Raw genomic sequence first — 61,921 nt, 5'->3', positions numbered from 1 at the left:
TCGGGCTCACTGCAGGGGGCCTGCTGCTCCCTCTGCCTGTGTCTCTGCCTCTCTCTCTGTGTCTCTCATGAATAAATAAATAAAATCTTTAAAAAAAAACAAAACTACATTTAAGTCAGTTAATATAGGCAAAATTCAATTTTATCTAAATTGTCTAGCTACTCTTTTACCTTCCTAATTCTTAGAAGTAGACACCTAGAGACACAGACCATTTATGATGGGAAGGGCCAATGATGCCATTTTTCATTGCTTCTCATTCTTAAGACTTTGTACCAACAACCTTACTCATAAAAAATAAAGTTCAAGGCAGTAATGGATTGAGTGCTTTCACTTTAGTGTTTAGCATTATTCAAGTATCTATTCCTTAAAACTCTACTATGAAGTTAGTATATGTCAGACTCAGGACTAGGGCTGAGAAAGCAAATATAAAAGATATAGTACTGCATTCAAGACACACATGGCCAAATGAAGACTGAAGAATTTAGACCAAAGTTATGCTGCAATGTAATTAATACTATAAGTATAAACAAGCTCATTTGTTAGCCTATTAGTTATGGGGTTTTTTTCCTCCTTTTCATTTTGAATCTTTGTTTTCAGTAAACTGAGTATTTTCTTTTGATATTAATATTTAAGTGTTTCCTATTGAAAATTTATCTTATTTATATAAAAATAGTATGTATAGGGCACCTGGGTGACTCAGCGGTTGAGCGTCTTACTTTGGATCAGGTCATGATCCCTGGATCCTGGGATCAAGTTCTACATCAGGCTCCCCACAGGGAGTCTGCTTCTCCCTCTGCCTATGTCTCTGCCTCTCTCTGTGTGTCTCTCATGAATAAATAAATAACATATTAAAAATAAATAAAAATAATATGTATAAATAAGAAACAAACATTTATTTATCTTAGCATAAAACTTAAATCTGCCTCTTGTTCACTAGATGCATGGTGGGAGTTATTACATCCATCTTCTATTGTGCATCATCAGTGCTACCCCTGAGATAATAGTAGCTCATAGAGTCAGATATCTAGGACATACTAAGAAAGTAGGAGTACTACAGGGAAAGTTAACAGCTTATGTGTATTTAACTCTCACAGTCAACTCAGAAGATCGTTGAGTTCCAAACAACTATACATTTTGCAGAACTGTGCAAACATCTGTCCCAGTTTCAGTCACCCCTGCTGAGTGTGCCCATGCTTGAGCCACTTCATGGATTAATTATTGCAGTATCTTAATGTTTTGTCTCCAAAAACAAGCCTTAAGGATAATGCAAACTTAAACAAATCCAAGCATTATAGTGAGGTAACTAAAATATGTATAGAAATACATTGAAAATCTAAACTTTTATTTAAAATCAAATAAGTCAGAAAGCAGCATCATTAGTTACTACTATCAGTTGGGATTAATTTGATTGCAAGAAGTAGAAACTCACTCTGTCTAAATCGAGCAAAATGGACTCTATTAGAAAGACATTTGAAACACAGAATCCAAGGTATGCTAAAAAATTAGACTTAAAATTATAGACACTACAGTATGTCTTGAGTCCAGAAAATAGAAACAGAATAACATTCCTATAACAAGATGATTATGGTCAATTTTATCCCCTTGGCATGACTAGAAATATATCCATTTTAATTCCCATTTTCCTTCTGCTCACAATCCAATTTTCAGCAAGTAACAATATATTAGTCTAGCCTAGGAAACATGCCATTGGTTAGTGGACATGGAGAAAAAGAAAATTTCTCTAAATGAGAAGTGGAATACAAGTATTGAAAAAAGTTATGTATTTACCACCTACAATGCATGTTTCTATTTCCCTATTACATAAAGATACTAAAGAAAGATTCTATTTGTCTGTAACAGTAAGTGATGCTTAATTATTTATATAATATGTATAAGTTTTAAGATATCCTAACATGACTTCCAGTTTAGAGATGCAATGAACTGAAAAAGTTTCCACCCTTAGAAGAAAAAACTGGACATGCAGAAAATTATGTGTGCAGAAAATTATGTGAAACCATCAAATAATAGATGTCACAAGACAAATGGCTATCCCAAAGGGATACACTTGCAGGGAGAGATAGGAGCCAAGTATTTGTGTATCTGTGGAAGAAACCGCTGGACACCATATAATCTTAAACTAGAAATTTTCAGAATATGAGCTAGTAACAGAGTAAAAATTTCCTGGCGGATGTAGTATTAGGGGAATTCCTATTCTTTTACAGATTTTTTTTGTTCAGGAACTCTAATGAAGATTCCTGAGAAAGCTCATCTATTGAGAATAGAGACCAAGAACCATCTTCCTAAACAAGGAGAAAGAATAGATTCTGAGAACACATGCAAAAATCCATCTCAGTTGGAGAAGGGAACTCCATCCAGTCAATCTCCCTGTTTTGATTTGTTAAGGCTATCAACAAAATACCATAGACTGGGTGGCATAAGCAAAATAAAATAACTTTATTGTCTCACACTTCTGGAGACTAAAATTCCAAGACCAAAGTGTCAGAAAAAAATGATTTCTTCTAAGGTCTCTCTCTTTGTCTTGTAGATGGCTACCTTTGTTGCTGTGTCCTCAGTTGGTTTTTCCTCTGTGCACCTGTATCCCCAGAGTCCCTTTGTGTGTTCAAATTTCCTCTTCATAAAGACGTTCTAGTCAGATTGGATTAAGGCCCACCAGGATAACCTGATTTGTAATCTAACCACTCTTTTAAAGGTCCAAAGTCCAAATACAATGTTCTGAGATACTGGAGTTTAGGGATTCAACATATGAATTTGGGGTGTGGGGAGAGGGAAAGAAACACAGTTCATTCAGCCCATAACTCTATGTCATCTAAGAGAAAAAAATAGTCTTAATCTGCAAAGAAGAGTACCCCAAGGACCAAGACTAAAAACTGGAGGATATCCACCATAGCTCAAAAGGAAATGGGGAGAAAAACTATCAATAGAATTATGGAGGAAGGACAAATACATTTGTGAAGGTCATACGCCCAAGAAATGAGCCTACTGTGTACTCCAAAGACTAAGACTCACTCAGCTCCTTTGCATATGCTTCCCTGTCCTGCATTCTACCACTACACTAACACACTTGCAATAATACTAGTGTAATAATACTATTATTACAATACTATTGTAATAATAATAATTACAGCTGGGATATATTTTTCTTTTCTTTCTTTCTTTTTTTCTTTTTTTCAGCTGGGAGATCTGTAGAAGACAGATTCTCTCTGAGGAACATCTCAGGGGAGACTTGAGCCAAGAGTAGAGAAAAAAACAAGGTCACTAGAGGAATCTGAGCCTTCTACTGCCCCCGCAACAACAACATACTTCAAACAGCACAGCTTCTGACTAGATTAACTTATGTACTGACTTTACATACCTATTACCTCAGTATCTATGGTCCTATATAACCTGCCCAGCTATAAACAAAATTTTGCAAAAGATTATAAAAAGCAAGAAAAGAAAGCAGTATGAAAATACAAGCAGTATGAAAATACAATTATCAGAACCAGGCTCAGATATAACAGTATACCAATATTATCAGACAGATTTTATTATGATTATTATTATTATTAATTTTTATTTTTTTTAAATTGGATATCAGATTTTAAGATAACCATAATTAATATGTTGAAGACTCTAATGGAAAAGATACTCAAATGTGCTAGATCAGGTAGGTTATTTCAGTACAAAGATGGAATATATTAGAAACAATCAAATAGAAATACTAGAAATTAAAAACACATTAACAGAGAAGGACCAATACCATATGATTTCACTTACATAGAATCTAAAAAATAAAACAAATTAACAAACAAAAAGCAGAAACATATCCATAAATACAGAAAACAAACATTATTACCAGAGGGGAGAGGGGGGGAAGAGGGACAAAATGGGTGAAGGGGAGTGGGAAATATAGGCTTCCAATTATAGAATGAATAAATCATGGCATTAAAAGGTACAGCACAGGGAATATAGCCAATAGTATTGTAATAGTGTTGTATTGTGACAGATGGTAACTGCACTTATAGTGAGCATTGCACAAATACAAACTTTCAATCACTATTGTACACCTGAAATTAACATTGTGTGGCAACAACACTTCAACAAAAAATTATATAAAACATACATATATAAAGAGTAACAGAAATGAAAAATACCTTCGATGTGCTTATTAGATTCAAACAGCCAAAGAAAGAATAAGTTATATGCAAGCAATAAATTATTGAACACTACATCTGAAACTAAGTATATACTTACTATATGTTGGCTAATTGAATTTAAATTTAAAAAAGTATAAGTGAACTTGAAAATAGGGCAATAAAAATAGAAATTATACAAATTGATATAAAAAGAGGGAAAAAAAGTAAAAAAAAAAAAAACAAACAACCTAGAAACAAAGCATACATGTTCTGCAATGTATCAAAAAGTGTACCACATGTGTAACTGGAATATCAGAAGGAAATAAAAGTGAAAACAAAGCAAAATAAATATTTGAAAAAATAATGGCTTTAAAATTTCCAAAATCAGTGACAGAAATCAAACCATACACCCAAGTCACTCACGGACACCAAACCACAGAGAACATCAGGAAGAATAATAGTGACACAACAAACAAACTAGGCATGTCATACTCAAATTGAAAAAAAATATATCAGAAAATTTTGAAGGCAAACTGGGTGGGCTAGAAAAGTAAGGTCACCTTACATACAAAGGAAAAAAGACAAGAATGGTTGTGTATGGTTTCTATTAAAAACCATGCAAAAAAAGTAGATGATAGAATGAGATCTTAAAAGTTTTTAAAGTCAAAAATGAACTACTGGGAGTTCATCAAGATAAAAAGTTTCTTCACAGCAAAAGAAACAATCAACAAAACTAAAATGCAAACAACTGAATGGGAGAAGATATTTGCAAATGACTTTAGATAAAGGGCTAGTATCTAAGATCTATAAAGAACTTATCAAACTCAACACCCAAAAAATTAAAAAAAAAAAAAAAAGCCTAGTTAAGAAATGGGCAGAAGACATAAACAGGCATTTCTCCAAAGAAGACATACAGGAAAGATGTTCAACATGACTCATCATCAGGGAAATACAAATCAGAACCACAATGAGATACCATGTCACATCAGCCAGAATGGCTAAAATTAACAACTCAGGAAAAACAGATATTGGTGAGGATGGGGAAAAAGGGGAACCCTTTTACACCATGAGTGGGAATGCAAACTGGTGTAGCCACTCTATAAAACAGTTTTTCAAAAAGTTTAAAATAGAACTAACCCTATGACCCAGCAATTGCACTATTAGGTGTTTACCCAAAGGATATAAAAATAGTGATTCGAAGGGGCAGATGCACACAAATGTTTACCTCAGCACTATCCACAATAGCCAAAATATGGAAAGAGCCCAAATGTCCATTGACTAATGAATAGGTAAAGATGTGGTGTGTGTGTGTGTGAGTATAATGGATTTTATATATAATGGAATATTACTCAATCATCAAAAAGAATGAAATCTTACCATTTGCAATGACATGCATGGAACTAGAGGGTATTAGGCTAAGCGAAATAAGTCAGGCAGAGAAAAACAAATACCATATGATTTCACTCATATGTAGAATTTAAGAAACAAAACAGATGAACATAAAGGAAGGGAAGGAAAAGCAAAATAAGGTAAAAATGTAGAGTGAATAAGCCATAAGACACTCTTAACTATAAGAAACAAATAGGGTTTCTGTGGCAGGTAGAGGGGGAAGGTGGGAAAATGGACTAAATGGGTGACAGGCATTAAGGTGAATACTAGGTGTATTTTGCATATAACAAAAGATGAATCACCAAATTCTACACTTGAAACTAATACTAGACTATATGTGAACTCACTTAAATTTAAATAAAATCTTGTAAGAAAAACAAGTTTTTAAAGAAAAAATAACCTGCCAACTCAGAATTCTATATCCAGAAAAGTTGTCCCTAAAGATGAAGAAGAAACAAAGACTTCTCAGGAAAAACAAAACAACACAGAAACTGGTATAAGTTTATAGCCAGCAGACCTATCTTATAAGATTGTTTATAAGAAGTTATTCAGTCTGATGTGATAAAATAAGGTCAGAAATCTATACACAATATTTAAATAGCATCAAAATTCGATGAATGAATGTAAAACAATTTTTTTCTTTATCTTATTGTAATTGCTGTAAATGGTAGCTGACTAGTGAGGGCGATAACAGCACAATGTGTGTTAGTTTATAGCATATGTTAAAACTTTATTAACAGAGAATTTTTAACTATGACCTAAATTTTGATGCTGTGACTACCTACAGGTATCCCTCAAATGCCAACAATGGAATATATTTCCTTGATTACTTAAAATAAATTTATTATCTGCTTTGGATTGATTTTAAAGCTTTATCCCATTAGTTCCTTCCCATAGCATGTTATCATTCTAACTAGGTCTTTCACAACGTGCATTCACAAGTATGACACTCTAAAAACACCGCATTCCCACTTGGTCACAGCAAACATTTTTGACATGCCATAATTAACAGAGGGTTTCTTAAAAAGCAACTCTTTGAATTTCTATATAACGCTTAGTAAGAGCAGTTTAGCCATCTCTATCAGTCAAATGAATAGAACAACAGAATATTTCTATTATGTAAAAAAAAAAAGCCTTGTGAGATAAAATTACAAAAGGGAACATTATACAATACAGGTTTTAGATTTATTTTTTCTTTTTTTTATGTATTTATGATAGTCACAGAGAGAGAGAGAGAGAGAGGCAAAGACACAGGCAGAGGGAGAAGCAGGCTCCATGCACTGGGAGCCCGATGTGGGATTCGATCCCGGGTCTCCAGAATCGCGCCCTGTGCCAAAGGCAGGCGCCAAACCGCTGCGCCACCCAGGGATCCCACAATACAGGTTTTAAACATAGTTTCATTATTATGTTGATCAATTGGAAATGGTTGAAGTCCTCTATACAATTAGCATACATCTTGATTAATTTGCACTTTATTGAAAACATAATTATAAAGTAATTAGGAAATCTTAAAATGTCATTAACTTTGTCCTCCATGGATTTAGCAGCCCAGAAAGATCCATCTAAAATTTTGGAATTTCCCTTTAAAAATCAGCCAACATATAAATGAAAATAAAATTTGTATATATAATAAGTAGCATTTGTTCTTAAAATCATTTCCCCAAAAGTATCTTGTTTATTGGGTTTCACTTTTTCATGTTTCTCCCATTGCCAGTTTTCTTTTAAATTTTATTAGGTTTCCATTAAGCATCTGATCTGAATTTTTTCTTTATGTTACCATAAGTTTTCTATGTATAGGAATAAATATATAGTATATATAATAGTATGTATAAATATCATATATTAATAGCATATATAATATTTATAACTAATAAATATTAAACATTAATAAAATCAGCATAACAGTACATATAAATATATGGTATACATAAATATATGGTATATATAAATATATGGTATATATGCATATACAGCATTTAGAGTATATATTATATATACCATATATATGGCAAATGTATAATATACATAGGCACAATTTACACACCATAATTTGCTGTGGAATTACTGTCCTGAAGGGAAATATTTGCAACCATTGAGAGAAAAAATAAACCACAGATATAAAAACTTGTAGAATACACTTATTCCTCATAGATAATACTATTGGATCTGATTTCAAGTTTTGGACTCTCTTGCTTTTTTCTCCTCAGGAATTTTAACTTATTCACCCTTTATAGGAAGGAAAGAGAATCAATGCAACTCTAAAGGAAAAAAATAATAGTTTTTCTTTTAATACGGTTTTAATCTGTGGAAATAAATGATGTAGGACTTCAGTTTAATTATAGGTATTAAAGTTCTTTGTTTGCTTCTGGTCTCCAAAAGGAGAAAAAAAGGAGAAAAGATTATCTTTGTGGAAACAAACTGTCATGACATGCAAACCATAATCTGTGATATTACCTTGCAAATAACTTAAATATAGACAAAAGCAAGGGATCTGCTGAGAAAAAGACAAAATGTTGTGCAATTGTAGAAAATGGATGCTTTTAAATCACAGGCATTATACTTTTAAAGAGCCTATAGTATCAAGATCAACATCTGGGAACATTTGAACATACTAGGTGTTTGCATACACTTATTACACAAAACAAAACTACGACATTCACGTATGGTATTTTTATGTCTGTGGCAAATTTTACTGAGGTATGGAAAGAGAAGATCTACTTTTCAAAATGCAAACATCTTTATGATTTTTAAAAATATATCCCAAAATTGAATCCTTTAATTACCTTCCTAGTTTCATGCCCTTTTGCTTTTTCCCAATTTCATTAATTCTGTTTCCTAGAGTTTTTCACTATTCTTTGCCCGAGATTCTCCTTTTAATATGCAAGTAATTCATTGCTTCAAACATGGGCCATTTACATCAGCCTTTTCTACTCATGCTCTCGTGAGGTGTCTCTGTAATAAGTGCAATAACTAATAAGGGCATCAACTGTATATCATTTCATGGCAAAATGATCACTAACATTCTTTAGTACCTACTATATGCTAATACTCTATAAAGATCTTAATATTTTAATCCTCACAATAGTCTTACAGGGTATGTATTTTTATCTCTAATTTTGGAAATAAATGAGAGGTCAGAGAGTAAATTATCCAAAGTCACAGTTTCAGTAACTGGAGGCACCTGATATTAAACCTGTCTAAACATCATGCCTGCGCTTCTATTAATTACATTTATCTGACTGATTCCAGGCCATCAAAGAACAGACTATACTTAATTCCTGTTGTTTAATAAGGCCCAGAAGTATGTACCTAATTTTAAAGTGATATAAACCAAAAATAGTTAAAATAATTGCTGTACTCAATGAGGTAAATGTCAATTATCTATATATTTCTTTTAGGTGGAAAAGCTCTTCTCTAACAATGGCAGATGAAAGAAGTATCTCTACACTTTATTGTCTGTTTACTTCTGCTTTGGTGCATGTTTTTGATCTTCCACCAGCATTCCTTATTTGTTTTATTTTCATTTACTAATGAAGCCTTTAGCTTATGTTAGAACATCAAACATTTAAAAGCTCATGGTAATCTGCTTCACACTGAAATCTGTCCACGTTATCATCTTAAGGTGGTATCATTAACATTGCTACAGCATGGTATCTGCTCAGACTGGTATTAAATCTGCACATGCTCGGAAACGCTTTCGTTTTGGATGGATCTTGAAAGGTATTTTGGTTTTGGCTTTACAAAGTACTTTCTGGCGTACCTTTTGTCTTCCTAGTCACATTCATCTCAGCCAGACTTTCAAGCTACTAAACTCTTCCCTAGGCAGTTTTTGTTTAAATTAACCCACATTTTATTACATTTCATCTCTCAAAACTAAGATTCAAGATTCTTTGCAATATTAGATAAAACGTGTTTTTCCTCATAAGCCATTTTTTTCTGTCAGTATTTGAAATGGTTAATTTTTATCACAGGGTATAGTGACTTTGTTAAGTAGTACATAGTGACTTTGTTTTTTTGCAATTCTGTTATTTTCTTTCTTTCTCATGATTTTCCTTTCTCCATCATCTTTATACTTTAGCATTAGAATCAATGTATGCTGATTTAAACAACCATACCAAAAGTGATGATAATTGAAAAACTAACTGCTAAAGTTAAAGAAAAGATTGGAAAGTGCTATTTTGAAAACAGGCTTTTAAGCTAAATAAATAGGTATTTATATAGTTTCATTTCTAGCACTTTTCTCCAACATTTTCTGAATGCATTTCATTATTACTTGACATTAGCATTTAAAAATATTTTCAGTATAAACAATTATAATTGTACAGAAGACATCAAAAGCAAATTTTATCTACTTAGGACATAACCAAGATGCTAATTGGTAGTGTTTGAGGAATATATTGAATTTAGCATTATAAGCAGATATTATTAATTTCCTGGAGGTTTGCCCACACTTTACAGTTATATCTGATTCTAAATTTCAATTAGTGCCTGTCTATAATTGAGGCTATATGAGGCATCAGAAAAATAGTAATAGTTTCACGAGTTTTGAAGTCATATATGTCTGCCTTCAAATTATAATTAGTCATCCATTTAACTTTGACCTGTTATACAAACTCTAAGATCCTCAATTTCTTCAACTGTAATATAAAATGTTAATTTTTTGAAAAATCTTTTAAAAATTCCATGAGCTTTTAAAAAAGTACTTACCAAAGTAACAAGTTATGTGAATGACAAGTGGATACCATTCCTATAATTTGCTGAGGTAAAAATATTTGCATTTTTATTAAAGGAGAAGAAAGGTGGGCAGCCCGAGTGGCTCAGCGGTTTAGAGCCGCATTCAGCCCGGGGCATGGTCCTGGAGACCTGGGATCGAGTCCCACGTCAGGCTTCCTGCATGGATCCTGCTTCTCCCTCTACCTATGTCTCTGCCTCTCTCTCTCTCTGTCTCTCTCTCTCTCTCTGTCTGTCTCTCATGAATAAATAAATAAAATCTTTAAAAAAAAAAGAAAAGAAAACAAAGAGCAAGGGAAGGAAAGAGAAAGCAAAGGATTTCCAAAATACTGGAATCTTTGAATAAATTTTAAGATGATTCAAGTTTTCTAACAACGTTTTTATGACATTACTTTCAACACAGTAGGTTCCTTATGTTTTCTTGTAAAATAAGTTTAAAAAATGTTTGGCAGACAGAGTATATATCTATATTCAGCAATATTTCTTGAGGACTAACTATGCACTCTGCTATTTGGGGTGATAGGACAGTGCATGAGGCACCCTCGCTCCCTCCTTGTTGTTAAGCAGGAGAAAGCTGTATTGCATTAAGTTGGGTACATGTGCTTCAACAAGTCAGAATCCTAGCTTAACGTCAAGCCGGTGCCAAACAAATTCCTGACATGTTGACATCATTGCTTAAAGAGTATATAAAAGTACATGCTCAAGGCAAAGCAGCGCCGATTATGACCTACTAAATCATAAAAAAATGAATAGGCGTTGGTACAGAATTTGCAAATTAAGGCCGAATTGGGGTTTTGTTTTGAATTTTGAATCCCTTCAAGTGTAGTGCCAAAAAAATATAGCATAGAAACTTACCAACTCACAAACTTAAAGTTAGGAACTTTCATAAATATAAACAGTACTCCAGAGTAAAACCTTTTGACATTTTGCCAACAGGTAAAGGAAGTTCTAACAGAAAAATGTAGCCATGTTCATTTTATTATGTTTGCTCTTTTTTGTACTTTGTGCTGATTGTCATTATGAAACATATCATATTTATGTTACGCACTAAATAATTAAAACATTGAAAGCATCTAGTAAAATGATGCATAGATTATAATGGGAAATGGAGATTCATATCAGTGTTATGCTTATCACTGAGTCCCTTAAGCAGTTTTCAACAGGTTCTGTCTGTCCAACTTATATCTAGAGGCAAATCTTTCACTTTATGCCACCAACACCAAGATGTGGGGGTTCCTTGTTTTCTGTTAGATGGCTTATGCAGGTCTAATCTCTTTTATACAGTAGGTTATCTGCAGGTGATGGGCTTTGAAGGGAAAGGTTTAAGCAAGATGGCTTTAACTTTCCCCATTTCTAAGATGGCCTAAACTTTTGACTGTTTTTCCTAACTATAGACTCCTGAATTTCCTCTTAGAAAACTTGCAACTGTAAATTCTTTCCCCACTCCTTTGAGATATAAATTTTCTTCCAGCCTCTTGCCAATCTTACAACCCAGGAATGTCTGTTTCAAGGACCTGGAAGCCATCTCCTTTAAATGTAATCATCAATGGGCTGCCTGGGAGCCTCAATCAGTTCAGGGTCCACCTCTTGATTTTGGTTTGGAGCATGATCTTGGGGATGTGAGGCTGAGCCCCACATCTGGCTCCATGCCCAGCATGGAGCCTGCTTGAGATTCTCTCTCTCCTTCTGCCCCTCCCCCTACTCTCTCTTTCTGAAAAAAAAAAAAATAGGAAAGGAAAGGAGAAAGGAAAGAAGAAGGAAAAAGCTCCTATCTTCCAGTCTTTGTGAGAGGGTAGGATACTAACTTCAATGGGTGCCGATTAACAATGATGGCCTAATCACATTGACCAAGGTACCATAATGTCCTTCATTACCTTTCTATCAACTCACTTCAGTGCTTAAAATTCTCTGCCTTCTATTTCAGCAGAGTTGAGTTCAGTCTCCCTTATTGTAACAGTCTTTAACCCTATTTCAATAGTTTTGAATAAAATCTCTCTTACCTGTTTAACTTGTCTGGTGCAACTGGACAGGTTATCCAGCCTCTAGGGCAATAATGGTCCATATTTTAAACTCCATGTTTTGTAAATGTAATAGTTGGTAGATGGTGTTTTCTGAAATGTGATCAGAAGCATAGCTTAAAGCTGAGACATTCTTCTCATAGCTACCTGTTATTTTTAATTAAAGGCTCTTCTTTCAGAACTGTATTTCACTCAGCCTTGTCTTTTTTGGTTTCAAATCAAAATCTGTTCTGGCTTCAGGAAATTGACAATAATCTTTCCAGGTATGAGTTCCAATCTTTTCTCTGACCCTTAGTAAGTAACTACCCTCCTCTCCTGCTACTACAGTTTTTGAAGAGATTGAATCATCCCTATCAGAGTCAAATTGGAGATAGGACACTGCTGTGAGAGTACAAGAGAAAAAGCCTTAGGAGCTGCAAATAGACATAATACTTTGAGATATAAAACTCCCCTCAGAGGAAGGGGAAAGTCAATGTGATAAGAAAATGAATAATGTCTAGTACAGTAGGAATGATTTTAAAAGACAAAAGAAAAGTAAGCAATTGTGAAAAGCATAATCTTAGCATTCGGTGATAATTATCAAGAGATGAGAAAAAAAAATCTGATTTACTCCATTGAGCACTCCAGCTCCAACAGTCCCTTAACCCCCAGAGCTGGGAACAGTATCACCTTGATCTTAGTATTTCACTGGTCCTCAAAGGCTTCTTGTCTTCATTTCCTACATTACCAAACCTTAAATGTCTGATTATCATAATCATCACTTTCTTGAAATTACCATAAACTCTTCTGCTTATTTATCATTCTGTCCTCTCCTGACAAAAATCAACTCTAGGTAAAACAATTCTTTGCTGCTCTTACCTGCACCCACATAGGTGAACTCTTTGGATAAAAACTCATAACCATGCTAATTGGTTGTACTTTAAATTCATGATCATTAACCTCAGGTGAACCCTGACTGCTCCACAGCTGTCCTACCATATTTTCTTAGTCCTTTAACTCTCCCACCCTTTTTTTTTTCCCAAATCAGTGCCTCTCAAACTTAAATCTCGTTTTATAAATCATCTCAGGATCTTGTTAAAAACAGATCCTGATTCAGTAGGTCTAAGGTGGAATCTGAAAATCTGCATTTTAAGTGATGAATGTGCTGCTGATCTGGGGCTCCCATGTCAAGAAATCTCTCAGGACAGCTTCTCTTTTTCAAACCATTAACACCTCTTCCTTCTTATCACCTTAACTTGAAAATCTCTTTCATATTTCACTGAGAATCAGACAGAACTTATTTCTGTAGAGTTATCAACCTAGTTGCATCTGTGTTCACATATTCTATTTTCCCCTTCTAGGAATTAGCCTTTGTACTATTTTTGAGGCCAAACCCACCATTCATTCACTAGATCCAATTCCTTTTCATGGACTCGAGTCCACTGTTTCACTAACTCACCTCTTTTATCCTTAAATCATTATTTTTTTCACTATATGTACAGAATCATTCTTAAATACAGAGTAAACATGAGGTATCCTTTTGAAAAGAATCATTCTTAATCCCACAATCTCACCAGTGACTAGACCTATTCCTCTGCTCTCCCCTTTAGAGAAAAACTCCTTAAAAGGTTATCTGTATACCCTTTTTCTAATTCCCTTGCTTCCTTTTACTCTTTTTTTTTATTAAAGTATAATTGACATACAATATCCTATTGGTTTCAGGTGTGCATCATAGTGATTCAATATTTTTATACATTATGAAATAATTCCCATGATATGTCTAGTTACCATCTGTCACCATACAAAGTTATTACAGTATTATTGACTATATTCCCTGTGTTGTACATTACATCCCCATGACTTATTTATTTTGCAGCAGGAAGTTTGTACCTTTTAATCCCCTTCACCTGCCTATTTCACTGCCTCCTCCATCCTTCCCCTCCCTGGTAACCAAGGGCAACACAACTAAAACAAACGGGATTACACAAACTAAAAAGTTGTTGAATAGCGAAGGAAATCTCTGTTTTCTCTTGAACCACTGAAGCATCTTTTATACATTTACAAATGACAGCCAAATTATTAAATTGAATAACCAAGCTTTAGTACTTATTTTACTTGGCCTATAGATAGCACTTGTTACAATTGATAACTCCCTCCTTCTTCAATTTCTTCAATTAACTTCTAGGAAAAACACTCCTTCTATCTCTTTCTCTCTGATTCTCATTCCTTCTCATCTCTACAACCTTCAAATAATTCTCAACATTAGCTACGCACTAAGGTTATTGATAGATTTTTTAAGTAGATATATGAGCCTTTTCTCCAAGGATCTGGTAAAATTAGTTTGGCATGGTATCTGGCATGGTACCGGGGTGATGGCAGTCGTTTCATCTCTCCAGGTGTTTCTGTCATACAGCCAGGATCAAGAACCAGTGCCCAACCTCAGGTTGGACTTCTCCATCTAGATTTGCTCCTAGAGGATGCAATTTTGAAAAAACAAAAAAAGTGTACAAGGGAGTCAGATATCAAGAGAACTGACTACTTACCAAATAAAAAACAGAGAAATATGAAGGTGGAAAAAAGATACAAATTAATCCTGGGGACTCAGTTTACATTAGTCTGCTCTTGGAAGCAGGAAGATAATAACTTTTTCTTTCTTTTTTTTTTTTTTAAGATTTTATTTATTTATTCATGAGAATACACAGAGAGGAGAGAGAGGCGCAGAGACACAGGCAGAGGGAGAAGCAGGCTCCATGCAGGGAGCCTGATGTGGAACTCGATCCTGGGTCTCCAGGATCACGCTCTGAGCTGTAGGCGGCGCTAAACCGCTGAGCTACCCCGGCTGCCCCTAATAACTTTTTCTAATTGTTATATTCACAAAAATCATGCATATCTTCAGATATCAATATATCATAGTTCAGGGATGATTATCTTTGTTATAAAGCCCAGGTTTAAAGCAATATTCAAGATTCTATTATTTTCAGGAATTGGAAACAATTAAAGAAATCTTAGTTTGCTTTAATCTCAGAATATAAAATGTTTATTTTCAACTGCTATATGAAGTACTTAATTAGAATGGAAGCAGGGAAAAGCATCAGTTTTTCATTAAGTCTCATAACTTTAAATATTATCTATACATAAGATGCTCAACCTGTACCTCCAACATACACAACTCTAAACTCTGATTTGCATGCCCAATTGCCTATTCACCATTTACTACTGAATGTCTAATTGTCATTCCAAATTTCACATGTCCAAAACTAATATCTGCCCCCAACCTATTTTTCTGTGGTTGTCCTTAAATCAATAAATGCAACTCGATCTTTCCAAGTGATAGGCTAAAAATTTTTTTGGGAGTCTTTAACATTTCTCTTTTTCTTATATCCCACATGTAATCTATCAGACAAATCTTATTGTTTTAATTTTTCAAATACGAGCAAAATCCCTTCATTTCTCACCACTTTTTTTTAAGATTTTATTTATTTATTCATGAGAGACAGAGAGAGAGAGAGAGAGACATAGGCAGAGGGAGAAGCAGGCTCCATGCAGGGAGCCCGACGTGGACTCACTCCTTGGTCTCCAGGATCATGCCCTGGGCTGAAGGCAGCACTAAACTGCTGAGCTACCCGGGCTGCCCACTTCTCACCACTTTTACTGCCACCACCTTAACATTACATCTCATACCTAAATTAAGAATTTAGTGCCTCCTATGTTTTTACCTACTTCTATCCCTGCTCCCTCAGACTATTTTCAAAGAATAATAGAGCAATAGTTTAAAAATGTAAATCAGACCACATCATTCTTATGTGAATATATCACTTTCTTATCTCAGAGCACTCATGGTGTTTATTTCTGACCTATCTTCTCCACCCTTCCCATTGCTCACTGCAGTGATATTCCTCTTTTATGTTCCTTAATCACCCTGAGCACAACTCCTATTGTACTTTAATGCTCAATGTTCTCTCCAGGTAAATACTCAAGATATGCATATGGTTTTCCCTCTCATCTCCTTATTCCATTGTCCCTTCTGTTCTGAAGAAAAGATTCACAGCAGCTATACTCTCAATTTCCTTGTTCCATTGTTCCATTGTCCCTTCTGTTCTGAAGAAAAGATTCACAGCAGCTATACTCTCAATTTCAAAGGGAAGAAAATACATTATTTATAATATAAAAATCTAATAGAAACAGAAAGAAGGCAGGGGAAATCTACATAGATGAGGGCAATAGTAAGAAGTAAAGGAAAATAAGACAGAGTTACATCGAATTGGGTATTTACAATATCTAACTTCATTAGCTGGGGAAGCCCCATGGAGACAGCCAGACTTGGAGTCCCAGTCATTGAGAGGCCTGAGCAGAGCATCCTCCCCTCAGGTAAGACTTCCAACTGATCATCCCCATAAGGGCCATATTTATAGAGCAATGATGGGATCCAAAGTTAAACATTTGTTTGCCTATGTGCAGTTTGGAGCAAGCTTCATTCCTATATTATCATGTCTTTGTATATTCAAGGAGCCTGGGCAAAGTGTGCTTGTCTCCCTTCCAGATTCCATTCTGGGGGATGAGCCCAGCCTGGAGCTGGAGGAGATATGAGGCAAGATTTACAGCTCTTGGCAGCCAGGCCAGAAGGGCCAATTCTGATGTGGAAGCCGGCTAATGTCAATTAATAAGGCTCCCAAGGTCACTTATGCAGCACAAGTCACACAAACAACATTCTTTAGGCTGCCTGTGTACCTGCAGGTAGGGGTAGTCAGTTATGCAAGATAAATCTCAGAAACCTCCATCCATATAATACACCTTTTCAGCAAGGCCTTTAAGAAATATATTTAAAAATCACAACCCATTTCCCCCATCCCTGCTATCCTCATCTTTCTTCCTCATTTTGCCCCCATAGCATGCATTACCATCATTTTTAGATTTGTTTATTTTTTGTCCAAACAAAATAAATTTGTTTGTTATTTCTGTCCATTGCCCACACTGGAATGGAAGCTCCATTGAGGTCAGGGACTTTGATTTGTTCATGGCAAAATAGTACCTAGATTAGTACCTAGCACATTGTAGGGTCTCAAATAAATATTTATTAAATGAATGATTACAAGGAGAGATTAGTCCCAACCTCAAATACTGTGAATCCATACTAATTCACAGGAAAGAGAATTTCTGTTGGTTTTGATTTTTTTGTTGTTGTTTTATTGAATTGAACTGCTATGTGCAAGATAATATAAAGAATACTTAAATCAGTGATCTTCTCCCCCCAAATATCAATCTCAACTTTTTTACCACAGGCAAATTATTTATCTTTTACAAATCACAAAAATACTCAACCGTCTTCCTCTCTCCCCCTCCCCATCATACTTCTGGAAACAAAGAGCTCTCAATATTTTTGGCAGAGATGTACAATGAATAATCAGATACAGAAGAATAGGGGGATCCCTGGGTGGCTCAGTGGTTTGGCGCCTGCCTTCGGCCCAGGGTGTGATCCTGGGGACCCAGAACCATGTCCTTGGGTTCCCTGCATGGAGCATGCTTCTCCCTCTACTTGTGTCTCTGCCTGTTTCTCTCTCTCTCTCTCTCTCTCTCTGTCTCTCATGAATAAATAAAATCTTTAAAAAAAAAAAGATACAGAAGAATATACTGCAGAGAAGAGCAAACACCAATGTCTGGGAGTTTCTTCCCCTTTAGTGTTCTTTCATTTACTAACCCTCAACACACTAATTCTAAGGCCATCATATTCCATCCCATTTAACATTGTCCTAAAAACTCTTTCTTTAGTTATGTATTGGAAATATTCCTTAAACACAAAAGGACTAGAAATCCTGTGATCCACCCTATCTGGTTCTTCTTAGCATTTTGGGGACTCCTGTATTAGAGGTGTGCTGCTGCTCTGCACTATGCTGGAACTGGCAAAACTTGTCTGTTAAATGGAGCATTTGCCTGGCCAAATAGCTAAGGGGGACATAGTTCTGCTGTTGAAGGAATAAAGGAAATATCATGGAAAACTATCAGGGTTTATGTTCAGGCCAGGAATCCCTATGGTCTGTCTGCCTGATTTAAATTTGTCTCAACAGAACTGGAGCAGCACTGATGCCATTATACATGCTAAAGTTGTGTGGTGACTGAAAGAAAAATTTGTTCTGTTTAACCAAAAATATTCCCCAGCGATTGTGGCAGCAGTTGGCTCTGTTGGTGGTGGAGTTTCCAACTGTGAAGTCAAGGATCTACCAGACAGAGTGAGTCAACTCTTGCCTATCTGGTGCACTGGGGCAAGAGAAAGGGTGCAAAGTGTGCCACTGTCTTCCCTAGAAGGTAATTTATTTTGCTGCCTTAGAGCCTGCTCCACTTCCTGAAGGTTAGGAAAATCAAGCTCATTGATATTCCTGCCCACAGTACTGTCTGTTATGCCCATGTGGTTAGCTGGCATCCAACTGTCTCCTAGAGAAAACAAAAGACTAAAGTGGTTGTTCTGTTAAAACTACCTCTCTTGTCTATTTTATTTAGCTTGTCAGGCTCTTTATTTTATCCTTGTTTCTCATGCATGTGGCTATATTTCCATTTATCTAAGAGAGATTTCAGAGTCATTAAAATTCATCTTTTGAAGGTCACAAACCTGCACTGTCAAATTTGAAGTTATGGAGGAGTCAGCCTTTAACCTTTCTAATAGATATTCCATAAAATCTATAATGGCACATAGTAGAGAGGAAATGCTTTATTCAGCTATATCTTTGAAAAGCAATAATCACTACTTGCACTGTTGCTATTCCATCATAAGAGATATTTTTCTAGGAGTGATTAATTCTATCTAGTAATTTAAATATGGCTCATATTCGGGATAACTGATAAAGATTAAGTGAATGCTATGTAACATTTTGTAAAATATTTATCTTTTGTTCTAATCACATTATCTGAGTATGCATTCATCAAAAATTAAAACAAAACAAAACGAAAGATATTACCATTCTCAGATGTGGATCCATCTATATTTCTACAAGCATTTTATCCAGAAATTTTTTAAAAATTATATACATGAAAAGCAAATGCAACTGAATACCTAGCATCATTCTGGAAGCCAAAAAAGCCATATGTATGTGCTATTGAAATTAGAAAATTATATTTTAACCTCTAATGTATTTTTAAACATAGCTAACACATAAGAAACCAGCTGGGTTTATTATAGGTCCAGAACCTTTGGAATTAAACAGTACGTGCTATAAAAAGGAATCTAATCACACAGAGACAGGTTTTTTTTCCTTTAACCTTATTTAGTAATATTTAATTTCCAACAAATACAGATTGCCAGCTGTTAACATCCTCTTTTGCAAAATGAGGATAAGAAATTTAATGCCGATAGTTTTGTGTTTATGACTGTTGCCCGTAAATTACACACTGGGTACAGTTGAGTATTTGTTTGCATTTTTCTTCCACTTGAAATTTATTTCAAATATGACAAACTGTCTAATTCCTTGTGAAATAGCATTAGTTGTTACTTTGAGAAATTACTCAGTTTCTTCAAATACCCTCTGGAGTTTCCATAACTAAGTAAAACTAGACTTTGGACATTAGGATAGGAAGGACTCTATGACTCTTAAAACATGCTATCTTATTCCATTGTGGTCAAATATAAACTAGAGATAAAAGAATGGGATATTTTTAAGTTAATTATCAGAGTAATAGTGTGTTTTGTTAATTTAGGTAAATAAAAAAGGAATGTTATCATTAATTAATTTGAGACAACAGTGTAAAACAGAAACTGACTTGGGGAAGAAAAAGAATGAATAATCATCTTAGACAAAATCAAAATGTTGTAAACTAGTAGCCTGTAAATTTCTTAAATTGCAAAAATTTGTTATATTTTGCGTGAGATTTCCTAATAAATAATTTTAATTATAATCTCACATAATATAAGACATATCACCCTAATTAAAATAAACAACTGAACCAATAGCAAGAAATGCTTGCCTTTCTGAATGGACTTCAAGAAAAGAAAAACTGTATATGAGATACTTCTGATATCTCTTTTGGTTGAGGGAAAGATGGAACAATGGAAAACAGTTTTGTGTGAAATAGGGAGTAGACAATTATTAGGTAGTGAAGACATTACTGAATTATAAATTATATAAATCATTTTTATTCTTTTTGATAAAGGTTCTAAAAATCTTGAATGATAGTTATGTTTATAAGGAAAGTTGAGCAATATAGTTGTAAAATATAGCATGACAATTTAAGAGAATAGATCCTTATATATCAGAATTAGACATATAGAAAGCATTTAGGGGCAACAGTCCATGTCATCCAGTATTCATTCAGAACCACTAGGAATAATGTAGAATAAAAGATGCATAGAATGATGCAATCTTACAAGACTGTAGGAGTTGGTAAAGTAATCTCAGTTCAGCTATTTCTTTTTAACCTGGTGTTGATTGTGAAGTCACTGGACAGGCAATTGGAAGGAAATGTGTGGGAGAGCAGTGACCTGGAGACCCAAGGAACAAGCTGGAACTGTATACATCTTATTAGAACCCATGATGACCTCCAGTGGTGCTCTTGCCTCATCACACTAGGATTTGGAGAAGCTCAAGGAAGAAATCCCATGGGAACTTGGTTGTTGCCCAGATCAGCAAGTGAACCTGTATATCCACAAAGACATGCATGATCAACTTTAAACTGCCAAGAACAAACATGTCCACCATCTCACTTCTGCCTTTCAAATCTTGCACACTTTTGCCTTGTGGCTGATCTTAACCAGAAACAGTCAAGGAAAGGAATAATATGAAACAGCTCAGTTTAGCCAAATTGATAACAATAGAAAGCCACCACACTGACAAAAGCCTCAACAAGAATTGCAACCTTCTAAGTAAACTTTCACCTAAAAGTCTCTTAGTTTCGTCCTGCGCAATAACAGAATTGGAATCTATTGTGAGGTTCAGATCATGATTCTGGATTCAAATTGTTTTTAAGGTCATTAGTAGCTTTCATTATAATGAGTTCAAAGGTCTTAATTGGCCTGGCGGGGGGGGGGGGGGGGGGGGGGGGGGGGAATGCTTCAGAACCACCAGGAAAGAGGGCCCAATACTTGTGTATTTTTGAGTTCAGTCTCAACTGAAAAAAAACCCTTGCTTCCTGTCTCTTTTTTCAGAGAATCAAGATCCAAATGTATGGATTTGCTAGTGTTCTTATGAGAAAAAGAATCAGGAAAGCTTATTTTTTAGATGGCACATATATTACCCTTAGCTTTTTGCTTTTCCTTTGGGTATTTTCTTTTTGTTGTTTTCCTGTTGGTGCCTAATTTTTTATTTATTTCCAAAAAGGAAGGAAAAATTTAAAAAGCTAAAAACTACAGGATCTTTCTACAATGTAGCCATCATTGTTCAGATCTGACTATATCATACTTTTCTCTCATAAAAATCCAAATTTTTCTCCATTCCCAAGGAGACCAACAACTTTTAGCAATGCATCTTCAGCCTTTCTCAGTTTCCAATAAGGTCTCCACTGTAGGTATACTATTTTAACAAAACTTTAGATTGCTTCACTGATTGAACTTGCTTCTTTAACCTGTTACAGACTTCTAAACAAATGAAACAAAGATTCGCCTAAGAGAGAATCAGTATAGAGAGAGACAGGGATTTCTTCTTTCCTTCTCACTTTACAGCAGCCAACACTAGGGCTATAAATGAGGATGGTTACACTGAGCAGCATGTGGCCAAGATAGCAGGTCTGTACCAAATGGGCAGGATGAGCTAACCCACTGCTCCCATTAGGACCAAATGGCTTTCTACCAAGACACCGTTATGGGTAAGCCAAGATTCTTTCCAAGGTCACTTCCTGCTATTGACATACTTGGAAAAGGATTTGGAATACTTAAATTTGCTCAATCTACTCTCTCATTAAAAAGACAAGGTGGCAAAGGTGAATTCACACCAAGGTTACCAACGAAACTCATAATGAGGCATGAAAATCTCACTCCTGCTTCCTAATAAGCAATTTGATCTGAAAGAATTCTGCAGTTAATATCAACTGAAAAAATTATAGATCTTAAAAACCTTTTCCAAAGGAGCTAAACTATGTCCCTCAAGAAACGCCTGCCGATGTTGTACCAGATACCCACATAGCCGTATTATAGAGAAGGGATCAGGTTAAAATGACAAGGAAAGTTCTATGGACTTTTTTGTTTTAATAGAATAGAAAAACCTGTGCTAGTGGACAGTTCAGAAATTAATTTCCTTCCTCTACTAAAAATTGATTCAAATATAATAGGAAAGTTTTATGGTAACTTTTGAAAAAAATAGAAATTATATAGTAAGTTTATGAAATATATTGTACAAATAATTGATTTTCATGTCACTTTATGTGCATTACAAGGGAAGTCATTTTTCTAGGAACTTAATCTACTTTTCTTGAATCTTTACATGAATATTTTTCTTATTCTCAATATTTTCTTCTTTCATACATCTTTTCCTCTCTTCTACGTATCAATATTTCTTCATTCCATTTTGATAGCAACGTGAATGAATTTTACCTCTTAGAATATATTTTTTCTTTTTTTGCCAATACAGAAGGCATTCTCTATTTTAGTACACTTCAAGGTCTACTATTATATGACAATTTCCTTTCCCTCCTGTTCCCTATTCCCAACATATAAGACAGTCATTCTGGCACAGATATAAAATTAGTTTTGCTCAATGGATTTCTTGTCATGCATGTGCACAAAGCTTCATTTACCTTCAATTTAGATTTTTGTTTTCCTCTGGTGACTCATTTTGCTGCATCTGTGTTTATTCTATAACCTGTGGATAAGGCATGTTTTTCTGGCTGAGAGCTGGCTGAGCATTTGCTGTTAGCTGCCATGTGTTAGCAATTCCTGAATGCAGTGCGAGGATACTCTATCTACTGCATCAGATATTACTGCTCTTTATACATTTCCTATGTGGTAATCAGCTTAGATCCTGTTTGTTTATGTCAGGATTTGTTGTTGTTTTTGCTGTTGTTGATTTACTTAGTGTATCACAGATGCTTTTGTTGTATTTCCCGGTAAAAAATACATACAAGTCTTACTGATTCTGGTGATCTATGTCTGATATTTAGCCTTGGTTGATGCTTTGCTCCTGTTTGAATGTTAAATGTAATCACAATGCTTTGTTCTTTCTAAAATTTACTCCATTCATTTCAGTCTTTCTCACATAACAATGCAATCTCATTCCAGCCACAAGCATTTTCATACACAATTCACAAGCTATTGTTTGCAAACATGTTTGTCATTTGTGGATTTGCACTCAAAGTATTTGAGCTTTTTTTCCTTCTAAACTTATTAATAATAATAAATTATTTTTAAAAGATTGACTTATTTGAGATAGAGAGATTGTGTACACTCAAGCCAGGGTAGAGGCTGAGGGAGAGACACTCAAGCAGATTCCCTGCTGAGCTCAGAGGCTGGACTAGAGGCTCTATCCCAGGACCCTGAGATCATGATCTGAGCTGAAATCAAGCCTCAGATGCTTAACAAACTGAACCATCCTAAATTACTGGATTATTTAACCTGTTTTATAAATTAGTAGAATCTTTTTTTTTCTACTTCTTAGCAAATGGATCTTGTTTCTGAGTTTATTTGGTTAAGGTGTGGGCTAAGGAGGAAGAAGAAAAAGAAAAGTTTGCACAGGAAAGAGTTACTGAATAATTTTGTGATATGCTTAAATCTTATGTTCCTTGTGTTTGGGAGAGGAAAGTGATTTCAAAGTAATTAGTTTTAATTTCTGTATTTAAGCATAGATAATAACTAAACAAGACCTTTTGCATACATAGAGAGAGATTTACTGTCAATTCATGCAGATTGTGTAACAAATAACTCTTTCTTGGCAAAGTTATTTGATTCTGAAATAAAACAGATGATCACAAATTTTCCATTCCTTGGAAATACCTAAAAACAATTGTAGGGGAGGAAAGTTGCTTCAGTTGTGAAACTGAAGAATTGGTCCATTCCCACTGTGACCTCTATTTCCAATTCGAAGGCTTATACATCCTAGCATATGAATAATAATAATTTTTTGAAATCCTACTATGTTAGAATCATGGCCCTTCCTTCTGTATCAGGTGATACTAACCACTATCCTGAAAAAACTGACAAAAGCCCATAGTGGCTTAAATATTATATCAGTGTCCTAGTGCTGCTATATCAAAGTGCCACAAACTAAGAAACATCAGAAATGTATTTCCTCACAGTTCTGGAATCTGGAATTTCAGAATCAAGGTATTAGGAGGACAATTCTATTTCCAAAGTTCCTAGGAGAGGATCCTTCCTTTCTTCCAGCTTCTGATAGTGCCATGTATTACAGGTATTCCTTAGTTTGTGGCAGCATTACTCTTGTCCCTGCCTCTGTACTCACATGACCAATTTCCATCTGGGTTTGTCTGTCTCTGTCTTCATATGATGTCCTTTTTTGTGTGCCTGTCTCTTTGCCCCAAATCCCCAATTCTTATAAGGATACCAGTCATAGTGGATTAAGGACCTACCATACTCAAGTATAATCTCATCTTAACTAATGACATCTGTAATAACTCTATTTCCAAATAGGTCACATTCTGGGTTACTGAGGGTTAGAATGTCAACATATGGGGGGGGGGGCTAAAATTGAACTCATAGCAAATAGTAAAAAGTTGATTTCTTGCAAAGTTAATGTGCTGAATAGGTAAAGGGTTTAGAAGAATAATTCTATATGCAGTCATTCAAGATCCAGCTTGATAAAAAGCTCTATCATCTTCAAAATATGGTTTCCAGCATGATCCTAGAAGTTATGGCCATGTCAGATATCAGCAATAAAGGACATAAAGGACAAGAGTGAAAGGTATTTATAGGCCAGATGAGGAAATGGCACCTTTAACTCCTGCTTATATTCCAAGGACTAGCATGATGAAGAAGCCTGGCAAATGTGGTCTAGCTATATGTACAGGAGGAAAGGAAGAGTATGGATATTTCTGAGCAAAAAGGAATTTCTGCCATTCCTCTATACAGTAGCACCCTAAGCATTTAATGAGACTGGGTATGTTTTCCTATGTGATTAAAGTTACCATACCTTCTGGTTCTTATAGGACTACCTTAGTTTATGCCTGTCTCAGAAAAAAATGTTAATTTCATTTCCTCTCCCTCTCAAAAATGAACTGATTTTTAAAAAAGATTTATTTATTTATTTATGATAGACATAAAGAAGAGAGAGAGGCAGAGACACAGGAAGAGGGAGAAGCAGGCTCTATGCCGGGAGCCCGACATGGGACTCGATCCCGAGACTCCAGGATCGCGCCCTGGGTCAAAGGCAGGCGCTAAACCGCTGAGCCACCCAGGGATCCCCAATAATAATTTATAATAATAATTTATATGGTCATTCTATCAATGAAAATAAAATCCAAAGGATAAGGGACAGTAAAGGGGAGAATCCCCAATACATACCTTTTGGTAAAAGAATATATCAATTTGCCATGCTCCTCAAGGAAAAACATTTCATTTAATATGTTTCCAAGTCTACCAAAATGATTCTTGACAAGATTCTGGATCATACATCTTTAACATCCTATAAACCAGAATGATTGTAAAGGTATTTAAGACATTTTAATAAAGTTTAAGTGTATTCCTGTCTAGAAAATATGCCCTTAAAAATGTTATTTCTGACTTACATGAGAAAAATAGATTTGGATGCACCTATATGATAGTCTTATCTGCACTTAAAATAAATATATTTTGGGCACATTCCAAATGAAAGTTTTTGCTGAGTGATCATTGTAATGAATATATAATCCAGGAAAGAGTTGCCTAACACAGAGCTGGTACCAGGTCCCTGAACTATTGTAATTCTGCTTATCTGAGTTGAATATAACTTTACTTTGCTTGTAAAAGCACATTAAAATATTCTTAAGATTGTCCTTGAGATTTCTTCACTCTTCTTGGAATTCCTCATCGTAATGAAATGTTCCATTCACTGTGTGTACTAGACTTAAGAAACAAAGTACCCTCTCATTTTTTAAATTAGTCAAAATATAAAGAGAACTCAAACTCAAAAGAACTCATTTATCTTTTGCTACACTTCTATGGAGTGTTTCCACAGCTCCTCTGCCAATCCTTTGGTATAAAAGAATTCACAAATCCTCAAATTTGAACTTTAATTCACTTGTAGATAATTCAGAGAAGCCTGCTAAAATCCCTATAATGGGTAATAAGATTTAACTTAGCTTTTATAAAAGAATCAGTTAAAGTAATCAACTCTATATATACATTCGTGCCTTTTATAAGTAGTAATTCATAAAAGAATTCAAGTCTATATGTGAAAAAGCATGATTGAGAACATGTTTCCCATTAAACATTTTATGAAGGTCAATGCATTTTTTTTTAAATCACAATCTGCTTTCTCAGGAGTTACATGTAAAGTTTTATAGTCATTGCACATTCCTGCCAATATCTGTCAACTCACAATGAAATACAGCTGAAAAGGCTTTGGACTATTCACTGGCCACAAACAGAAATTTTCTGAACATCCTTCTGAGACTTATATAAGTCTCCTGTGGTACTATGCTGGAAGAAAAATCTTACTCCAATCTCACTATTACCTGAAAATTCAAAATAGTTTGACTATCCTTGATAGCTAGCTATAAAAATGGAGACAGTATTTTGCATAGTAATAATAATACTGTCAGTGGTTTCAAATGTAACACACTCAAAAATAACTCTTCAATTACAATCATAAATATATTATCCACTTAAAATCCTATAAATTTGGATCATAAAAGTATGCTCAATACACATGCCACACTTTTTCCTTTAGAAAGCACTTAGACAATTCTTGATTAAAAAATGAGGAAAGAAACAAGGAAAGGGAGAGAGAAAACATGACTAATTGAGGGTAACACTAGGTTTTATACTTTTGCTTTTAGCTCTGTGCAAAAAGCTAGAATATTACACCAGAAAAAGTGAATTTATATCAATAATTTGGCTGACATATGCCTTATATCTACTGTAACAGCAATTAACATTTCTTCCAGTGACATAATTTTCAAGAGTTTTTGAGTCATTGAGATGGATAATTAGTACTTGATATTAATAGAGATATTTATAGTCTAGATATTAATAATTACAGCATTAACTTATTTAATAATCACTTCATTCTGCACAAGTCTTCAGATTTTCTGAGCCCATACTTTGGAAGAATATTTTAGAAAATAAATTTCTCTTTTTTAGTAGCTTAAGTTAACTCTCGCTGAGGTGCAATTTTTTTTCTAAGGATGTAAATAGAATCAATTAAAATGTGCATAATGAGTAATGTGTATGATTTGAGTTTCAATAAAGCATGAAAATAAAGCAATATTGGACACTTGTTTGATAAATGTCTCATAAACAAATTTTAGACATCTTATATTTTTAAAAAGAAAACACATTATTAAGTGAAGAATTTTTTTAAAAGTCTATTTGCAAGACTTTAAGGAAGAAAAAGTATCACCTTCTAAACTTTCTTTTCAGATTCTCTGAGTATGAATCACTGTTGAATTTTGGACACCAAGATCTCATGAGCAAAATTGGTTATAAATTTTATCTTGTTTTTGTTGTATTTCAATTGTGCTCCAGAAAATATTTTCAATCTTCTCTCCACATATTCCTGTCTAAATCCACCATCCCTTATATATATATTCTGCCTAATAAAAACAAAATCATAAATATAGATGCCAAATAATGACATTCATATTTTTTTATTTCAATTTTATTTTATGTTACTCATTTATTTTATTTAACTTTTGACCTGCTTTATTTTTAACGACTCCGCCCTAATCAGTACTAAAATTGTGTTATGTTCCCTGATTGGGAAGCTGTTTGGTATTATTGTCACAGTTAATATTTTTAAGCATCATTATTTTTTTAAGATTTTATTTATTTATTCATGACAGTCACAGAGAGAAAGAGAGAGAGAGAGAGGCAGAGACAAAGGCAGAGGGAGAAGCAGGATCCATGCAGATAGCCCCATGCAGGACTCCAGGATCACGCCCTGGGCGGAAGGCAGGAGCAAAACCACTGAGCCACCCAGGGATCCCCTTAAGCATCATTATTGTCCAAACACTGTGCTGGGTGCAGAAATGTGTGGAGGAAAGATCCTGGGCTTTCTCAGTCAGATATACTTGGATTTCATAGTTAGCTCCTTTGTTTGCTTAATTTGTGTGTGCTCTGAGTAAATCTCTAAAATTTCCCAGACTGTTTTCTCTGAACCCAAATTTCCTTATCTTTGTTATATTTAAATTTTCATATAGATTGAATACCTGAAAATAAATGAAGCATCATACTTGAAATGTTGTAAAGAAAGTTAACACTTGGGACGCCTGGGCAGCTCAGAGGTTTAGCGCTTGCCTTTGGCCCAGGGTGTGATCCCGGGGTCCGGGGATCAAGTCCCACATCAGGCTCCCTACATGGTGCCTGCTTCTCCCTCTGCTTGTGTCTCTGCCTCTCTCTGTCTCTGTGTGTGTGTCTCATGAATAAATAAATACATTTTTAAAAGAAAGTAAGCATTCAAGTATTAGTCCCATCCATTCTTGCTTTCTGCTCTTGTGCATTTCATTCGCTTCTTTTCTTTTTATGATTACATTGCAGAGGTTTATAGATTTTATCCCTATTTACTCATTCTATTTTTATAAGAACTCGAGAAGAACCAGAGGATGTTCATTCTATTTCAAGGACTTTACTATCAAAGAAATGTCTACGTTTTCTCCTGAATTGCTACTACTGTGCTTCTGTGGTTTACATTCATTGTATTTTATCTTTTTTTTTTTTTTTAATTTTGTGCTGTCCCGATTCCATTTGCTGCTTTGTAGTAGAAATTTTGCTCATACTGCTTTTAGTCTGTGCTCTGGATTATTGTGAATCGGGCTTTTTTTTTTTTTTTTTTCAGTGCTCAGCCTCTACTTATTCATATGTTTCGGGTCATCTAATGTTTTAAAGGAAAATGTGGCTTCTCCTCCTATAGTTGCTCTTGTGTTCTACTTGTCTTCTTGACCACACAAGACTGTTTTGACATCTTCCTAGGCATTTTTGTGGTATTCAAGTACTAGTTTCTTTTTAGAACATTTTTTCATGGAATAACATAGTAAACATTTGGGAGCATTGTACAATGTTCTTATAGTACATACATATGATGTGTACTATATCTAAGACCATATTGGTATTCATTTTCACTGTCATAAACAACTGAAGCTAAATTTTGTACATATTTAAGAACATTGCTTGTCAGTTGAAAAAGTTCTCTTTTATTAAGAATTTCCATGTTCTGTTTCTCCATTTTTTCTTGTGCCAGTTTTTTTTTTGTGCCAGTTTTATATAATTTAATTATCATGTGTATGTGTGTGGTGTATCACAATAAACAAACAAAAAGCCTACACATATTTTCTAGATGTATGAGTACGTTACTGACCTTTCCATGCCTCAGACTTTTCATCTAGAAAGGGGCTTCTAAAAAGTACATAACTCAAAGGATCATTAAGCAAAGCACATACAGTGGTATGTCAGTAATTGTTATCTAGGTCGTTGATATCTCCTTAATATTTTTAGGAAAGCATTGGCTATTTATATTGTCTATTGAATTGTCCATTTGGATTAATTAAATATTTTTATTTCAAAAGGTGGAAACCCAACTCTCATGATCTCCATCCCAAACCTCCTGGAAAACGGGATCTGTAGCATCTTTAGTAAGATGTTGATGTATTATGTTCAGATGAGAAAGATCATAAATCAACCTAGTAGCTGTTATTGTAGCCATATTCTATTGGCTTTTAAAATTCATATATGTAATTTATATGTATAATATTTGAATAATATATTATTTTCAGCTTTTTTACTTTTCCTTGAGTTTACACTGTGCCTTTTTTCTAATCTAATGATCTGAATGCTCAGCTAATTTATTTTAGTTATTTCAACATTATAAGTATTTAAAGTTACAATTTTTGTTTTTCTGAATATGGGTATTTGGACAACTCATACATGTAGACATGAAGAGTTCTCAAAAGCATTATTACATAAATAAAATGAAATTGAAGATTCAAGTGTCTTTTCAAAGAAAGGTAGTTTGAAGTACAGCTTTTTAAAATTCTTAAGGCATTTAAAAATAATTACTTATTTCAAATTTTATTAGATTTCTGTCAGAGATTTTGTCTATAGTATCAATTTCTGAAAATGTACTGAGATATTGTAGCATGATCAGTTGGTTTCCAATGTTCCATCTACAAATATCTTTCAAAATTTGTTATTTTACATTTTTAATTTAAAAATTTTAATAAACTTCCTTATCCTTGTATCTTTTTCCTTCAAAGAAAATGTCAACATTTTTAACATGATAAAATCTGCCTTAAATGGCCATTCACTAAGCTACACAGAAAATGGCCATTATAAGTTGTATTGCTTCCATTTCATGACTAAACCTACAAGTCTTTTGTAATTGTATATAAAGTAATAATAATAAATGGCTATAAGGTTTGAGCCATAAAATTTGTCACTTTTTTAATCCTCATACATATTTCTCTTAACAACAGATTGAAGTCCATATTATCATATAGTCATCATTTCACAACTGCAATAATCACAACCCAAAGAAATTAAGTAACTAATAAGTAGCAGATCGTTTATTGGAAACGGGTCTGACAATAAATTCCATAATCTTATTACTAATAAAAATATGATTTAATTTCAACAAATAGGATATAACCATAATAAAGTGGTAAAACTCAGTATTATGAGTAATAATGTGTACTACTTCCATAATTTTAACCAGGATATTTATATTCATCCCCAGTCTAACAATACAGCTTGTGGCTCAGAAAACAAAAACGAAAAACATGTAGTAGCTAATTCTATAGTCTGCCTTTTCCAAAAATGAAACTAGAAAGTTTAAAATAGATAAATTTGCCCAAAGAAAAATACTGTTGATATCTTGGTCTAAATGAGTATTTTTTTTTAACCATAAGTTTTTTGTTACTACAAAGTCTAAAATTACAAATCCTGGGGTGAAGAATTCAGTCTTTTTCTTAATTTTAACAATTCCTCAAGAATACCACTGTTTTCATCAAAGAGTAGTTCTCCAGTTTGGTGGTCTTTGAAAAATCACTGTAAATTATTCAATATTATCTGATTTAATATTTCAGTGGTTTTGTGATTTAATATTTTGAGCAGTTAAAAATTATGGATAGGGGCAGCCCAGGTGGCTCAGCGGTTTAGCGCCGCCTTCAGCCCAGGGCCTGATCCTGGAGACCCAGGATTGAGTCCCACGTTGGGTTCCCTGCATAGAGCCTGCTTCTGCCCCTCTCTCTGTCTCTCATGAATAAATAAATAAATAGTCTTTTTAAAAATTATGGATAGCAATCAACTAATAAACAAAGTGCTTTTAGACAGATATTGACATTCTAAAGCTGGGTGTCCAGTTATAAAGTTTGTCTAGTTCACTCTTTATGTACTACTCCGTGTTTTTTGTTTATGTCTCTATTTTTTTCTCTTTCACTCTCATTCTTCCTTGTCTTTTACCTCTTTTTCTCCTTCTATTCTTCCTTAATTGGAATTCTAAGGAAATGAAGTATATAGTTACAGTTTGATGTCATTACTGAGTATAAAGTGTTATGTCTTCTATTATTTATTTTTAAAAATAAGTAAGTGGAAGTTGATATTTCTCTTTACAAAAGGAATTCAAAAAAGGAGATATCAATAGATGGCAATTTCTGCAAAACACTGGTCTGGTTTTCTGCAACTCTAAGTCTAGCCCTCACCTCTATCAATGGATAAGGCACTAATATTCATTTTCTTACACCCCCTTTTTGTATTTTAAGCCTATTTTTAAAAGATTGTATTTACTTATGTATTCATGAGAGACACACACACAGAGAGAGAGAGAGAGAGAGAGGCAGAGACATAGGCAGAGGGAGAAGCAGGCTCCATGCCTGATGTAGGACTCCATCCTGGGACTCCAGGACCATGCCCTGGGCCTAAGGCAGGCACTAAACCGCTGAGCCACCCAGGGATCCCCTAAGCCTATTTTGATGAGAATTCATTCAATCTTGACTAAATATTAGCAAAGAATTTTTGTGCTCTTCAGAATTCTTCCAACTGTTTCTCCTGTGCTGTTCATAAAAAAACACATAGTTTCACCATTGTAGCCATCAAATTCTTTTCCATTATATGTATAATTTCCAGCTTGACATAGGTAACTGCTGAAAAGAAGCACAGCATACAAAATTTCTTTATATAAGGCTTCAATTTGTGATAAAATTGCTTCCCTGTTTCAAGAATTTTATGATTCCAGGTTTGTTTCTCTTCTTTTCCTGTATCAGTGAAAAGTATCTTTCCTTGTAAAAATTGTTTACAGTTAGGCTCAGGAGACGCTGTAATAATTTTAATGCTAGAGATATTGCCTGTAGACATTGTTACACAAGTAACAAAGTACAAGGTGAGCTTCCATTATTATGTGGAAAATATTTCTTTTTATTCTCCCTTATCTTTTTTTTCCCTCAAATGCACTACAAATTTCCTGTATATCACATCATGATAGAGCAGATTTTTTGATGTAGTTGACAGAATGAAAATAAAAATCTTTTAGGTCTAAAGATAGATTTTGCCTAAATTTAAGTAAGATAATTCTCCATTAGATAATACTTTAGATAAATTAAAATATTTTAATACATATACTTCCATTTTATTTTGTCACTGTAACTGCAGTGGTCACTTCAGACATCATAATAAAATATTAAAATTACAGAACTTTTGAATCATTTTCTTATATACTGTTAAGAGTATATCTTTATTGTAATGCTATTTTTACACCCAGAAATTCTGCCTTTTATTTTATTTTTTAAAAAAGATTTTATTTATTTATTCATGAAAGACAAAGAGAGAGAGGCAGAGACACAGGCAGAGGGAGAAGCAGGCTCCTTGTAGGGAGCCGGATGTGAGACTCGATTCTGGGACTCCAGGATCACGCCCCAGGCTGAAGGCAGGCGCTAAACCCCTGAGCCACCCAGGGATCCCCTGCCTTTTATTTTTTTAAGACTTTATTTATTTATTTGAGAGAGAGAGAGAGCATGAGCAGAGTGAGGGGCAGCAGGAGAGGAAAGCAGACTCCCCACTGAGTGAGAGCTGGACACAGGGCTAGATTTTGGACCCTGAAATCATGACTTAAGCCAAAGTCACATGCTTCATTGACTGAACCATTCAGGTGCTCTAGAAATTCTGCCTTTTAGAAATGATTTTATATTTATAACCAAAGCTTAATCCAGGCATAATATTGAAACCTGTATAAATGCTATTAAAGTTTAAAAATTAATTGAATAACTTTATTAGATATATCACTAAAATTTCAAGATAAAAATATATATATAGTGATTTTTTAAGTTACTTATTTCTAGTTTTTTCGATGGAATTGTTTTTATTGGCTCATCTGTCAAATTATTCAGTAGAATAGAATGGAAAAAAATATGTATATGACATATATTACATAAAGATGTGGACCTCATTTTTCTTTCTGCAATACAGATTTTTCTGGATGTGCTACTGCGTAGGTAAGTTTCAGACTAAGTATAATTATTGCTAACTACTTGTAACTTTATTCTTTTCTGCTAAATGAATTATAACATATGACTGAGATTACACAGACCCACTTGAGTTGTCCTAACATATCATATAAATCTTTTGGGGGCACTCAATTACTTATTCTAAAGTTCTTTTAGAACTAAATCCCTTCCCTACAATCAACTGAACACGTATATTGTACACTACCTGAAAATACCCTACAAAATTGAACAAATTGGAGCTATTTGTGGTTTTGTTTGCTGATATTCAAATCGGTAGTGGTAGGTGTCTTTCAGAAATTCAATGAAGTGGCAGTGTACCATGGCAGAAATAGATTGCTCATTTGCTTGATGGATGGGCATAGAAAAGCAAGCAGTGTATGGAAGATTTCCCCAAAGGTCGCTGCTTCTTATGGCTATGGGCTGTGAATGGTGGAATCATTTTCTCTGGCTGTTAAGTGACTTGGCTGCTAAATTGGAAGCAATAATACCTAATGCTGGGTAAGAGATCCAGAGATGCCATGCATACTCTGCTTCTGCTCTCTTTTTTTTAAAATTTTTTTTTTATTTATGATAGTCACAGAGAGAGAGAGAGAGAGAGAGAGAGAGAGAGAGAGGGGCAGAGACACAGGCAGAGGGAGAAGCAGGCTCCATGCAGGGAGCCCGACGTGGGATTCGATCCCGAGTCTCCAGGATCGCGCCCCCGGCCAAAGGCAGGTGCTAAACCGCTGCGCCACCCAGGGATCCCTGCTTCTGCTCTCTTAACCAAGAAAGAACCCCCCTGCACCAAATTTACATTTCTATAATTTACAGTTCTATAATGACAATGATGGCAGAGATTGTCTTCTCAAAAATGAAAAGTTTTCTATTAAATATCTAATAATAAATATCTCCATATCATAATTATAGTTTGATGTTTTCCTACTTAGGTTAACTTTGTGCTGAAAGCTTTCAATTCATCTTTCTATGAAAGTACTGGCACAGGTGTGTAATGATTCTCAGTTTCTGACCTTAAGCAGTCAGTTGTTCTTCATGAAGACAAATTAATGTACTAGTCATAAGTAGTGATATCATTTGGCTTAGGTGTGTTTGCTTGGAATATATATACTCCATTTTGGATTCAAACGAACTGATTATAATATAGATCTGCTTTATCAGATTATAGTTACTCAGGAACTATGACACTGTATCCTTTAAACTGCACAAATGGAATTATCAGACTATCATTCCCTCTGTCTCTTTTAAATTTGAAACACTAGAAAGATAAACTATGTTTGTCTTATCCAATTCTAAACAACATTTGATTTGGCAGTCAGATCTCTTGAGATGAAAGGCTTCAAAAATTTATTAATTATACAAATAATTGATAGTATTTTCTATTTCTATTATGTTAATTTTCTCCAAAACATCTAAAATTCATAACCTTCCCTTTTTCTGCTGAGTTAGTCAATACATTTCTGCCACCTATTACATAACCTTTCCTTTTTCTGCTGATGAGTTATACATTTCTACCACTACCCTCTAAAAATGAATCATTTGCCCTGAAGCAATTTGTGAACACCTCATGATACCATATGTTATATTCAATAGATGGTCCCTGGATTTCCTAGTACTCAAATTATGCATATGCATACATTTTAGGCACTAAAGTACTGATAATGTACAGGTATAATTTTAGTTAGTTAGATCTTATACATGACAACTCTGTGTATTTGAGAGTAGAAAACACACTGATAGTTAACTTTATTTACATTTTTTTATTCTAATCCGTCTACTAATAGAAGCCAGTAATACTTCACCTATATGTATCAATAAGAGATGATAATACTAGATTTTATACTTTATTAAATAATAAACTATTTAAGAGAATGTGTCCTATAAAAAGAGAAAAACACTGTTCTTTTCTTTAAAAGTATACTTTGTGAGGAGATGGAACCAAGATCTTTTTTGAACACCTATAAATTTTAAGAGAAAATGTACTGGGCATAGTAAAATTAATGCTGTTTACTGTAAGGTAGTGTGTGTGTGTGCATGTGTGTGTGTCTGTGTCTGTGTGTCTATGTGTGTGTGTGTGCCTGACTCACTGAAAAATTACCCAGGTGCAAACCTATTATTATCTAGATATTTAATAGTTATATTTAAAATCTACCTGTTGAAATATAAAGGGACATATTTTTATATACTGTTTTACTGCAAACTATCTTGTAGAACTTCAACTTACAAAACCATAATATGTGAAACAAGTGTAGTCTATCCTGACAGGTAAAATTATATAAAGAGTGAATAATTCAAATCAAATTAAGGTAATCTTTAATTTTACCTTAATTCTTGAATGACAAGGAAAGTGCCTTCAATATCTTTGGAATGTCTTCCATTCCTAAACTATTTATGATGATGATGGTGTATTATACATAATAAGCACTAATACATATTCCGGAACAGATTACATTTAGGAGAAAATTATGTGTTTTTTCCTCATAATAGACTATGAAATAATAAAACTACATAGAAAGGTTAGAACAATTAGCTGAATATGCCATAAAAGCAAACACTCTTTGAACAAGAGGTTTTGGGTAGTGTTTATACCATTGGTATACATGTTTCATACAGGAAATGGGATCACAGATTTCTGCTCCAATTCATTTTCTCAAAACGGGAAGTAAGACCATATCCTTTTGGCCTGAGTCAGATCCATTATTTACTAGCTATTGTCCCAAATATACATTATATATATTATCTACTTCTTTTTGGTCTTGGTGAACTACTGTATAGCATGAAGACAAGCACTGATTAATTATTTTAAGAAGCGTTTCTCAAAAATCTTCCCAATTTCACCTATGTAAAATTCCTATTACATAACTGTAAAATGAGCACTGTCCACCTGTGCTATTTTTCAAATGCATGCAGAATGACAGGGAATGAATTAGATGAAATGTTTCTGAATCATTTGGCTACTTCAGAACTCAGGTCTATGAGTGATAGAAGGCCAATTCCAATTAGTATCTAAAGCAGACTTTTCCTGATTTTTTTCAGCTGACTTATCCATAAAGGAGAGTAGTAAAAGGGAAATAATGGACCAGATTTTCACCATTGAAAGAGAGAAAGAGAGTGCCTTGTATCTGGGCCAAGCTTTTACTTTGAGACTGTTGGTAACTTGCCACTCCATAAGGTGGGAAAAGTAATCTCTGCCAAGAAATGGTCAAAGCATTATGTTACAAACCTCTCACTGGAAAGAGCTAGAATCAATGAGAGATTGGTCCTGAGGCTAAGGATTACTCTCATCCTTCATATTCATACAACTCAACTGTGCAAAACCCTTCTTTTTTAGCTCTGTATGGCATTAAACATAGATCTTGAAAACTTTAATCTTTAGGCATGATAGGAAGGGCAGTCAAATAAACATTCAGCCCAACTAAAGTATTTGACAGAGTCAGAGACTTCATAGTCAGCAGGCAAGTTGCTCTGCCAAAAATCAAATGAATCAAAGAACTTGCCAAGGAACCAGCTAATGGGAAGGGAGTGTGCAGGCAGCCATCACAGAGCCCAAGTCTGCTCCTAGAAAATCTGTTCAAAAGCTTGGCATCTGAGGATTAGCCTGGCAGCTGCCAAGTGTTTGGCCACAGCTGTTAGTTTGGGGGGATAAGCTGAAGAACACAAAAGTGAAAGGGAAAAGTGGTCAAAAACACAGCAATGCCAAATAGGTCTTTTGAGTGTAAAGTGGTTCGTTTTCTTGCTGTTGTAATATTCAACCACTTTTGAGTGTCGGTTAGGCTTTTCTGAATTGTTATGATGTACCATAGGAAAACGGTAAGCCGATACATATAACTGAAGTGAATTCTGCAATGCTCCTTGAAAATATAATTCTTGATGTTTTGGAAAATCCGAAAAATACGTACCAGGCAAAGATAGTTTGAGTATCCTCTTTCTAGTCTTCCCTCCACAGCTGACTTAATGCCAATCTATAGCAATCTGGGGACCCCCTCACGTGTGCTGCTTACATTTTTCCTCCTAAATTAAGCGCCAAAAGATAAACTTTTTCTTATGTCATTCATTTCCTCAATACTAGTTTTTAATAAACTTCATTCTCACACATTGATTTCTTGCTCCAAAATTGTTACAAAAGTAAAGTACAATGTCATTAATTTTAAGAGGCTTATATTTGCAAAGGAATATGCTATGTCTAGGTCAGGTAACACCCTTGAGTTTTGGAGGTAAACAGAACAAAGTATGGAATTATTAAAAGTAAAAAGTCAAAAAAAATTTTTTAAGTAAAAAAAGGTAAAATAGTCATCTAATGTTTAAAACAATACAGACCAAAATCAGCCTCCTTTTGAAAACTTTTAACAATATGTGGGAGCTTCAATGTGTACCAGCCTGACTGCCAGACTTTTCCTTCATTAGCTGCCCTATGGTCTGTTAATCTGAGTACTTGGAGACTTTAACACTTGGAATTCTTCTCTTAAAATGTGGTGAAGGTAACTACTTAACTAAGAAGTTCAAGAAAATCTAAGCTAATGGTAAGAAACTGAAATCCAAAGACAGATTGTCTTGTCTAGGCTGATCAAGGACTGTCCACCTGGACCATTCACAAGTGGCATAACCAGAAACCTTCCCATAATGTCTTGGGAAGACAGTTACTTTTTTGTTTAAAATGTTATTTTTGAGTATTTGAACTAATATTTAAGGTTGGTGTTTATTTTTATTTATTTTTTTATTTTTTAAGATTTTAATTTATTCATCACACACACACACAGAGGCAGAGACACAGGCAGAGGGAGAAGCAGGCTCCATGCAGGGAGCCCGACGCGGGACTCCAGGATCACGCCCTGGGCCGAAGGCAGGCGCCAAACCACTGAGCCACCCAGAGATCCCCTGGTGTTTATTTTTAATAAAAGTACATTTACTCAATACCTGTTAGTTTATGTCCATAATTTTTTAAACTAAGCAAATATCATCCAATTAGATGTTCATTCTTTTGGCTATTGTCAAAGGTGAACTTACTTCTGAAGAATTGAAAATTTAAATGGATGCAGTATTTGGGGAAATTTAGATCGTCTAGAATGGAGAAAGGGGACCAAGTCCATGAGAAGCTTAAAATAATTGCAGTCTTCATCTCTTTGATTCAAAAAATAACAATACACTATGTACCTAGAACCACCAAGCAATAAGAATACCAAAATGGATAAGGAACTTCCCAGGCATGGTATAATAAGTACCATTTTTGTTATAAGTTTAGTAATAAGAAGAACCCTGCACAGATGAAAAGAAAGAAGAAGATTAAAAAGGAATAAAATTTTCTCCTTATAAAGAGAACTCTTAGGATTTGCCCTCAATAACTTTCCTATATATCATACAGCAGTGTCAGCTAGAGTCATCATGTTGTACATTATATCCCTAGTACTTATTTTTCTTATAACAGGAAGTTTAACCTTTTGAACACTTTCCTCCAAATTCTCCTTTTCCTTAATTTCTCCCTCTGATAACCACAAGTCTGATCTCTTTTTCTATGAGTTTGATTGAGTATCTGTGATTTTTATTTGTCTGTTTTGTTTTTAAGATTTCACATGTAAGTGAAATTACACAGTATTCATGTTGCACTGTCTGACTTATTTCATTTAGGATAATGTCTTCAAAGTCCTCCATGTAATTACAAATGGTAGGATTTACTTGTTTCTTATGGCTGAGTATATGCCACAAGTTCTTTATCCATTCATCTGCTGATGAAAAATTAGGTTGTTTCCATGTCTTTGCTTTGTAAATAATGCTGCTATAAACATGAGGGTGCAGATACCTTTTCAAATTAGTGTATACATTTCCTTTGGATATAGGTCCAGAATTAGAATTGCTGGATCATATGGTAGTTCTATTTTTAATATTTTGAGGATCCTTCATGCTGTTTTCCATAGTGGCTATACCAATATGCAATTGCACCAACATTGCACAGGGGTTTCATTTTTCCACATCCACACCAGCATTTCACTTTTTGATGATGGCCATTCTAACAGGAATGAGATGATATCTCATTATGGTTTTAATTTGCATTTTCCTAGTTGACTATTGATGTTGATCATCTTTTCCAGTACCTATGGGGTTTTCATGTATCTTCTTTGGAGAAATGTTTATTCAGGTCTTTTATTCATTTTCCAGTGCGTTTGTGTTGTTTTGGGTTGCCTTATTATATCTTGACTTGTATGAAATCTTCATATATTTTGCATATTAACCCTTTATCAGATACATGGTTTGCAAATATTTTTTCTCAGGTTCTCTTTTCACTTTATTGATGGTTTCTGTTGCTGTGCAAAACATTTTTTAGTTTGATGCAGTCCCACTTGTTTATTTTGGTTTGTGTTGCTTGTTGCTTTATGTGTCATATCCAAAAATGCTTTACCAAGATTCATGTCAGGAAGATTTATTCCTGTTTTATTCTGGGACTTTCATGCTTTTAGGTCTTACACATTTAAGTCTTTATTTCAACTTAATTTTCATGAGTGGTAAAAGATATGAGTCCAGCTTTATTCTTTTACATATAAATGGCCAATTATCCTCACACCATTAATGAAGGGATTATCTTTTCTCCATCCTATGTTGCTATCTTGGTGATGCAAAGCATTTTTAAGTGTGGAATCCCATTTAATGCTTACAGATATCCAGCAATGTGGATATCATTTCCATTTATTCAAACATCAAATTCTATAAATCTATTTTATTGATGAACATAATTATAAATTTTATCAAGCCATAATACAGTAGTAGCATACAAAAAAGTTTTTCATGTTGGTAATTTAGATGTCTTGTTCTCAACTTGGTTGAATTCTGCATCTAAAAGTATTTCTTTTGCCGTCATATTAACATTCAGATCTCAATTTATTCAAAATTTTAAAAGCAGCAATATTTTGGAAAGAATCTTCTATGATATTCTTTCTTTTTCTTTCTCTCTGTCTCTTTCTTTGTCTCTCTCTCCCTCTCCCTTTATCTAACATTATCTCTTCTCCTCTCCCTCACCCTTTCCCTCTTTCTCCCTATCTTTTTCTATTTAACCAAGCATTTGACATTTATGTAAGTCCTCTAAGATATTCATCTGTCAGGGGAGAGATTAAAAGTTATCACACAACTGGGGCATCTGGGCGGCTCAATCAGTTAAGTGTCTGACTCTTGATTTCAGCTCAGGTCATGATCTCATGAGATGGAACTCTGAGTGCGGCTCCCCATTGAGATTCTTCTTGAGGGCAGCCCGGGTGGCTCAGTGGTTTAGCGCCGCCTTCAGCCCAGGGTGTGGTCCTGGAGAGCTGGGATCGAGTCCCATGTCAGGCTCCCTGCATGGAGCCTGCTTCTTCCTCTGCCTGTGTCTCTGTGCCTCTCTCTCTCTCTCTGTGTCTCTCACGAATAAATAAATTTTAAAAAAGAGAGAAATTCTTCTTGAGATCTGTCCCTCTTCTTCTGCCCCTGTCCCTGCTCTCCCCCCGCCCCCAAGAAAAGTAAATAAATCTTAGGGGAAAAAAGTTGCTGCAGAACTAAAACAGAAAAAGTTGAGGTAATATTCCACTTCTGGCATACAAAGGCAGGACTTCAAAGTAGGAAAATAGAATATTATCTTGAAAAAGGAATGCCAAACTCTCTATTTTTCTTGAATTTGTCAAAGTTCAAACTTAGAGGATCTGGGTTATAGAGTTCTTCCAGAAAAATAACTCATTTACCTCTAAAAACAAATTAGAGAAACCTACTTCTCAATGGTAGAGGTGGGTAAAGAAATATGATATAAGCTGCGATCATTACAAATATCAATAACTGTTATAGCACAGATGCTAGTTATTCAGAATAGACATGAGCCATACTACAGTAGCAGTTTTACAGTCCCTACTACGTCAAAATTAACCTTTTGTTTCTAGATAATGGAGATACCCAATGAGAGTCCACAGAGAGGACTGGTTGATTGAGTGCTTGGCAATATAGGGGATTTCAGAGCAATAGACTTAACAAACTGTATGAAATTATTTCATATTTTACCAACTGGTGTGGTCTTAATGTTGTGTATCATTTGGAGTAAGAAAATAAATAATACATAATAAATGAATCAGATAACCTACTGTTTGGGCAAAAAGAAAAACAAAACATAGAAATACATAAGAGAGACTAATAAAGAGCTATTTTAGATTTGAGGCTCTGGCTCCGAGTTTGTGACTTTTGAATTGAAATCTGTATGATAAAGAAAGAACACTGGAAAAGAATGAGGAAGAATATTCTAGGTGATGTAACTGGCAAACAGACTATGTGATTTTTAAATGAAATCACCAAATATATTCATATGTCTCTAAACACTTAGCAACTAATATGAAAATATGATATAGTGAAGATCCTGGAGTGAAAGAAATGGGTAAGAGCTGGGAGAATAAGGAAGGCTATCAACAGCAGAAAGCTTAGGGAATTATAGTTTAAAGTATAAAGCACTATGAAATTTGAAGGCTAACTCTTAATTTCTTCATGAGGGGTCATTAATTATAATAAAAATAGGATTAGGATTCAAGAATTGTGGGTGAATCAGATGCCTGGTTTCCAAGGTGCAAGTATGAGCTTTTTAAAGTATGAGTATGTCCCACTATGAGATTAAGTATTTGCAACCATTTCATTCATAACCTCTTGTATCTATGCTCTTGAACATTTTCCTATGACAATGAACCTGATCTTGGCCATGCAGTTTGCATTGACCAAACAAATGTGATGCAAGCAAAGACTTCAAAATTTCTTGCATATTGGGGCTTACTTTCTCTTGATGCTTTGGAAATTTGAAATCAGTATATGGAGAAGTTCAGCTAGGCTACTGAAAGAGAAGAAACCACTTAGAAGAAAGAGACCCACTAAAGACCCCCAAGAACCTACCCACCTCTACTTGAGCAAGTCCAGCCAAGAAGAACCACTTAGTATACCGAATTATGAGAAATAAAATGTTCACTATTATAAATTACTAAGTTTTGTGGCAGTTTTAACACAGAAAAAAATTGACTAATACTAGGACAAAGGAGGGGGAAATGTCTGAGTAGCAACTATCTGACATAAGAGTGAAGTATATTGTGAAAAAAATAAAAATAGAAGTTGAGATTCTTAGGTAGTAACTATATCAATAATAAGAAAAACTGCCAAGAAATTTAATTCACTTCAATTCCAATTTAAGAAAAATAAAATAAAGAGTATGAGTTCTGTGCCAGAAATGGTGTTAAATGCTAGGGTATAAAAACAAATGTCCCTTCCCTCAAGCAGTTCAGAGATTCAGGATGTAAAGAGTGGGATGAGGTGTGGTGGTAAGCCCTGTGCTGTTAATGAATCATTTCAGCCTTATGTCAGTTCTCAGGGGCCAGGATTCCCTAAGTTTGAAAAATTTTGAAGCAAGCCACATTTCTCTTTTCTCCTCTAAAAATAATTTCCATCTTACAAATTAGTCATACTTTATCAGTATATATACAAATAATTTAAAATGTTAAAAATATATTCCTCTTCACAGATTTTAGAAAGAGACAATTTTTAGGAATAATTATGAGTTACTTTAGACTGTAATAACTAAAGGCATTGCACCTATGACATACACGTGTACTAACTCTCCTTCCACTGCTCTGTCTCCTGCCCACAATTTGCCCTTTTCTGTATAAGACATACCCAGAGATTGAGTACATCCTCCTCATCTACTCAGTCTTCCAAAGTAGATAGTGAAACCAAATAAAAGGGCTATTAAAGAAAACATATTTAATAAAGAGAATAAACTGGGAATATTTTTTACCTTTTTTAAAATCATTTTTTACCATTCTCTACCACACAAAAAATAAACTCATACTCCTTGGACATGTTCTCTTCTATACAAAAATCCAAACAGATTCCTCTTTGAAGTCCTACAAAGGCATGTTAGGATCTAGGTCACTTAAAATTAGAAGCAAAACAAGGAATCCCTGTTTCCCATAGATTTTGACTTTTCTCCTCTATGGTTGTAGCTACTCAAATGGAGGCACTAATATGAGTACTTAGTACTATTCCCTTTCCATATCTTACATTCCATTCTCATGCTTTCCTTCTGTTCCCCAAGTCACCATTTACATATAGTTTCTTTAAACAAAGCTCTTGTTCATGTGGTAGCATAGGCTTTTTTTTTTTTTAAAGATTTTATTTATTTATTCATGAGAGACACAGAGAAAAAGAGAGGCAGAGACACAGGCAGAGGGAGAAGCAGGCTCCATGCTGGGAGCCCGACATGGGAGTCCATCCAGGGTCTCCAGGATCAGGCCCTGAGCTGAAGGTGGTGCTGAACCACTGAGACACCTGGGCTGCCCAATATCATAGCATAGGCTTTTAATCTGATGGATTAAATACACTGTAGGAATTTTAATTTCTTATATAATTCAATAAAAAGAGATTAGGATTGTACACATGTATCCTTATTTCCCTAACTACATTTCTCTGGAATGCAAGTGTTTATGTATTCTTGTTCTATCTTTAGGCTCATGAGAATTCATGATCTATCCTGAATATTGGGCTAAAAAGCAAAAATTAACTTAAATGTTTTGGCATAGAACATTTTGAAATGAACATTCCTATAGGATGGAGAAGGAAGATATTGATAACAAAAATGATAAGCAGGCATTTTTATAAATAAACACATTCTAAATGTGCTGCCTCTCTGTCTTTTCTCCCAATCTCATTGGGTATTCTTTTCAAGTTCAGAGAATCAGAATATCACCAAGATGCTCTGAGCTCTTTAGTGTGATGATTCATTGAATCCTATATTTCTTCAATTTATTTCATTATAAATATTAAAAGTCATTTCCATATCACACTCTTCCCACCCATTCCCATTTCTTTCCAGGATCATTGTTGTTGTTGGTGGTGGTGTTTTTAATGTGCACAAAAGATTTGAGGCAAAATGCTTTTATTAATATTTATGGTATTCACAACTTTTTGTCCAGAGTCCAACACCATGCCCAGCATATAACAGGCCATTAATAAATTCTTATTAATAATGATATCATCCTGGGTAACCTAGGAAGATGGCAGATTAGGAGGATCCTTAGCTCACTTCATCCCACAGACACACCTAGATAACACCCACATTGGTGTAACTAACTTAGAAAATGAACCGAAGACTGGCAGAACAAATTCTATAGTTATTCATAGAAAGGAGACCACACCTAAAAGAATAGGAGAGGCAAAATTCCATTTAGAAACAAAACTAACCTGTGAGACTAACCACTTACAGAAGGGACACTACAGACATAAAGAAGGGAGAGGAGGGACGCCTGGGTGGCTCAGCGGTTGAACATCTGCCTTTGGCTCAGGGCGTGATCCTGGAGACCCAGGATCGAGTCCACATTGAGCTTCCTGCATGGAGCCTGTTTTTCCCTCTGCTCATGTCTCTGCCTCTCTCTCTCGCTGTCTCTCTCTCTCTCTGTGGAGGAAGGGGAAGATAGCCACCCACAACAGTCTGGGGGCAGACATCTGATCCCTTTGCCCACCAACAAAACTTCACAGGGTGCCACAAAAGGAGAGAGCACTGTAGTTGGAGTTCACTGTAACTGCAACAGAGAGACTAGGGGAAAACATGTGGTCTGACTGCAGAACCTGCCCACCAATGAAAGCCTTTCAGGGGATAATGCAGGAAGAAGGCCCTGCCTGTCTGTGTGTTGGCAATTTTAGAAAATGCACTGAGGGAAGGCATCTGGTCTGATCCAGTTGTAACCCCCTAACAGCACAGAGACCAAACTTTGCCCACAAGAGGAAAAGAGGGCCATTGCAGCTGACTGGACTAAAGGGAAACAGGATTCAACCACAATAGTAAAGCAAATGCAACACACATACGAGACACACATGAAGTACCAGTTCCTGGTGAACAGGGGACACTTCACCACAGAGCGCAATAAGACCTCTTCTTCATAAGGCAACACTGTCAAAATGAGATGTACCTGACTTTCTTAATAAACAGAAACACACAGAAAGTTAGACAAAATAAGGAGACAGAGATATATGTCCCAGATGAAAGAACAGAACAAATCACAGCAAAAGAGCTAAATAAAACAGAGATAAGCAATATGCCTGATTGAGAATTCAAAGTAATGATCATAAAGATACTTATTGGACTTGAGAAAGGAGTGGAGGATCTCTGTATACCTTCAATAAAGAGATAGAAAAATATATATAAAAAAGAATCAATCAGAAATTAAGAACTCAATAACTGACATTAAAAATATACTAAAAGGGGCATCTAAGTCACTCAACTTGTTGAGTGGTTAACTCTTGATTTCAGCTCAGGTCATGATGTTGGAGTCCTGGAATCAAGCCCCACATTGAGCTCCACACTCAATAAATGCTGTATGGTCCATTCCAATGAGAGACAAAATGATTACTCAGAGTCCAATATCTGGGAACAAAGAGAGGCCCAAAGGGGCTACACCATCAGGCACCATGAAGAAGTGTAGGAGTTGGTTGGCTCTTGGTTTTATTATCATAGAATGTAAAGTATCTGGAAACAAGGAAGGAAAATAACTCAAGAAACCAATCATCTGAGGAGCAGCTGGGAACTACATACATGACTTTCTGCACCAATCTCAGAGGAGCATTAACTAGGGGCTCACATGACTGGTTTCTTGAGTTGTAAATGTAGTAGATTGATCATTTATAAAACCAGTACATAGGTTAAAGCACAAAAGTAGTAGAATCAATTATTTCTATAAAAATCAGTCAAGGAAAAAAAAATCAGTCAAGGAATTCACAAAATAAATGGATGTAAAGTATAATACCATTTACAGAAAATGTATGGGGGGAGGAGTAAATATTTAGTGCCTTTAGAATGAGTTAAAACTAAAGTAACTATAAATTTAATATAAACTGCTATATGCTGGGGTGCTGGTTGGCTCAGTGGTTAAGCATTTCCCTTTAGCTCAGGTCATGATCCCAGGGTCCTGGGATCAAGCCTTGCAAGGGGATCCCTGTTCATTGGGAGCCTGCTTCTTCCTCTCCATCTCCTGATCCCTCTACTTATGCTCTCTTTCTCTCTCTCTCTGTCTCAAATAAATAAATAAATAAATAAATAAATAAATAAATAAATACTAAATAAATAAAATCTTTTTAAAAACCTTTTATATGCAGAAGATATTATATATAAACCTAATGGTAACCACAAATCAAGTACTAGTAATAGATATGCAAAAAATGAAGAGAAAAGAACCCAATCATATCACTAAAGAAAAGTCATCAAACCACAAGAGAAGAAAGCAAGTAAGGAACAAAGAAGAACTACAAAAACCATAAAACAAGTAACAAAATATCACTAAGTACATACCTATAAATAATTCCTTTGTAAATAAGCTAAACACTTCAATCAAAAGACATAAGGTGAATGAATAGATGAAAAAATCAAGATATATATAGCCTATGAAAGATGGATTTCAGGCTAAAGACATGCAGATTGAAAGCAGAGGGATGAAAATATACTTATCATGCAAAGCAAAGTGAAAATAAAGTTGAGATAGTAATACTTATGCTAGAAAATAGACTTTAAAACAAAGACTATAACAAGAGACAAAGAGAAGAGCACTGTATGATCATAAATGAAACAATCCAACAAGAAAATATAACAATTATAAATATTTATGCACCAAGGGAACAAGGGAACAAACACATAAAGCAACTATTCACAAACATAAAAGAAACCACTAGTAATGCAATGATAGTAGGGGACTTTAACACCTCACTTAAGTCAATGGATTGGTTATCCAGACAGAAAATCAATAAGGAAACAGTGGCTTTGAATGACACATTGGACCAGTTGGATCTAACAGATATGTTCAGAACATTCCATCAAAACAGTGGAATATACATTCTTTTCAAATGTACATGGAATATTTTCCAGAATACATCACTTGTTAGGCCACAAAACAAGTCTCAGCAAATTCACAAAGGTTAAAATCCTATGATACATCTTTTCTGTCCACAAGAGTATGAGACTAAAAATCAACCACAGGGAAAACCTGGAAAGAACAAAAATACATGGAGATTAAATAAATGTTACTTAACAATGAATGGGTCAACCAAGAAATCAAAGAGATAATAAAACTATACACAGAGACAAATGAAAATGAAAACATGATGGTCCAAAATCTTTGGGATGCAGCAAAACCTGTCATAAGAGAAAAAATTATAGCAGTACAAGACTGAATAAACAAGAAAAATCTCAAATCAACAACATAACTTATATTTAACAGAGCTGGAAAGAGAAGAGCAATCAAAACCCAAAGCCATTAAAAGAAAGGAAATGATAAAGATTAGAGCAGAAATAAATGGAATAAAAACTAAAATAAAAACAGATCAATGAATCGAGAAGCTCATTCTATGAAAAACATCAATAAAATTAATAAACCTCTAGCCAGACTTATCAAAGAAAAGAGAGAAAGAAAGAGGACTAAAAAATAAAATAAAATAAAAAAATGAAAGAACTAACAACCAGCAGCACAGAAATACAAAGGATCCTAAGAGTGTATTATGAAAATTTTTATGCCAATAAATTGGACAACCTGGAAGATAAGGATAAATTTCTAGAAAAGCACAACCTACCAAAACTGAAGCAGGAAGGAATAGAAATTTAAATAAACCAAAACAATTAGTAGCAATAAAATTGAATCAGTAATCAAAAAAACTCTCATCAAGTAGAAATCCAGGACCAGACAGCTTCACAGGTGAAATCTACCAAATGCTTAATGAAGAGTTATTGCTTTTCTCTACAAATTATTCCCAAAAATAGTAGAGGAAGAAGAGCTTCCAAGTTCATTACATGAGGCCAACATTACTCTGATACTACAACCAGATAAAGACACTGCAAAAAAAGAAACCTACAGTTCAATATCTCAGATGAATATAGATGCAAAAATCCTCAATAAAATATTAGCAAACCAAATCTAATAATACATTTAAAAAGTCATTCACCAATATCAAGTGGGATTTATTTCAGGATGCAAGAGTGATTCAATATTCACAAAGCAATCAACATCAATAAGAGAAAGGATAAAAAACATATCACCATTTCAACAGATGCAGAAAAAGCATTTAATGAAATACAACATACATTCATGATAAATATCCTCAACCAAATATGGTTGGAGGGAATTTATCTCAACCTAATAAAGGCCATGTATGAAAAACATCATACCCAATGGTAAAAAACTGAGAGCTTTTCTTCTAAGATCATGAACAAGACAAGGATGTCCACTCTCACCACTTTTATTCAACATAGTACTGGAAGTCCTAGCCAGAGCAATCAGACAAGCAAAACAAATAAATGGCATCATATTGGTAAGAAAGCAGCAAAACTGTCACTATTTGTAGATGACATGATACAATATATAGAATCCTAAAGACTCCACCAAAACTGCTAGAATTTATCATTAATTCAGTAGAGTTACAGAATACAAAAATCAATATACAGAAATCTGTTGCATTTCTATACACTATTAATGAAGTAACAGAAATTAAGAAAACAATCCCATTTACAATTGCACCAAAAATAATAAAATACCTTGGAATAAACTTAATGAAGAAGGTGAAAGACTTGTATTTTAAAACTATAAAATATCGATGAAAGAAATTGAAGATGACACAAACAAATGGAAAGATATTCCATGCCCATAGATTGGGGGAAAATTGTTAAAATGTTTATACTACCCAATGCAATTTACAAATTTAACACAATTGTCATCCATCAAAATATCAACACCGAGGGGGGAGGAGCAAGATGGCGGAAGAGTAGGGTCTCCAAATCACCTGTCTCTACCAAACTACCTAGAAAACCTTCAAATTATCCTGAAAATCTATGAATTCGGCCTGAGATTTAAAGAGAGACCAGCTGGAATGCTACAGTGAGAAGAGTTCGCGCTTCTATCAAGGTAGGAAGACGGGGAAAAAGAAGTAAAGAAACAAAGGCCTCCAAGGGGGAGGGGCCGCGAGGAGCCGGGCTGAGGCCGGGGCGAGTGTCCCCAGGACAGGAGAGCCCCGTCCCGGAGGAGCAGGAGCTGCACCGACCTTCCCGGGCGGAAGGGGCTCGCGGGGAGGTGGAGCAGGACCCAGGAGGGCGGGGATGCCCTCCGGCTCCCTGGGACAGTAACAGCAACTGCGCGCCCAGGAGAGTGCGCCGAGCTCCCTAAGGGCTGCAGCGCGGGCGGCGGGACCCGGCGGGACCGGCGGGACCCGGAGCAGCTCCGGGGGCTCGGGCGGCGGCTCCGCGGAGGGGGCTGCGCGGCCCCGGGAGCAGCTCGGAGGGGCTCGGGCAGAGGAAGAGGCTCCGTGCAGAGGGGCCTGCGCGGTTCCAGGAGCAGCTCGGAGGGGCTTGGGCGGCAGCTCCGCGGAGGGGGCTGCGCGGCCCGGGAGCGCGAATCCACCAGCACAGGTTCCGGAGCACAGGGCGCCGGGACACAGCCTAGGATCCGGCCTCCCCCAGGACAGGCAGAGGCCGGGAGGGCCCAGGACAGCGAGGACGCTCCTGCCCCAACTGAGCAGATCAGCGGCCCCGCCCCGGAGCCTCCAGGCCCTGCAGACGGAGTTCCTGCCGGAGCTGAATCCAGGTTTCCAGAGCTGCCCCGCCACTGGGGCTGTTCCTCCTGCGGCCTCACGGGGTAAACAACCCCCACTGAGCCCTGCACCAGGCAGGGGCACAGCAGCTCCCCCAAGTGCTAACACCTGAAAATCAGCACAACAGGCCCCTCCCCCAGAACACCAGCTAGACTGACAACTTCCAGGAGAAGCCAAGGGACTTAAAGTACACAGAATCAGAAGATACTCCCCGGTGGTTCTTTTTTTGTTTGTTTTTGTTTTTGTTTTTGTTTTATTTTGCTTTTTGATTTGTATCCTTCCCCCACCCCCTTTTTTTCCTCCTTTCTTTTTCTTTCTCTTTTTCTTCCCTTTTTTTTTTTTTTTTCGTTTTTTTTTTTCGTTTTCTTCCCCTTTTTTTCTCTTTCTCTTTTCTTTCCTTCTTTCTCTCCTCTCTTTTTCTCTTTTTCCCAATACAACTTGCTTTTGGCCACTCTGCACTGAGCAAAATGACTAGAAGGAAAACCTCACCTCAAAAGAAAGAATCAGAAACAGTCCTCTCTCCCACAGAGTTACAAAATCTGGATTACAATTCAATGTCAGAAAGCCAATTCAGAAGCACTATTATACAGCTACTGGTGGCTCTAGAAAAAAGTATAAAGGACTCAAGAGACTTCATGACTGCAGAATTTAGAGCTAATCAGGCAGAAATTAAAAATCAATTGAATGAGATGCAATCCAAACTAGAAGTTCTAACGACGAGGGTTAACGAGGTGGAAGAACGAGTGAGTGACCTAGAAGACAAGTTGATAGCAAAGAGGGAAACTGAGGAAAAAATAGACAAACAATTAAAAGACCATGAAGATAGATTAAGGGAAATAAACGACAGCCTGAGAAAGAAAAACCTACGTTTAATTGGGGTTCCCGAGGGCGCCGAAAGGGACAGAGGGCCAGAATATGTATTTGAACAAATTCTAGCTGAAAACTTTCCTAATCTGGGAAGGGAAACAGGCATTCAGATCCAGGAAATAGAGAGATCCCCCCCTAAAATCAATAAAAACCGTTCAACACCTCGACATTTAATTGTGAAGCTTGCAAATTCCAAAGATAAAGAGAAGATCCTTAAAGCAGCAAGAGACAAGAAATCCCTGACTTTTATGGGGAGGAGTATTAGGGTAACAGCAGACCTCTCCACAGAGACCTGGCAGGCCAGAAAGGGCTGGCAGGATATATTCAGGGTCCTAAATGAGAAGAACATGCAACCAAGAATACTTTATCCAGCAAGGCTCTCATTCAAAATGGAAGGAGAGATAAAGAGCTTCCAAGACAGGCAGCAACTAAAAGAATATGTGACCTCCAAACCAGCTCTGCAAGAAATTTTAAGGGGGCCTCTTAAAATTCCCCTTTAAGAAGAAGTTCAGTGGAACAGTCCACAAATACAAAGACTGAATAGATATCATGATGACACTAAACTCATACCTCTCAATAGTAACTCTGAATGTGAACGGGCTTAATGACCCCATCAAAAGGCGCAGGGTTTCAGACTGGATAAAAAAGCAGGACCCATCTATTTGCTGTCTACAAGAGACTCATTTTAGACAGAAGGACACCTACAGCCTGAAAATAAAAGGTTGGAGAACCATTTACCATTCGAATGGTCCTCAAAAGAAAGCAGGGGTAGCCATCCTTATATCAGATAAACTAAAATTTACCCCAAAGACTGTAGTGAGAGATGAAGAGGGACACTATATCATACTTAAAGGATCTATTCAACAAGAGGACTTAACAATCCTCAATATATACGCTCCGAATGTGGGAGCTGCCAAATATATAAATCAATTATTAACCAAAGTGAAGAAATACTTAGATAATAATACACTTATACTTGGTGACTTCAATCTAGCTCTTTCTATACTCGATAGGTCTTCTAAGCAAAACATCTCCAAAGAAACGAAAGCTTTAAATGATACACTGGACCAGATGGATTTCACAGATATCTACAGAACTTTACATCCAAACTCAACCGAATACACATTCTTCTCAAGCGCACATGGAACTTTCTCCAGAATAGACCACATATTGGGTCACAAATCGGGTCTGAACCGATACCAAAAGATTGGGATTGTCCCCTGCATATTCTCGGACCATAATGCCTTGAAATTAGAACTAAATCACAACAAGAAGTTTGGAAGGACCTCAAACACATGGAGGTTAAGGACCATCCTGCTAAAAGATAAAAGGGTCAACCAAGAAATTAAGGAAGAATTAAAAAGATTCATGGAAACTAATGAGAATGAAGATACAACCGTTCAAAATCTTTGGGATGCAGCAAAAGCAGTCCTAAGGGGGAAATACATCGCAATACAAGCATCCATTCAAAAACTGGAAAGAACTCAAATACAAAAGCTAACCTTACACATAAAGGAGCTAGAGAAAAAACAGCAAATAGATCCTACACCCAAGAGAAGAAGGGAGTTAATAAAGATTCGAGCAGAACTCAACGAAATCGAGACCAGAAGAACTGTGGAACAGATCAACAGAACCAGGAGTTGGTTCTTTGAAAGAATTAATAAGATAGATAAACCATTAGCCAGCCTTATTAAAAAGAAGAGAGAGAAGACTCAAATTAATAAAATCATGAATGAGAAAGGAGAGATCACTACCAACACCAAGGAAATACAAACGATTTTAAAAACATATTATGAACAGCTATACGCCAATAAATTAGGCAATCTAGAAGAAATGGACGCATTCCTGGAAAGCCACAAACTACCAAAACTGGAACAGGAAGAAATAGAAAACCTGAACAGGCCAATAACCAGGGAGGAAATTGAAGCAGTCATCAAAAACCTCCCAAGACACAAGAGTCCAGGGCCAGATGGCTTCCCAGGAGAATTTTATCAAACGTTTAAAGAAGAAATCATACCTATTCTCCTAAAGCTGTTTGGAAAGATAGAAAGAGATGGAGTACTTCCAAATTCGTTCTATGAAGCCAGCATCACCTTAATTCCAAAGCCAGACAAAGACCCCGCCAAAAAGGAGAATTACAGACCAATATCCCTGATGAACATGGATGCAAAAATTCTCAACAAGATACTGGCCAATAGGATCCAACAATACATTAAGAAAATTATTCACCATGACCAAGTAGGATTTATCCCTGGGACACAAGGCTGGTTCAACACCCGTAAAACAATCAATGTGATTCATCATATCAGCAAGAGAAAAACCAAGAACCATATGATCCTCTCATTAGATGCAGAGAAAGCATTTGACAAAATACAGCATCCATTCCTGATCAAAACACTTCAGAGCGTAGGGATAGAGGGAACATTCCTCGACATCTTAAAAGCCATCTATGAAAAGCCCACAGCAAATATCATTCTCAATGGGGAAGCACTGGGAGCCTTTCCCCTAAGATCAGGAACAAGACAGGGATGTCCACTCTCACCACTGCTGTTCAACATAGTACTGGAAGTCCTAACCTCAGCAATCAGACAACAAAAAGACATTAAAGGCATTCAAATTGGCAAAGAAGAAGTCAAACTCTCCCTCTTCGCCGATGACATGATACTCTACATAGAAAACCCAAAAGTCTCCACCCCAAGATTGCTAGAACTCATACAGCAATTCGGTAGCGTGGCAGGATACAAAATCAATGCCCAGAAGTCAGTGGCATTTCTATACACTAACAATGAGACTGAAGAAAGAGAAATTAAGGAGTCAATCCCATTTACAATTGCACCCAAAAGCATAAGATACCTAGGAATAAACCTCACCAAAGATGTAAAGGATCTATACCCTCAAAACTATAGAACACTTCTGAAAGAAATTGAGGAAGACACAAAGAGATGGAAAAATATTCCATGCTCATGGATTGGCAGAATTAATATTGTGAAAATGTCAATGTTACCCAGGGCAATATACACGTTTAATGCAATCCCTATCAAAATACCATGGACTTTCTTCAGAGAGTTAGAACAAATTATTTTAAGATTTGTGTGGAATCAGAAAAGACCCCGAATAGCCAGGGGAATTTTAAAAAAGAAAACCATATCTGGGGGCATCACAATGCCAGATTTCAGGTTGTACTACAAAGCTGTGGTCATCAAGACAGTGTGGTACTGGCACAAAAACAGACACATAGATCAGTGGAACAGAATAGAGAATCCAGAAGTGGACCCTGAACTTTATGGGCAACTAATATTCGATAAAGGAGGAAAGACTATCCACTGGAAGAAAGACAGTCTCTTCAATAAATGGTGCTGGGAAAATTGGACATCCACATGCAGAAGAATGAAACTAGACCACTCTCTTTCACCATACACAAAGATAAACTCAAAATGGATGAAAGATCTAAATGTGAGACAAGATTCCATCAAAATCCTAGAGAAGAACACAGGCAACACCCTTTTTGAACTCGGCCATAGTAACTTCTTGCAAGATACATCCACGAAGGCAAAAGAAACAAAAGCAAAAATGAACTATTGGGACTTCATCAAGATAAGAAGCTTTTGCACAGCAAAGGATACAGTCAACAAAACTCAAAGACAACCTACAGAATGGGAGAAGATATTTGCAAATGACATATCAGATAAAGGGCTAGTTTCCAAGATCTATAAAGAACTTATTAAACTTAACACCAAAGAAACAAACCATCCAATCATGAAATGGGCAAAAGACATGAACAGAAATCTCACAGAGGAAGACATAGACATGGCCAACATGCATATGAGAAAATGCTCTGCATCACTTGCCATCAGGGAAATACAAATCAAAACTACAATGAGATACCACCTCACACCAGTGAGAATGGGGAAAATTAACAAGGCAGGAAACAACAAATGTTGGAGAGGATGCGGAGAAAAGGGAACCCTCTTACACTGTTGGTGGGAATGTGAACTGGTGCAGCCACTCTGGAAAACTGTGTGGAGGTTCCTCAAACAGTTAAAAATAGACCTGCCCTACGACCCAGCAATTGCACTGTTGGGGATTTACCCCAAAGATACAAATGCAATGAAACGCCGGGACACCTGCACCCAGATGTTTCTAGCAGCAATGGCCACGATAGCCAAACTGTGGAAGGAGCCTCGGTGTCCAACGAAAGATGAATGGATAAAGAAGATGTGGTTTATGTATACAATGGAATATTACTCAGCTATTAGAAGTGACAAATACCCACCATTTGCTTCAACGTGGATGGAACTGGAGGGTATTATGCTGAGTGAAGTAAGTCAGTCGGAGAAGGACAAACATTATATGTTCTCATTCATTTGGGGAATATAAATAATAGTGAAAGGGAAAATAAGGGAAGGGGGAAGAAATGTGTGGGAAATATCAGAAAGGGAGACAGAACGTAAAGACTGCTAACTCTGGGAAACGAACTAGGGGTGGTAGAAGGGGAGGAGGGCGGGGGGTGGGAGTGAATGGGTGACGGGCACTGGGTGTTATTCTGTATGTTAGTAAATTGAACACCAATAAAAAAAAAATTAAAAAAAAAAAAAAAAAAAAAAAAAAAAAAAAAAAAATGAAAATAAAAACAACAGATACACCAAAAAAAAAAAAAAAACAAAATATCAACACCATCTTTCACAGAACTGGAACAAATAACCCTAAAATACATATGGAACCACAAAAGACCTCAGATAGCCCCATATATCTTGAAAAAAAATAACAGAGCTGAGGATATCACAATCCCAGGTTTTGAGATATACTACAAAGCTATAGTAATCAAAATAGTGTGGTACTGGACAAAAATAGAACATAGATCAAGAGAACAGAGTAGAGAGCCTAGAAATAAACCCATGGGTTTTTAAAAATTCAATATTTAAATTCAATGTAGTTAGGGATCCCTGGGTGGCGCAGCAGTTTGGCGCCTGCCTTTGGCCCAGGGCGCGATCCTGGAGACCTGGGATCGAATCCCACATCGGGCTCCCGGTGCATGGAGCCTGCTTCTCCCTCTGCCTGAGTCTCTGCCTCTCTCTCTCTCTCTCTGTGACTATCATAAATAAATAAAAATTAAAAAAAAATAAATTCAATGTAGTTAATATATACTGTATTATTAGTTTCAGGGGTAGAATTAATGACTCATTAGTTGCCTATAGTATCCACCGTTCATTACATCAAGTGCCCTTCTTAATACCCATCATCCAATTACCCTTTCCCCCCAATCTACCTCCCCTCCAGCAACCCTCGATGTATTTCCTTGAGTTCAGCATCTCTTGAGGTTTGGCTCCCTCTCTATTTTTATCTCATTTTATTTTTCCCTCTCTTCCCCTATGTTCATCTGTTTTGTTTCTTAAATTCCACATATGTTTGAAATTATATGGTGTTTATCTTTCTCTGCCTAATTCATTTTCCTTAGCATAATACTCTCTAGTTCCATACATGTCTTTGCAAATGGCAAGATTTTATTCTTTTTGATAGCTGAGTATATTCACTGTGTATATATATATACCACATTTTCTTTATCCATTCATCTGTCACTTGATATCTGGGCTCTCTCCATATTTTGGCTATTGCGAACATTGCTGCTATAAACATTGGGGTGCATGTGCCCCTTTGAATCACTATGTTTGTATCCTTTGGATAAACCCACATTTTTATGGCTTACTAATCTTTCACAAAGAAGCAAGAGTATACAGTGGGAGAAAGACAATCTCTTCAACAAATGGTGCTGGGAAAACTGGATAGCTATATGCAAAAGAATGAAACTGAATCACTTCCTAACATCATATGCAAAAAACCTCAAAATGGATTAAAGACCTAATTGTGAGACCTAACCCTATAAAAATAAAGCACAGACAGTAATTTCTCCCACATTGGCCATAACATTTTTTCTAGACATGTCTCCATCAGCAAGAGAAACAAAAGCAAATTAAAAAGCTTTTGCACAGCGAAGGAAACCATCATCAAAAGAAAAACAAACTGCTGAATGGGAAATGGTATTCAAAAAGGATATATCTTATAGGGGTTAATATCTAAAATATATAAAGAACTTAATCAATTCAACACCAAAAAACCCCAAATAATTCAATTTAAAAACTGGCAAAGGACATGAATAGACATTTTTCCAAAGAAAATAGCCAATAGTGCTTGCTTCGGCAGCACATATACCAAAGAAGATAGCCAACAGATACATGAAAAGATGTTCAACATCACTAATCATCAAAGAAATGTAAATCAAAACCACAATGAGATATCATCACACCTGCCAGAATGGCTAAAATCAAAAAGACAAGAAATAAGAAATGTTGGTGAGGATGTAAACAAAAAAGGAACCCTCTTGCATTCTTGGTAGGAATGCAAGCTAGTGCAGCCATTGTGGAAAACAGTATGGAGGTTCCTCAAAAAAATAAAAATAAAATTACCGTATAGTCTAGTAATTCTGCCACTGGGTATTTACCCAAAGATAATGAAAACACTAGTTCAAAAAGATATGTGGATCCCTATGTTTATTGCAGCATTATTTATGATAGCCAATATATTGAAGCAATTCAAATGTTTGTCCATAGATGAATGGATAAAGATGTGATATATATAAAATGTGGTATACATATATGTATGTATGTGTACACACCCATACATACATATACACATACTGGAATACCACTCAGCTATAAAAAAGAATAAAAATCTTGTTATTTGTGATAACATAGATGGACCTAGAGGATTTAATGCTAAGTGATATAAGTCAGTCAGAGGGAGACAAATATCATGATTTTATTCTATGTGGAATTTAAGAAACAATCAATAAAAAATATAGAAACTATTAAATATAGAGAAGAGGGTTACCAGAAGTGGGTGGGAAATGGGTGAAATAGATGAAAGGGGTTAAGAGTACACTTATCTTGATGAGCACTGAGTAATGTATAGGACTGTTGAATCACTATATTGTACACCTGAAACTAACACTGTATGTTATACTTGAATAAAAAATATAAGAGCCCTTTTTGCAGTTTGAATCCCCTATTTCTAGAAACAAAAAGTCATAGAAGTTTCAGTGGGACAAAGATTTTCAGTCGTACAAAGCAAGACCATTTAGATGGCTGCATCCTTGTACATCTCAAGAGGTTTTTGGACTGTGATCTTGGGAATATATGTCCTAGAATTGTCCATTGCACCATCAGTGGAGCTACTGTGGCCACTCTAAAGTATTATACAGTAATTTAAAGTCTTTTAAAATCCAAACCGTGGTACTATTATTTATTGCAGAGACTGCAGGGAATTTTTTTTGTAAGTATGCAAAATTATCTTCACAAACTTAAAGAAAACATTTATGAAAGAATACAGACAGCAGGAATAGAAGTAGGCCCTTGCTAGGGTCTGGGATTAAGAGTTATGAGTTCAGAAACTAAGATTACTCTCCCTTTTTCTGTAATATTCTGGTTTCCCATATCTCTTTCTGCAGATTGCTTTTTTTCTGGTTCTCTCTAGAACCAGTCCTCTATGCATTCCAGGAAAAAGTGCCAATATTTACTGGGAATTCTTTAATATAATTTCAAATTTCTGAAAGGAGGAATTGAGTTAATCAAGCCTGGTTAAAGTGTCTATTTCAAATGTGGCCAAAAAGCAAGATGAAATAAGTCTCTATTTTCTCAACTGGAATTCTAGTAGCTAACACAGAAAACTCAGTGAGAAATATGCATGAGGGTGGAAAGAAAATTCAGGAAACTAGAGGTAGATATACAAATGATAGATGATAGGTAGATGATAGATAGATAGATAGATAGATAGATAGATAGATAGATAGATAGATATAGGTGAATATCTACATATATATAAATTTAAACTCATTTACTTCCCCACATATAAATTTAAACTCATTTACTTCCCCAATATCTACATATATATAAATTTAAACTCATTTACTTCCCCCCCCCTCATTTAAACCAACAACTTCTTATGACATGTATTTACATGAATGTTCTAAGGACAGTTCAAATATATTTTTATGTATTTATCATATAACTCTCATATCAAATATGTGATTTAAGTACAATTATTATCCTCATCTTATGGATAATCAAGGTTTAGAGTGTTTAATTAATTTTCCTGAAATTACGTAGCTAACAAGTAGCTACTTTTCGTGTTACTCTGATTTGCTTTGTCACAATTTCTCTTTTTTTTTAATCTCTTGAAACCTAGTCCAGTGTCGCAGATAAAGCAAGTAAGCAAATAGGTTAACTGAATTGAATGAAATCATAAAGAAAATGAACAATGAGGTAACGTCAGTCTGTAAATACAGTATGGTACAAAGTTTATAGGGAGGTATTAGAACCGGTCTTATGTTTAGGTTGGCCTTTAGTGTCAATGTTAAAACAGCTATCCTGGAGTTTAAACATTATCCTGCTTTACAAATGAGCAACTCTATCAATTAAGCTGCAGTATATAGCCAATTCATTTTCTTTCCAAAGCACTTTAAATAAAGAACAAAACTATAGCACATTCGTTTAAAAGAGGACATTTTTGTTTTGCCCTAACATGTGTTGTTTGACTACTATGCTTGTGTTAATTTATTAGGAATAGCTTCAATTCATTGTTGAAAAGATAATTTGTATTAGTTGATTAATCAAATCATAGAAACTAAGGAATTACATATTTTGAAAGGATATTTTCAAAACTAATGAGATATTTCAAGGCAATATCCAATCACATGATTTAAGGAACAAATTTTCTCTTTGTTTAAATGCTGCTAGAATTTACTAAGGATTTACTATAATATTTGCTAAGATTATCTGAGCAGGTGTGGCATATTATATTTCATTAATGTTAGTGACCACCTGTAGCTTTTAACTTGAATGTCATTCAGATGTATTTTTTCAACCTTTATTTCATCCAGATTCTTCGGAGCCCATCAGAGGAATGTTATCACTAACAAGAAAGGGAGTTACTTCAAACACTAAGTATAGTAACCAACCCAGGCAGTGTCATGATGCTTGTCTGTGCCCAGGGAAGTGCAAATCAAACTGGATTCCTAAATGTTCAATCTGATCTACTTGTGAAGACAGTAGTGGGGGTGGGGAAGCAGACCTAAGTGGTACATCTGATTGATGGCCTGTTTTTAACTTCTATAATGGTGAGCAAAGGTCAATCTGACCCGCCAAATAAATATCCTGAGAGATATTAATCACACAATGTTAGGGCGGGAAGGGACCTGAGGAATCACCTGGTAAATGCCCGTACTTAATAATTTAGTAAACCCAGTCTCAGAGAGATTGCATTTTACTCAAATCTCACTATGAGTTATTGGAAAAGCCAAGCTGAAACTTCATACTTCTTGCCTCTAAACTACTGTACTTTCCAGTTAGCAATTTTTGATTCCAGCGGTTAACATATGGAGGGATGATCTGAGGAAGGGATGGAGCAGTAGGAAAAAAAAAATGCTATTTTAAGGATGTTGATGTCCTGTGATGTTTTAATGAGAGCTTATTTTTTTACTTAGTGTTCTACCGATGATAAGTCTACCTAAATATGCACATATGAGAGCCTAAGAAATGATCACAGGAAGCTATAAGCTAATTCCATTTTCTAAAGGGCCATTTGCAATTCCATTCAATTAATTCCCTCATTGTAATGTGTTTATACCTTTGCTGAGGATAGGCCTACATTATCTTTTTTGCATTAATATAAAAACTTCCTTTATTCAGTGGTATGCTCGAATTGATAGTCAATTGTTAAGTTTTCAGGAATTTCATGAGCTAGTTATTAAATCCAGGCATTATTAAAAATTAAATTGTATAAACTTACAATGAAATAAATTACATTAAAATCATAGAGAATAAATACCCAAAACTCATAATTTCCTGTTTATTTTACTGGTATCTATTATTCACTATTTACTATTATCTCTTATTATTTTGAGGTTATATGTCAATTATAACCATATGCTAGAAATGCTATATAATATAATTTGCTACATAAATACCATCCCAACTTTTTATTCAGTCATGTATGTTTGGTAGCTTAAATCAGCCACAGTGAGAGTATTTATACCATGGAAATCAGCAAACACTACCCAGCAGGTCTTGATGTGTCAGTTACATAAAACAGCACACAACAGTCCACAATCCACCTATACTGCACCTTGCATCTTGAAGAGTCGAGACCTCAAGTCAGTTACCACTTCCAAACAAAAGTCTTAATTCAATTATCTAGCTTGCTGGGACATACTTGTGTATTTATTCATAGGATGTGATAGTTTGATAAAATGGCAAGACATTGGACTATGGAGGCAGAGAGATAAAGATCCCAATCTTACCTCTGCTAACTTGTGACTTTAGTGTGCAGCCTATGGGGAAAGTGTCTTGTCTCCATTTGGATAAAAGAAACCAACAACAAATAATGCCCTCATTGGAATTTCCCATTGCTTTTGTGACCCATGTTGTATGACCTAGTAAACTTTGAATCAATTAAAAAGAAATAACTAAATAAAAAGACCTTGGGTCCAGCCGAGCTGCCAAGTGACTTTTTCCTAGCTCCCTTTCCCCAGGCCCACGGGATTGTGCATGCATTCATGTGGAGCTTCTATTTCATATTGTAAATGTAAATAAAGGAAGACCATCCCCCCCA

General features: G+C 35.5%; 1 long non-coding RNA gene across 1 annotated transcript; it reads left to right on the top strand.

The window, feature by feature from the left end:
- The first annotated feature begins 24,519 nt into the window (after positions 1 to 24,519).
- Positions 24,520 to 38,597, top strand: LOC119867186. The gene is made up of 4 exons (XR_005382851.1): positions 24,520 to 24,570; positions 33,768 to 33,793; positions 34,732 to 34,786; positions 38,557 to 38,597. It is a non-coding gene; the product is annotated as an uncharacterized LOC119867186 (long non-coding RNA).
- The last annotated feature ends 23,324 nt before the right edge of the window (positions 38,598 to 61,921 follow it).

This window comes from Canis lupus, chromosome 32, assembly GCF_011100685.1.
Source record: "Canis lupus familiaris isolate Mischka breed German Shepherd chromosome 32, alternate assembly UU_Cfam_GSD_1.0, whole genome shotgun sequence".
NCBI lineage: Eukaryota > Metazoa > Chordata > Mammalia > Carnivora > Canidae > Canis > Canis lupus.
The sequence above is the reverse complement of the archived record's forward strand: the minus strand, read 5'-3'. Positions and strand labels throughout refer to the sequence as shown.